This window comes from Panthera uncia, chromosome A2, assembly GCF_023721935.1.
Source record: "Panthera uncia isolate 11264 chromosome A2, Puncia_PCG_1.0, whole genome shotgun sequence".
Taxonomy (NCBI): domain Eukaryota; kingdom Metazoa; phylum Chordata; class Mammalia; order Carnivora; family Felidae; genus Panthera; species Panthera uncia.
The window spans coordinates 145,845,418-145,917,506 of NC_064816.1; the positions used below are offsets into that span (position 1 = coordinate 145,845,418).

A 72,089-nucleotide genomic window follows, 5' to 3' on the forward strand; every position below is an offset into this window, starting at 1 on the left:
TTTTATTCTCAATCGGTAATTCTGTCTCAATGAAATAAGAGCCTTGAAGGAAAATACCCTCTGGCCGATGCGTGATGATCTGGCTAGCGTCTGGGAAAGATTGTTAACGGTGAACAGACGATGGTCGGGGTGGGGGTGCTGTTCCGGAGCCAGCGAGCACCCACGGCAGAGGAGCGTCCGTGTTCACAGCGCCGATGCCGGCACAGGGCACAGGGGTTGAGAAAGCGGGACTTGGCCTCCCGGTGTGGCGCTCTCCTGCTGTAGGGCTGACGGACGGAAACCAGCAGGGACACCCCTAAGTGGGGCATCCCCAGTGATCGGCAGTGTGGCGAGCCCAAGATATGGAGACTCCAGACCCATGTTCCCAAATGCCTTGCATGCCTCCTCAACCCTCTGTGGAATTGAGGGAGGAACGTGGGCAGAATTCAAGCAAGTCCGTCATGGGGACTCCGACCCTGGGGAAACCCTATCCACAGCAACTGACAGGACATCCGGTGGGGAAAAAACATCCCTAATAATGGTCATTCTCCTCAGTGTTGTCATCGTAGCAGCCCTGGTTACATTCCTACCCCCACTACTTCTGCCCAGAGTGTAGCTTTGAAGATCGTCTTAGCAGAACTGTGGCCACCCACGAATTTCCTATGTCTCACGTGTTGAAGGTTTCCATTTGCTTTGTCCCTAGGAAGCCACTCTGATGACCTCGCATTTATAGGCTTTTAGACAGTTTGTCTGTGGTCTTTCACCTGGAGGATTTGTTACAACATGGACGGATGGGCTCGGCCCAGACTGGCGTTTGGTAGGCCTGGGCTGGGCATTTGAATCAGGGTGAGGTGATGTCGCCAGGCCAGGGACATTTTGAGAATCACTGGTCTTGTAGAAGTGAAAACAACAACAACAAAAACCCTTGTAACCCATCTGACTCCCCGCTGGAGTCCTGTGATAGCCGATCTCTAATCACAAAAGATTTTCATAGTAACTCTAAGTGTCTCCCATTGACTAAAAATCTATACTAGATTCAAACACTTAGATGAACCCCAATTCTTAAAACGGAAGTTTCATGGATTAAAGTATCTGTGAACGCTCCCACCTACAGCCACCTGCTACCCCCCACTGAAACCTCAGTCAGCAACCTCAAGCTTCTGAAAGATAGCTTTTGCTTCACTTAGCAACCTCGTGTATTACCACTCAGACCATTTCAAAAGTAAAATACGCAGTAGTCTTAGGTTGTTGACAAGATTACTACAGAACCCAACTAGAGATAATCTTGATGGGTTTTTTGAGGTTCAAAGGGATTTAACGCTAAATCAGAACATCGTTCTGAGAAGTACTCTAAGGAAGTGCTCACGGTCAAGGAAGTTTGGCAAATGAGAACCACCGGGATATGCAGTGACTTAAGGAGCATACGAAAGATGGGCGTGATTTCCCATGACCCGGTTTTCCTTCGCACCTGGTCAGATCCTGGTGCTCTACAGGATACTGGCTGTACCTTGCTTTTAGAAAGCTGGGAGGATTACCGAACATTTGTAAGTGAGACGGTCTGTATCAGGAGACAGAAAAACAAAACTTCCCCATGAGTAGTAACTCTACTTCAATTAAATCTTTCCTATGTCTTCGTTTCTTTCCACTTAGTTTTTTTCTAGAGGTGGGAGGCAGGGGGAAATTGAGATGACTCAAGAGTCAGGTCAGTCACAGGACCTGTACAGTGGTACAGGAGCCTGGCAAAGAAAGGCCCTGGTAACCGAGGCGGGTGGGCGGTAAAAATGCTGCTGATGCATTCCTTGTAGCACAATTCAAGTTTATTCCATTTGTTCTTGCAACACAAAACTTAAACACAGTATTATTTAGCATTCGGATGTACATGGACTAGGATAATATGAGAAACCCAACTGTGTCAAAAGTATTACATTGTGGGGAAAAAACGAACTCAAATATATCAAAATGCACAAAGCACTAGTCTTCCTCCATTACTGCTTAGAAAGATATGATTGTTTCTCCATTTACAAAATAGAATCAGGACGATTTAAATTCTTAAAATTTTGCATGCAAAACACTGCAACTGCTTACGTAGGAGGGCACTCTCCCCAGCTTCTTCTATACACAATCGAGTACACAATATTGCATGAAGTAAAGAGCAGCTCAGTTGAAGTTTTAGGAAAAAAAAAAAAAAGTCAGTACATAGAGATTTGAGGATCCATTATTGAGGGGAAAGAAATCAACGAGGAAAGGGCCTTACTTGCCTGCAGCTCGCACCCACTGTACCCAACTACCTCTCCTCTGTGCCCCACTGGCTGTGGAAGGTGAGCGACGCATAGAAGAGCTACTTGGGGATTCTCGGGTGCTGTGCACCAACTCTGGGTCTGCGGATGCAGGTTCGAAGCTGCGAGGGCGAATTTGTTAGTACACTACCGTGAACAGGCACACCACCTGTTTTTACTTGATCTAGTGCATACAAAATGACTCCATACAAAACTACAGAACATGCAAGATTTTTCTTGAGATGTTAAATATTCAGTGGAGAACAAAACTTACTTAACCTTCTACTAATGCATGTAGTACCAAAAAGCAGACATGATTTTAGCTTCCTTTACTCAAAAAATGAACATTAAGTGTTGTGAATTTCTCTGCCAAGTGGTTCAGAAATACATTATAAATAAACTAGTTAAAAAAAATGGTCAACCATCTTGGCCAGTCTATTCTATGTTTATGTTATTTCTCAAGCAATTGCTCCAAAACCATGGGGCTTCTGAAATGGCTGAGAAAGAAGAGGGAAGGCGGGGTAGCCTCTACTGCACTACAAGAAATGCAGGCTCAACTGTACAAAGAAGCACATGGTCTCCACACCTGATGACGGGAGAGAGCAGGCCAGGTTTAGGAATGATAGGACAGTGCACTCTCTGCAACAGCCAACTACCACAGGTTTGAAAGGAAAGGTGAAAATTCTAGAGGGTAAAATCCAAGCCTTTCCATAGCATTCTGCCAAGAGGTGAAAACAAAGATACCAAAACACCTTGTTGCTACCAACTGATAAAGTGCCCTCCATCTTCAATGAGGATAGGTCTGTTTCTGCTCAGTGATGTTATAAAGTACTGTTTACTGACTTTGACTCCAACGCGAATAGGCTGCGTTAAGACTGGAGAATTAGCCAAATTATCAAAGTATTTAAACCACCATTTTATTTGTGATTGTTTTCTCGGATGCAGGAGAATTACAGGGTTAGGTTAGTTGTAAGCGTAAAAGCCACAGGATTAAAAAAAAAAAGTCCACGGGGGAAAAATACACACGCACGCATGCACGAGAGCGCACGCACACACACCCCCCCCCCCCCACCCCCCCCACACACCCATAAATCCACACCCTAACAAACCAATCAGCAATCGATCAGTAAGATTTGTTATTAGCTGGCTATTCTTGATAGTAGTTTAACCCTGTTTTAGAATGCTACATTACCTTAAAAAATCATCATGAATTCTTTGTTATCCACAATCTGAATAGAAGTCCCTAACCCAACCCCCCCTTTAAAAATTTGAGGTACATTCAATTATTGCATGATTTGGCTAAGGAAAAAACCCTAACATTTTTAGCAAGCTTTTATGGATGGCAAGTCAAAGGAATCAATACTTTAAATGCAGGATAGCAAATTTAAGGGTATATGTTTTAATTACTTGCACTGCTCATGGAATAAACTTTGGAACATGTGTCTGAATACTTCCTGCAGGTCTTAACACCCATTTTAGGGCACTGCATTTTAAGAACATGGAATACATTTTGCAGATGTCACACTTAATGTGATGAATGGTTTAGAAAACAAAAATAGATCATGTAGGTGGGTTGGCAGATGTTCAGCAGAAGCCTATCGACAACTTGGGGAAACCTGGTAACAAGCGTATTTTTGAAGGGACGGGGCTCAACTTGTCCAGATTGTAAATCTCACCCCAGTGACAGCTTTGGTGCAGTGAGCAATCAGTATCCAAGGTGGGTCTGACAGAGGATTTCCAAAGAATGTTCCTTGATTCTCCAAACATAATCGAGGCCAATCCATTCAAAGAGCAAATGAAGAAAATCCGTAGGTACTAAGACAACTGTTCTCTGTATGACACTCACAGGCTATGGCTATGACTCTATGTTTAAATCCCCTTTTACTACTAGCAGGAGTTTGAAAGTGTTTGAATGCTCTAAAAACGTCTGAATCTAGAGGAGAAAAAAAAATATGCACACTGGAATGATTTCTCCTTTAGGCTTCCAAAATTTAAGATTTTATAAATAAAACTAGTCAGTTTTATCTAAAGACACATGACACCCATGTGAAAGGGGAGAGGAAATCCAAAGTTGAGTCATCCAGCAATTTAGGAGTGTGCCCCCTCACCTTAACTGAGCTCCCACGTAAAGCTGAAAGTCGCCGAGGGAAGATTTGGTCGCCGACCACGGGCAGCGCTCTGAACTCCGCCAGGAGGCCCCCAGGAGAGTGCGTCTTAAGGCAGAAGGCTAGAGCCAATTGCTGATCTCAGCACCCAGAGTTACGTCACAGCAGCCGCCGCTGCTCGCACAGTTAGGGCTGCACACACGGAGAGCTGGCCTTGGGATAGTCAGACCCTCGACACAACCTAATGAATAAACTAGCTAGGGAGCTGAAAAGGTCAAATGTTACTGGCGTATTTTGTCTTGGTTCTCCCTTGGGAATGAGCGGTATATTTTGTTGGAAATGGAAAAGAGACGGACTTGATCAGGAATCCGAGTAAAAGCCTGATCACGGTTTTCTCCTCTCTTCCAAAACATGTTTTTTTCTGGTAGTCTGATTTGTTATGAATTTCTCTCTCCCCTCACCCCTCGTAAAGTATTTAGCTGAAGAAGCTGGCAGATAGAGAGTGACAGACAGACAGGCAGCAGTGTGAGGCCACAGGAGAGCCCTTCTTCCAGAGCTGTCAGCCCATCCGTCCATCACTGAAGAAGAGCTTTGATTGCCTGGTTGTCAGTGGCTTCAAAGGCAGTTAGTCCATCTGGACCTTTCACAGACTTATCAGCACCCTGAAAAGAGAGGGAAGAGCGTTAATACTAAATGAGTCCACCGTGACAGAAGAGAACTCCATTATCTGCACAGGCTAATGTTTATGTCCAGAATTAATAATCCCCAAACTAATGGAGTGCCTTCTACTGAAGAACCCCCCCCCCCCCCAAAGTACTTGGCTAGGTTGTAAGATTAAGTGGTAAAAATACCAAATTATTTTTTGGGCACTACGAACTGTAAGTTACAAACACAACTTGCCAAGAACAGGCAATGACTGCCTTTCATTTATACTACCATGCACCTGTTAAGCTTTAAAAGATCATCTCTGTCTATAATATACAACAGTGGGGAGGGGAGCTGGGTGGCCCAGTCGGTGAAGCAGCTGACTTCGGCTTAAGTCATGATCTCATGGTTTCTGAGTTAGAAACCCAAGTTGGGCTCTCTGAAGGCAGTGCAGACCTTGCTTTGGATCCTCTGCCCTGCCCCCTCCCTGTCCCCCCTTGCTTATTCTCTCTCTCTAACAAAAACAAAAATGGGGGAATCACTTTCGCTAAAGAAGAAAGTATTACTGTGACAAAATTGTTTTTCTTTTTTAACACTTTGTGGAGAGTGCATGAATATGGCACATTTCTAAAATTCAGAGCTTACAAACCATTTATTTTAGACACAATCCTAAAGAACACTGTAATATTGGTCATTATGTTTACAAAAACTGAGCAGTAAATGACTGCTATGTGGGCTATGGAAGGAGGTCCCTTCTGTACCCTAGGGAAATCCTCTCCAGCCTGCTCCAAAGCTTTACCTGGAGAGTGTGGCTCTGGAATATTTCACTTGCAACACGGCATTTCAGTTTTGAGACTGCATACACACACACACACACACACACACACACACACACACACCTTTGTGTCTGTTGTTTTAGCTGCTTTACTAGAATGAAGCTCCGTGGGAGGGTGAATCCATCTGTATTAATTACCGCTGGGTTCCCAATACCTACAAAAGTGCCAATCACCTGGGGGGTGAATTTGCTCCCAAGCCAGGTCGGAACTTTTTAAACTCCCAGAGACCCCAATATTCCACCATCCAGGGGTTCTCCTCGCTAGTTACAGCCCCAACCAGTGTTTAGTCATCAACCAGCCTCTAGCGTCTCACCTTTCTCCTCCTGCCAAATCTCCACTGTTCCTCTGTAAGACCTACAGAATTCTCTAAACTTGGTAGAAATGGTCACTTAGAGACCAACTCGAGTCAAGCCCAGGGGTCTCTTCTCCCATTTATGTCTCACTGCTCTAGTCGTAGGGCCCCCTCATCATGTCGTTATACATCTTGGGTTCTATACAAGATGCCTTCCCCCTTTGCTCGGACAGCCACTCACTCATTCAACAAATATTTAGGGAATGTGTAGACACTTTGTAAGGAGCAGGAGAATCAAAGAAAACCAAGATAGTCTGGCAGTCTGACTAGTGGGAGACAGACACATGAACCACTGTGACAGAGGGGATAAGAATAAGAGTGATCTGTTAACCACAGTGGGATGTGCTAGGAGGATGTAAGGGAAAAAGGTTTCCTGGAGGAGGTAATGCTTGAGCTGAGTCTCAATGAATAAGCACAAGTTGATTAGGTAAGCCAAGAAGGAGATGGCATTCTAGGAAGTGTTAAATTGTTGTAAAGTCCTCCCCAATACGATTGTAACAGTTTCCGTTTCCTCATTTTGTAATTGAACTTAACTGCTTGGTGGAACACAGCCGAACTCCTAGTCAACTGGGAGAGAAATGTGTGAGTGAGAACTTCGATGGGGTAAGTCCTCCACAGGTTGTGCGGCAGTAATTGGGACCGCTCTGTTCAAACCGTCTCCTTTCCCAGCTGCTTTCACGATTAGCATTATAAACTATAATCGGGCACTAACAAAAAGTTAAATATTATAGCGAACATCTGTTGCGTTTTAGCGGCCAGAGTTCATTTCCCTTCTTCTGAAAACAGCATCCGGATTTCATTTTGGGGAATCCTTTGTCCCCACTGTGTAGAGTCCTGGGACTATGTAACTCAAGGTGCCATGGACTTTCCTCACCGTGGAGTGTCAAAGATTTACCTGACACATGCAGGACTCTCACTTCTGAATTCTGAATCTCGACTGGAGATCAAAAGAGAGAATAAAAAGAGCTCACTTCTTGGGTGGCATAACCTGAAAGAGACCACTGAGGACTTCCTGCCATCTGGAGTCCTGCAGCTGCCATCTTCCCGCCCAGGTGAGCCTGGTCCTCCAGCTTTCCTGTTGGTTCTGGACTAGTCTTAAAAAATGCCTGATATCTATCTGTTAATTTCTGCCATTTGCAACAACAAAACAAATCTAGCTGATTCACCGAAGTCACTTTCCCCCCTAATTTTAATAGACTCATCACAGAACTCAGAATATACAAAAACCCAAAAAACTCGTAAGTCTGTAAGACACTTTTGTTAACATTTTACTGTTTGTCTACACTTTTGTTCTAAAAATAAGCATATGCTGAAAACGTATGTCTTTTAAACATAAATGAGGAACCCTAGAAGAACTAGAGTGACTACATGTCAGACAACAGAAACTTTAAAATTAACCAGTATTATTACAAAGATGGGCATTTCATAAGATAAAAGGTTGACTATTCAAATTTCAAACATGAAATTGAGAAAACAGTTCCATTTACAATAGCATCAAAAAGAAAAAAAAATACTTAGGAATAAATTTAACAAAGTCAAACCAGTTCTGAAAAAGATGAACCAGTTTTGTCAATGTGGATACGAAAATTAAAACATTTTTTTAGTACTTAATGCAGTTACTAAAAAACTTACATAAATTGGTGTATTTGATTTGAAGAAACTTTTTAATCATTTGGTTTTAATTCTAGTGATGATTTTCGTAGCTCTCAATAATATACTCAGGGTACTATTTGCATTATTAACTTTAGATACTACCTTCTTACTTCCTGCTACATGGGTGAGGCTTTAGCTCACCACCATCTTCTTCTCCAGACCCTCCCAATTTCCTGTATTTAAAACATCAATTTCTCTTTCTTCATAAATTTAAATGACATTTTTAACTTTTTATAACTCTTATTTTTTGAGAGTGTGCACATGTGTGTGCGTGGGGGTTGGGGGAGGAGGGGCAGAGGGAGAGACTTTCAAGCAGGCTCCACGCTCAGCATGGAGCCCCACATGGGGCTTGATCTCAAAACTATGAGATCATGACCTGAGCCAAAGTCAAGAGTCTGACTAACTAGTTGAGTCACCCAGGTGTGACCAATGACACTTATTTAAGCCTTTATTTCTTGTTCCATCAGTTCTGACAGTATCTCATCCCTCTGTAAAATTCTCTGCCTTCCCATCACTCCTTCTATCTCTTAACTTGCCAGCTTTTTTATTTTGTCAAGACGAGCTTTTATATTCTGTTCTGTAAAGTTTCTTTTTTATCCTTTATAGTCACCGTGATGTATATTACATCCCCAGGACTTCTTTATCTTTCAACCGTTAAGTTTGTATCTTATGACGACCTTCACCCATTTCGGCCACTGCCCCAAACCTCCCACTTCTGGCAACCACCGGTCTGTTCAATGCACCTATGAGCACAGTATTTTGTTTCTTTAAAGATTCCACATACACGTGACATTATATAGTATTGGTTCTCTCTCTATACTATGGTCTGACTTATTTCACTTAGCATAATGCCCTGAAGGTCCATTTATGTTGCTGCAAGTGGCAGAATTTCCTTTAATGGCTGAATAATAATATTCCTGTGTGCGTGCATGACAGATCACATTTTCTTTATCCATTTATTTCTCGATGGACACTCAGGTTGTTTCCATGTCTTGGCTACTGTCAACAATGCTGCACTGAACACAGGGGTTGTGGGTATCTTTTCAAGATGGTGATTTCACTGCCTTCAGATACATACCCAGCAGCAGAATTGCTGGATCATGCGGTAGTTCTATTTTTAATTTTTTTGAGGAACTCCCATACTCTTTTCCATAGTGGTGACACCGATTTACATTCTTACAAACAGTATGCAAGGGCTCCCTTTTCTTCATATCCTTGCTAACGCCTGCTGTCTTATCTTTTTGATGACAGCCATTCTAACAGGTGAGAGAGGTGGTAGCTCAGTGCGGCTTTGATTTGCATTTCCCTGATGACTAGTGAAGCAACTTTACATGTACCTGCTGGCATGTGTGGCATCTTTGGAAAAATGTTCAGGTCCTCTATCTGTATTTTATTCAGATTTTTTTTCTTCTATTGAGTTATGGCAATTCTGTATAATGTTTTGGGTATTAACCCCTTATATATATGATCAGCAAATATTTTCTCTTTCCATAGGCTGCCTTTTCATTTTCTTAATTTCCTTTGCTGTATGGATGCCTTTTTGTTTGCTGCAGTCCCATGCATTTATTTTTGCTTTGTCGTCTCTGCTTTTGGTGTCAAATCCAAAAAATCACTGCCAACGCAAATGTCAAGGAGATTATTAACCCCTGTGTTCTCTTCCAGATGTTTTATGATTTCAGGTCTCAATCCATTTTTAGTTGGTTTTTGTGCAAGGTGTAAGATGGTTGTCCAGTTTCATTCTTCTTCATGTGGCTGTTTGGTTTTCCCAGCACCATTTATTGAAGAGACTGCCATTTCCACACTGTATATTCTCGGCTCCTGTGTTGTAAATTATTGACCATATAGGTATGCGTTTATTTCTGGGCGCTCTATTCTGTTGCACTGATCTGTGAATCTATTTTTATGCTAACACATTACTGTTTTAAATTCTATAAGCTTTATAATGTTTTGATCACAAAGTGTGAGGCCTCCAGCTTTATTCTTCTTTCTCAAGAGTGCTTTGGCTATTGGGAGTCTTTTGTCGTTCCACATATAAAGTCTGGGATTGTTTGTTCTGTATCTGTGAAAGTACCACTGGATTTTGGGGTTGCGCTGAGTAGATCACTTTGGGTATTATGTCAGTTTTAACAATGTAATTTTATTCTCTCAGACAGTCTAGTGCTAAGAGTATCAAAGTTGGTAGGATCATTCTATCCTGTAAGATCATTTAAGGATGTAGGTCCCTTTTCCCATGTTAGTGTCCTCATCATCTGGTTGAAGCTCACCTCTACATTTGTCTCCACCATAATTAATCTTTTCCTACAGACTTGCCCCTTTTTCAGTATTTTTTATGATGATAAAGACCAGCATCATCTTCTGGAAAATGTGCGGACTCCATGTAGTTCTTGCTACTTCGCATGTCATCAATCACCAAGTCTTTTTTTTTTTTTCTTCAATATATGAAATTTATCGTCAAATTGGTTTCCATACAACACCCAGTGCTCATCCCAAAAGGTGCCCTCCTCAATACCCATCACCCACCCTCCCCTCCCTCCCACCCTCCATCAGCCCTCAGTTTGTTCTCAGTTTTAAAATTTTTTTTTTTAACGTTTATTTATTTTTGAGACAGAGAGAGACAGAGCATGAACGGGGGAGGGTCAGAGAGAGGGAGACACAGAATCTGAAACAGGCTCCAGGCTCTGAGCTGTCAGCAGAGACCCCTATGCAGGGCTCGAACTCACGGACCACGAGTTCATGATCTGAGCCGAAGTCGGCCGCCCAACCGACCGAACCACCCAGGGGCCCCTGTTCTCAGTTTTTAACAGTCTTTATGCTTTGGCTCTCTCCCACTCTAACCTCTTTTTTTTTTTTTTCCTTCCCCTCCCCCATGGGTTTCTGTTAAGTTTCTCAGGATCCACATAAGAGTGAAAACATATGGTATCTGTCTTGCTCTGTATGGCTTATTTCACTTAGCATCACACTCTCCAGTTCCATCCACGTTGCTACAAAGGGCCATATTTCGTTCTTTCTCATTGCCACGTAGTACTCCATTGTGTATATAAACCACAATTTCTTTATCCATTCATCAGTTGATGGACATTTAGGCTCTTTCCATAAATTGACCAAGTCTTTAGAGGAGACTATTCTTAACATTTCTCATATGTCCTTGCAGCCACGACATTCAATAATTTCCTATCTTTTTTTCACTTCTTACACCATTTTAATTCAGACTCCATACATCTGTTTGGGTGATGTTCGTTAAAATCCAAGTCTGATCACACGACTACTCACCTACCAAAAAAGTCTTAATGGAATCCTCAAAGAAGAGAATGAAAATAAATAGTATGACACAAGGCATAATCTGCTCACTACTGACCTCTCTAGTCCTATTTCTTGTTAAATCCTTTATAGTGAATGCTGTAGCTTTGAGCTTGCTTTTTTTTTTTTTTTTTTTTAAACCTTACCCTAACGTCACAGGGTCTCTCTGTGTCCCTGTGACTTTTCTCACATTGTTGCTTCTCTTTAGAATGGTACCCCACTTCTCTATTAGATTCCCGGACAAAAGTGTCTAAGATTCAGCTCAAGTGTCAAATGCTTTTTATAAATTACATGACAGGTGCTTTATGAATCATGGTGCCTGAAGTTGTAATGGCATTCTTACTCAAAACACACTATCCCCTTGACCCCTAGGACCACACTTGACCTCTTCTGCCTTCAGATCCCTACTATGTCACATATAAATTCCTGCCACAGCAATCACAACCCTTTAATGCGCTTGTTTTAGGTCTTTCTCTCCCCCTACTAGACTAAATACGTTGAAGCAGGAACTAAGCTGGTAAGTCTTGGGATTCCCAAGGCCTTACAGAGGATCAGTAACAGGCGGTCAATAAACGTTTATTAAATTAATTGATAAAGATAGGGAATATACATACACACTAAGGGACTGGAAGAAACAAAATTATTCGTTACAAATTACTGTAAGCAGATCAACAAAGTACTGCCACTGTGAACAGGTTGCTCATTAGGCATAATATATAAAATGTTTAATTATCTTCAGGTAATTTCAACACTGGAGGCCCTTCAGTTCTGACATCTGATTAGAGAATCAGGACTAGGCTCATCTGCCTATATTTAGAGCAGGATTCAGGTGACTAACGTTTCCTGAAGAAGGAAATGGTCATTATGGCCAAGTGGCCCAAATACACAGGCAGGCCATTTACCATTCTAGGGAGTAAAAGCTTTAAGACATTACAAGTAACTTCTTGATCTTGAAAAGTCACAGGCTTAGATAATCAAGTATTACTTGACAGTAAATTGTAGAATACAGGGATTGTAAAAAAAAAAAAAAGTTAAGTCCTGCTATCTCTGTCCTTGAATAGAATAGTCTACAAGGTAGCTAGCTAAAAACATAAAAATTCAGCAACCGTGGTTGGACAGTCAACTCACTTCTGGACAGAAAGTTCATTAGAATCAAACACAAAATGAATGCCTGAATGAATATGGCATGTTTCCTTTTATCTGATATTACAGGTCTCATAAGGACTCAAAATTCAAAAAGGAACAAAAAAGTGCTTTGTCCTCCCCCTTTCACCACCCGAGTTGAACTTACTCAACTGGTCCATTCTCTGTGAAGACCCGAATTTCCCAGGCAGTTGGCTCTCCCTTCCCCTGTATATCTCTGGCACTTGCTGATTCTACTTCAAAGTAGATACTGGGGCTGGGCTCAGCTGGTGTCCAGTGCACCCCCTTCTTCCTGGCTTTCCTCTGCTACAGAGGTGAAAGAGAAACTGAATCCCCAGACTCCCTCAGAGCTACACAGGGCCATCTGACACCAATTCGGTCTCCCCTATGGAGGGCTTTCCTGAAAAGCAAAGAGTCCTTAGCTCTCTTCTCCTGCTCCCATCCAAAACACAGACGCAATGCCTAGAGGTTCAGCAGTCCTCTTGTGACCCTAAGACAGGGAAGATGGAGGAGAAGGGAGTGTGGGACGTTGATGCCCAGCCTCGGACTGCATCCCTTCAGACGTCTTGTTATGAGTCATTTTCCTGTTGAAATCACCGTGGTAGTTTTGGTTATAGCTGGACTCCATTTCTTTTAAGGCTCTTACTACAGTCTGTTAATTAGGTTAACAGACCTGTCCCCCCCAAATTAGGTGGGGCTCCATGAGGGCAGGGGTCTTGTCATACTCATCTCTGTACCCTCACCACGTAGGATGATGCCTGGGATACAGCAGATGCTCAACAAAAATTTACATGTGGGTCACAGTGCAAACGAGTATCAGTAACATCAACTGCCCTCAGCGATCACATATATTCACCACATTAAAAGGAAAAACTACCTTTTCTACCATCTTGTGTATATATGCACCAAAGCTAGTCACTGTGTTAGAATACTGTGAATTCCTTATTTCGAATCAGTCAATTCATACACATTTTAGAACTGTCTCGAGATACTGCTTCTCAAGAATTATCTCATGATTTGGGGCACCTGTTCATAGTTACACTGTAGTATGAGAAGATGCTCAGAACCTGGGAACTTTCAACTGTTTGAAAACACATTTAAACATTACCATTACTGTAGAACTTACACAATTCAATTCTGGAATCTACTAAAACAGTAACATTTAAAAAATTATTCAAATACCTACATTGACACATGTCGTATAATGTTATTTACTGGTACGGGATTTAACCGTGCATTTAATTTACATATTGATACAGGTATCACAGTAAAGAATATTGCTGGGCACCCCAAAAACCTAATACAATACTCAACACAGTGAATGTTAGGTTTCTTAAATTTTGTAGCAGTTTTGAGTTTTTAACCTAATACTACATATATATCATCTCATTTTATCCTCACAGCAGCCCTGTAAAGTAGGCAGTGTTATCTTTTTAACAGAGATTTAATTTAAGCTCAGAGAGGTTAAGAAACTTGCCCAAAGTCAGTCAGCAAGTTATGGTAACTAGAGCTTTCTGACTCCACATCTCGTGTTCCGTGCCAGCTTTAGTTAAAAATGACCGAGGGCTGCTGGGGTGCCTGCGTGGCTCACCTGGTTGAGTGTTTGGCTCTTGATTTGGGCTCAGGTCATGATCTCACGGTTTGTGGGTTTGAGCCCTGTTTGGGACTCTCTCTCCCTCTCTGCCATTCCCCCACTCTCTCTCTCAAAATAAATAAACTGAAAAAAAAAAAATGACCTATGGCTTTTCTCCTAAAAAGGTTAGGATGAGACCCAGATTCTACAATTTATTAACTTTAGGTATTCTCAGCATTTCTGTGGCTCCTGCTACAGGGAAATGAAGAACCCTGTACAACTATAGACACAGTGTGTCATCTGTTGAACCCTTTCCAGCTAAAGAACATTTGCAGAGATGACCAATTCCTAAGTCTATTCAACAAACATTTATAAAGTTTCTGTGAATTACCGGACATCGTTTTGATACAGTTTTACTAGAACACAGTCATGCTTATTATTATTATTTTTAACATGTTGCTTATGGCTGCTTTTGTGCTACAACCGCAGAGCTGGGTAGCTGTAACAGACACCTTATGGTCTGCAAAGCCTCAAGTATTTATTTTTGGTCCTTTGCAGAAACTGTTTGTCAACTCCTATCCTGGGGCGTTAAAGAGAACAAGAGGCTGGTTCTCTGCATCTGTTCATAATCTGGAGAGGACAAAGGAAAGGATTGCGTATGCAAACATAAGTCAGCATGGTAAATACAGGCACACCTCGATTTAATGTGTTCTGCTTCAGTGTGCTTTGCAGATACAGTGCTCTTGTTTTTTAACAAAGTAAAGGCTTGTGGGAACCGTGGGTCAAGCAAGTCTATGAGTGCCACTCTTCTAACAGCGTTTGCTCATTTCCTGTCTCTGTGTCACATTTTGGTAATTCTTACAGTATGTGAAACTTTTTCATTTCTTCTGTTTTGGGGATCTGGCATCAGTGATCTTCGTTCCCACTGTAACTGTTTTGGCACACCATGCGCTGTGACCCTGTGAGATGGCAAACTTATCGACAGATGACCTTACGTGTATTCTGACTGTTCACCGACTGGCTGTTACCCTCTCTCCCGATCCTCCGGCCTCCCTGCCCCCTGAAACACAACAGTATTGAAGTGGGCCAATCAGTCAGCCTATACTGGCCTCTAAGTGTTCAAGGGAAAGGAAGAGGTGCAGGTGGTCCCTTTAAGTGTGGTGACGGGAGATGATCAGATGCCTCGGGAGATGTAACGAACGGGGTGAACGACGCAGGCACGGTCGCACGGCGTTCGGCTACGAACGACCTTCTGAGGACAGTCAGAAGGAGGATCACCTGAATCCGGACTGTGGCTGGACGCGGGTGACTAAAACCATGAAAAGCAAAACTCTGGATGAGGCGGGCGGGGGACTACTCTACTGGCTCTGTGCTGCAGAAGAGCAAGCTTAGGATTACATGTGAAGGAACTTGCTCAAAACCACAAAGTGATTATGAGGCAGAACTGAGAACTCAACTTGGGGGTGGTGTGTGTGGCACCATGGCACCCGGTAAGTAGGTCACTGACCAGAAGTACTTCATAAGGTCGCCAGGCTGAAAGATCTAAATGGTTTAAAACAACAAGCTTACAACGGGTACATTTGTGTAGGAGATTTGGGCAACAGTGTAACAACTGGTCTCTTCGTTATTTAAGTGGTGAAATTCAGAGCTGGATCAATTCTGACAATGCAGTTTCTTTTTAAAGTAATTCAGAAAGGCATCGCTGAGTTCAGTGAGGGTCACTGGTCCTGAAATGCTTTTAAAACCAAACCTGCCTAAGTTAGATGGAACAGAACTTGGGGGTTCCGAGCAATCATAAAATCCGCGCTTGAGCACATGTAAAGCTGTCTAGGTTTTTCTGGGGATGCGGCAGTGAGTAATCAGAGGGAAAAAGGGTTCTAACTGCAAGTACATATTTGTTTATGCTGAGAAGGGTGACTTCCCAATCTCTGTATCTTACACATTTAATTCTCAGTTCAAGCGGCAAAAATCGGTACCACAGACAGACCCTTGGAGGATTTGACGATGCTGGCATTTGAGGGGGGTATTCAGTTTTTATCATTAACTGGCTGCTTGATATTTAAATAGAACACAAATATGTTCAGTAAAAACACCAATGTTCTAAATTTTCGTAGACTGAGTTTTAGTATTTTTTACTCTAAGACATACTTTTTGTAAAACATTAGTAGTTTGACTTCCTTTTAATAAAAGGAAAGGTAGCTGAGCAAACCTTTGTGTCTGTACCTCACTCATTTATCCTACTCAAACAGAAGCAAGTAACTTCGAGAGTGGTCTTTACACAGCTATGAGTCACTAAAATTGGTGTCGCACAATTAGCGGTTACCTATTTTGTCGTATGGTTACTGTAGACTTGCTAAGGAGGTAACTTCTTTGACACAATGTGAAGCAGAGAAATAATGGAAAACAAAGCCAAATTTTCTTTGGATTTCCTCCTCTCAGTTTTAGCTTAATGCGCTAAATATCACTAATAACAAATGACAGTTTATAATAATAATTTAAGTATGTTGTAGGTTTGTAATCTAGGAATAAAACAGTAATTAGTGTTTTAAAACTTTCGCTAGGGGCGCCTGGGTGGCTCAGTTGGTTAAGTGGCCGACTTCGGCTCAGGTCATGATCTTGCGGTCCGTGAGTTCAAGCCCCGCGTCGGGCTCTGTGCTGACAGCTCAGAACCTGGATCCTGTTTCAGATTCTGTGTCTCCCTCTCTCTGACCCTCCCCCGTTCATGCTCTGTCTCTCTCTGTCTCAAAAATAAATAAACCTTAAAAAAAAATTTAAAAAAATAAATAAAACTTTCGCTAAATTTTCAATTCACAAGATTTTCATTCTCACATGCTAGGGTACAACTTTTTCTCTTTAAAAGAATTCTTGTTCTCACAGGAAGTTGGTCATTTTTAGTAATAGCATATACTTATATTTTTAATAGTAGCATATACTTACATGAGGACAATATGAACACACCAGAGTAAATGACATAGCTTATCTGTCTACATTCTACATTGTAGCAAACTTAACATGTTTTTCTTTCTTGAATGTTTATTTTTGAGAGGGAGAAAGAGAGAGAGCGAGAGCAGAGACACACACACACACACACACACACACACACACACACAGAATCTGAAGCAGGCTCCAGGCTCTGAGCTGTCTGCACAGAGCCTGATGCGGGGCTTGAACTCATGAACCGTGAGATCATGACCCCAGCCAAAGTTGGATGCTTAACCAACTGAGCCATCCTGGCGCCCCAAACTTAACACCTTTAACTGAGGTATAGAAGCAAACATTTAAATATTTCCCTTTCCCCCACATTGATTTATTTCGAAATGGTTTTCCTTAGGATTAGGAAACAAGGATACTTCTTAAAATCCAATTATGAACATATAAATTATAAGGCATTACATAAATTATAAGGAATTTTAGTAAGTATTAATGTAGAAATGTTGATAGATGTCAGATACTATATACCATAACAATATTATAGGAAATGTCTAACGGAGAGTTTGCTAGAGGCAAACATTTCTCTCAGAAAATTGTATCTTTAACCAAACTAGAAGATACCAATTTTATGTCTATCAAAATAAATACAGGTGTGAAAAAGAAATTAATTTTGGACTTATGAAAGTCTACTGGCTAATATTTTAATTCACGAGTATCATTTCATGCTTAACCTTTTAACTAATGTGTTCATGAAAAGATGCTATTTCTCAGGCATATGAAATTTTAATCAGGAATAAACAGTGAAAATTCCAGATCCTTGTCCTGTAAGCTCTTGTTTGGCTACACTAGTTGATGATAAAACTTTTCAACAAATGAGCACTAGCAGAGTCGGAAAAAAGCATCCAGGATGACAGCTACATTCTTAACTTGCATCACTTAGGAAGGGTCATGTTCCCACTGAGGGCTAGAACCTTAACATGACGTGCACTATAAATTCCAAACTATTCATGAGCTAGAACAGCGGTCAGCAAACTGTGACCCAGATGCTGGTTTTTGTAAGTAAAGTTTTACTGGAATGCAGCCATGCTTGCTCATGCTTGCTCATTTCTGTACTGTGTAGGACAGCTTTTTAGAATTACAGTAGACATACAATGTTATATTAGTTTCACGTATACAACAGGGATTGGACAACTCTATACATTATGGAATCTCAGCACAAGTGCAGCTACCATCTGTCACCATAAAACCCTAAGACGACGCTACTGACCATATTCCTGTGCGGCACCTTTCATCCCTGTGACTTACACAGTCCATAATTGGAAGCCTGTACCTCCCACTCCCTTTTGCCCACCTTGCCCATCCTCCTCTTTCCCTCCTCTCTGGCAACTACCAGTTTGTTCTCTGTGAGTATGACTCTGTTTCTGCTTTTTTGTTTTGCTTTTTAGCAAAAAAGTTCACTTATAAGTGAAATCGTATGGTATTTGTCTTTCTCTGACTGACTTCACTTAGCATAATACCTTCTAGAGCCATCCATGCTGTAACAAATGGCAAGACTGCATACTTTTTCATGGCTGAGTAATATTCCACTGTGTGTGTGTGTGTGTGTGTGTGTGTGTGTGTGTGTGTGTATCTCCTCTATCCATTAATCTATGGACTCTAGATTGCTGCAATAAACACAGGAGTGCATAAACCTTTTTGTATTAGTATTTTGGTTTTCTTTGGATAAATACCCAGTAGTGGAATTACTGTATTGTATGGTAGTTCTACTTAAAAAATTTTAAAGAAACTTCTACACTGTTTTCTACAATGGCTATACCAATCTACATTCCCACCAACAATGCACAATGGCTACCTTTTCCCCCCATCCTTGACCTTTGTTATTCCTTGTCTTTTCGACACTAGCCATTCTGGCTGGTGTTAAGGTACTATTTCACTGTGGGTTTGATTTATATTTCTCTAATGATTCATGATGTTGAGCATCTTTTCATGTGTCTATTGGCCATTTACATGTGCTCTTTGGAAAAGTGTCTATTTGTGCAGTGTTTTTTTTGTTTTTCGTTTTTTGGTTTTTTTGGTGTTGAGCTGTAGGTTTATATATTTGGGATATTAACCCCTTATTGAATGTATCAGTTGTAAATCTCTCATTTAGTAGGTTGCCTTTTCATTTTGTTAATAGTGTCTTTCACTGTGCAAAGGCTTCTTATTTTGGTATAGTCCCAGTAGTCTATTTTTCTTTTCTTTTCCTTGCCTTAGAAAATGTTGCTAAGGCCAATGTCAAAGGTTAACCATATTAAGCATGGGTTTGTTTCTGGGCTCTATTCTAGTCCACTGGACAGAATGTGTGTATTTTTGTGCCAACACCATACTGTTTTATTAAAGCTTTGTAGCAGGTATCTTGAAATTAGAGACTGTGATGCCTCCAGCTTTGGCTATTCAGGGTCTCCTGTGATTCCACACAAATTTCAGTATTTGTTCTAGTTTGTCTATGGCAGTTTTAGAGTGGCAGAGTTATGCCAGAAAACACATGGTCTTCAAAGTCATACATGACTTTTTATCACTTTTTAAGATTTTAAAGACAAAATCCAAAAACCTTTATTCAACTGAGATCATTACAATTCAAAATGATATATATACTTAAACAGTCTGTTTTGCTTTGATAAAAACAGGTAGAAGTCTTATCAGGTCTGGCCTTTTCCCTGCTGTTGTGCTCGTTGGTTGCCACTTCTCTATCCTGGATGTGTGTTTCACACTCTTGCTTGGGCTTCTTCCTCCTCTGCTACTGCTACTCAGGAGGCTTCTCGAGCCTGCATTTTGACCTGTTCTGTCTCTTTTCCCTTGTCTCTTCTCACCAGTTTTGCATAGTATTTTTCATGTGCTCTGGATGTTGTGGAAGTACCAGGAACTTTGATCACCATCTTACCATTCAGCAATTATGTAGTTTTAGCTTTTTAAAAAAATTTTTAGAAATATTTATTTATTTTTGAGGGAGAGAGAGAAAGAGAGTAGGGGAAGGGCAAAGAGAGATGGAGACACAGAATCCAAAGCAGGCTCCAGGCTGAGATGTCAGCACAGAGGCCGACGCGGAGCTCAAACCTATGAACCATGAGATCATGACCTGAGCCGAAGTGGGACGCTTGACTGACTGAGCCACCCAGGCGCCCCTACCTCATTTTGTTTTCCTAGCTTATTTTTTTTAACTTTAGTGTTTGTTTTTTATTTTAATATTCACTTAGATTTTTTCATATACTAATTTCTTACGATCCTTCTTGCCTCTCGGTTTTTCTCTTTGGGTTTATGGTGTATCCAGTCTTCACTTGTTTCTTGCTCAGGGTACCAACCACTTCAAGGCTTGGAGCCACCCTGGATCAGTTCCTACCTTTTGCAATGACACTCTCTTGCTCGTGTCGGGGCATGTTATTTTCCTCAGTGCCATCTCCTCTGCTTTCTGTGTCTGAAGGATTCATTACAATGTCTTCTCTAATGAACCTCATACCATGGCATGTGCTCAGGCCTCCATCTCAAAGTGGAAGTCCCACATGTATTGATCTTTTTCTTTTTTTTTTAAATTTCTAGCTCAAAAATCAGGCCAAATAACTTTTACGTACAGAAATCTACGTGTTACATTTCTCGTAACTATCCCTGTAAAAGTTTTTTCTTTTACTATATGGACAATCAAGGATTAAATGTTTTAAATTCCCACTTGTGTCACAGACTTCATCTTCCACTGCACTAAAGGAGAACCAAACACGAAAACTTGTCCCAACTATGTGATATACTATCACTTACTGATTTGATATCATTCTAGTAACCCTCCTTTCTTTTGTTTTAGTGGTTTTCTCTTTTTTCCCTATTAGTTGTGATCACACTGAGTTTTTAACTTTATTTTGTTTTTTTTCCCTATACTAATGATATACCAGCTGGATAATAAATTAAAAACGTCAATTTGGTAAACTTCTCAAACTAAGTACTTTTAACACAAATTCGTAATAATCCATAAGGATTCTAACTTTTGATAAAAGGCAGAACCAGATTTCATAATACAAGCATTGATCGTAACAAAAAAAAAAAAATGCACTGGAATAGCCTTATTTTAGCAACTAAGGATTTCTGAAAGCACAATCAATTTCCAAAAAAAATCGGGCTAACAAAACTATAGGGTATCCATTAAAGAAGGTTATGCAATAATAAAAAAAGTAATTTTGAAAAAGCAGAACTAAATTTTCCTATGCTGCTTTCATAAAGGTAAAAAAACCCCTTTCATCTAAAATAATAGCTCTGCATGGGTACAATTGATCTGCCATCAACAGAGCCACCTCTGAATGTCACTTAGCTCCAAAAATCAAGACTCATACACAAATAAAATAACAGTATTACAGTTACAAGTAAAAATAAATAAGCTAGTTAAAAGTCAAACAACTCAACTTACAACCAATAATTTAGCAGAAGAGTACATAATTACAGAGACCCTTCTAAGAAACCATGTTAGGGCCTAATGTATATACACATCAAGCCAGAAGATTCTTTAACAATGGAATCTTCCAGTCATGTCTCAGGGACCTGGAGCACCATGCTTTGGGAATAAGGAATACAGAACAAGGGTTTCAGGACTTCTCTGGCATGACCATAACTGGGTTTTTTTGTTTGTCCTGTGAGGAAAGAGAAACTTACCAGAAAGAAATACAGAGTTTGAGATACGGCTAAGAAGAAAGAGCATGCTTATTAGGAGCCTCTCATTTAATAAACATTAGATACAGCCTAAGCTAAAAAGGATCCCATGGAGGTTTTTATTTTCAGAGAACAAAACCTTAGCTGGGTAGAAAAATATCAGGGAGAGTGAAAGGAGGAGGAAGAAAGTGTGTTTTATCTTTTACTGTGACTTATGAATTAAGTTTTTGGGCATAAGTGACATATGTATCCCTTAAACTAATACAAATGTTATAACAATGATTTGATACATGCATAGATTACAAACTGATTATCACAATAAGTTTCGTTAATATCTATCATACCTCACATGAGTTAGTCTTTTTCTTGTGATGAGAACTTGTAAGATTTACTCTTAGCAATTTTCAAATACACAAGATAGTAATATTACAGTTTCTTTTACTATACGCTTAGCAGATATATCGAGGCCGAGGGCATTAAATTAAGTCTATGCTGAGGAACAGCTGAGAGGCAAAGAGAAATCAGATCCTGGTAACGTGGCTCAAGCCCAGGGCGAGGCTACGTGCCTCAACGGTAGAGTTATGTGAGTCAACATGATCTCTTTACTGTTTCAGCCTATCTGAGCTGGGTTTAGTTACTTGCAGTATAAAGAGTTCTAACTAATAAAATATTGGAATTACACAAATCTTTAACAAACTGTGAATCAATAGTTGCAGCCTGTGACAACCAGTTTTGAATACGGTAAGCAAAAATATTCTCCGAGGGATGAAATTATCCAGTAGTTTTCAAAGGTACTTAAAAAAATCTTGTCATGGGTGTGGGGGAGGGATGGACAGTGAGGAGACATAGTGACTGGAAATTTTGGGGAGCACATCCTACGACAGATTCTAGATCCTCTACAGTAACCAAGAATATTTCCATTTGTTTTGGCTTTTGGAGAACCACATTATTCCTATCGATAGAATGTGTAGTATCTAAAAATTACTATTAATATATATCTCTTCTCCCAAAATAAAAACCCAACACCAAACCAGTAACAACCACACACCTAAAGAAATTTAGTAATTGTGTTTAACATGCAGCTATGGGTAAATTAAAAAAATTATCAATAAAGTGTTAAGAGACAAACATGCTAACCTTCTTTCCCAATTTTTTCTAAATCTTACTGAAGCTATCTCTATGAAGCTAAAAATCCTCCTCAGTCTTAGTTAAAATAAAAGCTACTATTTATTGAACACTTATGTGTTAGGCACTGTGGCAAAATGCTTTATATACATTTACTCATTTTTCTATCTTTCTTCCTTCAACAGGACTTATTTTAAAATCCCAAGTGAAATGCTATAAAGAGCATTTTCCAGTCTATGCCAATGAAATGATAAGCTTAGGATTAATACTGGTGCCTTATTTTACAAAGATTTCTTGTCTTCCAACACCTGCGGGTTCCATGTAACATGGCTAGAAATGCTGCAACTGACTGGTTTGTTGAAGCTGGATTTTGAACGCCCTCTAAGAGTGAACACCGGAAGATTCCAAATTTACCAGGACCTCAAGCACATCAAGACACCAGACGACTTGGAGGGCTCCTATTTACAGCAAACTGCCTCTAATAACAATCTCACTCAGTATGTACGACAGAAAATGGAGCTTACAAATTTCATACAAGGGCTACTTAAAGTGTGGTCTCTAAACCTGGTACCAGTCTGCAAATGGTTAGGAGTCCAGAATATTTTCTACATCACTAAGTACAGTGCTTAGTTTAGCTAACTTGTTTTTTCATCGCAAGATACTCTTGATGAAGGAGGCTGGATTGATTTATTCTAGCCCAACCTTCTTATCCATCATGAACTGGTAACAGTCCGTGAGCCACAAAAGACCCCGAATAGCCAAAGCACCCTTGAAAAAGAAAAACAAAACTGCAGGCATCACAATTCTGGGTTTCAAATTATAGTACAAAGCTGTAGTAACTAAAATAGTATGGTACTGGCACAAAAACAGACACATAGATCAATGGAATAGAACAGAAAACCCAAAAATGAACCTACAACTATATGGTCAATTAAGCTTTGACAAAGCTGGAAAGAATATCCAACGGGAAAAAGACTATGTCTTCAACAAATGACGGTGGGAAAACTGGACAGCAAAGTGCAAAAGCATGGAACTGACCACTTTCTTATACCATAACACAAAAATAAATTCAAAATGGATGAAAGACCTAAATTTGAGACCTGAAACTATAAAAATCCTAAGAGAGAACATGGTAAGTAATTTCTTTGATATCGGCTATAGCATCTTCTTTTCCCAGATGTCTTCTTAGGCAAAAGTAAAAATAAACTACTGGGACTTCGTCAAAATAAAAACCTTCTTCACAGTGAAGGAAACCATCAACAAAACTAAAAAGCAACCTACAGAATGGGAGAAGATATCTGCAAATGACTTATCTGATAAAGGGTTAGTATCCAAAATATATAAAGAACTTCCAAAGCTTAAAAACCAAAAAACGAATCATCTGATTAAAAATGGGCAGAAGACAAGAACATTCTTCCAAAGATGATATCCAGATGGCCAACATCACTGATCATCAGGGAAATGCAAATCAAAACTACAATGATATATCACCTCACACCTGTCAGAATGGCTAAAATCAACAACACAAGCAACAAACAGGTGTTGGTGAAGATGTGGAGAAAGGGGAGCCCTTTTGCACCGTTGGTGGGAATGCAAACTGGGTCAGCCACTCTGGAAAACAGTATGGAAGTTCCTCAAAAAGTTAAAAATGAAACTACCCTATGATCCAGCAACTGCACTACTAGGTTTTTACCCAAAGAATACAAATACGCTAATTCAAAGGGATACATGCACCCCGATGTTTACAGTAGCATTATCTACAACAGCCAAATTATGGAAACAGCTTAAGTGGCTACTGATTGATAAAGACGGGGTGCATACAATGGAATATTACTCAGCGATAAAAAAGAATGAAATCTTGCCATTTGCAACAACATGGATGGAGTTAGAGTATTATGCTGAGCAAAATGAGTCAGAGAAAGACAAATACCATATGATTTCACTCATGTGTAGAATTTAAAGAAGAAATGACCAAGAGAGGAAAGAAAAATACAAACTAAGAAACAGACTCTTAACTGTAGAGAATAAACTGATGGTTACCAGAAGGGAGGTGGGAAGGGTGAAGGGTGAAGTAAGTTAAGTGATGGGGATTAAGGAGTGAGCTTGTTGTGATGAGCACTAGGTGATATATGAAGTAGTGTTGAAACTGATGTTCACTGGATGTTCACTGGAATTTTAAATAAAAACTTTAAGACAATTAGCAATTGATCTCACCTTTGACAGAAGCAATTTCACACAGGAAACATGACCTTCATAGACAGCAGACAGAAGAGGGGTAATATGATGTTTATCCGGAGCCTATGAAATAAGAGATTAAAAAACGACTTCAGTTTTCATTTCTTCCTTCCTTCTAGATTTGATCAGAGAACTATCAACGTTTACCCCTTTGCCTTGTTACACAAAATCCCTTCAAGGCTACAAGTTTTCAGCCTCTTAGAGAGCTGCCGGGGCCCAAGCCCATAAGCAGCGTCTCCTTGAGTATCAGCATAGTGAAGTAGAGGGCACAGGGCTTTGACTTCAGCTCAAACCTTGGCTCTGCCACTTACACTGTGGCAATTGTCTGGCCTCTCTGAGCCCCAAGTCCTCACGATGTTGTAGGAATGAGAATGAGGCCCAGGAAGGGAAGAGAGGGCGTAGAAAATAGCCAATGAGAGGGACAAGGCTGCCACAATGGGGCCGGGTGACATAGTGTCCCCTGAAATGTGTAAAGTTCATCTCACTTGCTGCCATGGCTAAACATTTTTCCAAAACCCTGAAAAGCTATAAGAGGCAAGAGCCAGGAGGTGACCGCTCCTGTCTGACCACTGGCCTACTGACCTTTGTCCAAAACTCCAGTCTGGATTTATTCTAGGACTACATAGTCCTATCCTCCATTGCATGACAGCCATTTGCCACCTATAGACAGTGACAGTGTTTACTCTCAAGTTGCTGTAGAACTTAAAAATGAAGCATCCTAACTCACGGTTTTATCCATTTAAGAAAGTCTGTTTGTTCTGCTTATTTAAAAAAAAAATGCCAACTATATAGTTCTAGGTTACAGGAAATTTGGTATAATTTCAGACTGTATTTCTATTTTACAAGACTAGAAAACAATTACCCAAGGCATACAACAAGATTTTTTTTCTAGAATGACCACGTTCTTTACATACATTAATATCTGCTCCTTTCAGCAGCAGAAATTCCAGGATTTCAAGCTGCCCACAATCTGCTGCATAATGAAGAGGCTTCCTTCCACCTTCTAGTGTCCGGTTGACATCTTCTCCCTTATAAGAGAAGCCAAATGAAAATGGTATTTAGATGGATGGTAGATGGAAGATGGGACATGAGATACCCAGTATTTTCACTTTCTTAAAAGCCTAAGAGTTCCACGAAACAGTCACATTTCCTGCAAAGTGAAATAAGTAACCAAGAAGTTGAAATTAAATTCTGTGCAACAGCACATATGCAGTACGGCAGTAATTCAATTGTGATCAGTCAAACTGGAAACAGACAGTGATGCTAAATGTAATGAAATATGTTACCGCGCTCTATTTCCAAGGGGGTTCAGTCAGCATAATGTTAAGATGTGGCCAGAAAAGACTGGTAAGTTCAAATACTGAGATTTTACCCAGATCACAGGACCTGTCTTTTACTTTAAGGAAAGCATCACTCCTTTGATGGAAGCAGACATCATCACAACGTAGTCAGTACTGCTACTAAGAATCATTTCCTTCGTTTAACATTGACTAAAGGCCTGCTATACGGCAAGCACTGTGCACAGAAGACAAAGGTGAACAAGATCAGAGCTTCTGATTGCACAGAGCTCACTATCTAGTGTGGCGAGGCAGACATTAACTGGCTCATCACAGGACTAAACAGAATGTCAAAACAGAATTGCTATAAAGGAAAGGAACTCAGTGTTATACAAACACTTATCAGAAGAACAGGACTGAATCTTGGTGATGGATGGGGAGTGGCTTGTGTCAGAAAATGAACTTACTAAGGCCTCAAAAAAACAAAAGTTTTCATTCACTGAGAATTAACAGATTCTAACAATAACAAAGGCAACCAGGCTCTTTACTGATCAGCTGATACAGGCTTGGCACTGTGCTATACACATAATCTCCAATCTTTATCCTAAAAGGAGAAAATCTCCACTTGATAAATGAAAAGTCTGAAGCGAAAAGAGGTTAACTAACTTTTTAATGGGGCTTAGTAACAAGTGAGATCTAAACTCTTTCTATACCACCATGTTGCCCCCAATGCAGCATTTTCCCCTTCTTTCCTTTTTAAAAAAATTTTTACATTCATTTATTTTTGAGAGAGTGAGACAACGTGAGAGTGGGGGAGGGGCAGAGAGGGAGACACAGGATCCGAAGCAGGCTCCAGGCTCCGAGCTGTCAGTACAGAGCCCGACGTGGGGCTTGAATCCACAAACCGTGAGATCATGACCTGAGCCCAAGTTGGATGCTTAACCGACTGAGCCACCCAGGTGCCCCATATTTTCCCCTTCTTTCTTAAGGAAAGTTCAGATTTTAGAGTAGCAAAATGCCTGAAGGAATTTATATCCTCAACTGCTATATTATTCACTTACCTTGGTTTGGTTAACTCATCAAGTCATATTCCGACTCAAGCAGTTCAGAACCCTATCATTTCATGGCCACTACCAGCTGCCTTTTCAAACACCGATATAGGAGACAGGCGTACAACTTGCCTAATGCCAGTAGAGGCTGGGCTGCAGCTCCGACTCTACTACTTAGCTGTGGGACTTAGACGGGTTACTTTCCAAATCTGTTTCCTTATCTGTAAAATGGGAATAAAAATGCTTAGACCTCATAAGGTTTTACACTTATCTCATTAAGACAACCCACGCAAAATATTTAACGTAGGTCCTGACACATGGCAAAATGTCTAATGAGGGTTAACTATTATTTCTGTGGATCCCTGATGTTGGTTTATACTGGCCCTAAAAGACTATTCCAAAATTGAGTTAAGGCAGGTTTCTGCAGAACAGCTGAAATTTAAAGGTATGATTGAATGTAATATACTTTTTCTCCAGAAACAAATTTAAATAGTCTGGGCAATCTGGCGTACCACCTTAGCCTTTATTCACAACTGCACAAATGGGAGCCTTTGAGGCAAAGAGACACTGCTTAAACAATTCTCGATGAAACTAGTTCCCCTTACGTTGGTAATAGGTCCCCTCCATTATTAACTACAGAGCATTAACGGGATAGGTCTTTTCAGTGAGAAAAGCAAAGTATTACTTGTAGTAAGCCATCGATAAGAGGGCTTTGTCAAAGATATCTTCCCAAATCCAATTAAGTGACCTCTTCCTTCCCCACTTGGTATGAGCCTGGAAAATGCATATGAAATGGACTTGTGAGCTTAAACTTTCTTCTTTATCGCTGCAGACACTGCCTTTACAGTTCTTATTTTGGCAGACAAAAAATGACGACACCAGAAAGGCTCTGCATGACTGACAGGAAAGAAAGGGTCCGCTTCTGTGGGGCCTTAGCAAAAGCTGTACTTATAGAGGAATTTATGGTACTGGAAGACCTGTATTGGAAAAGGAGAAAGGCCTCAAAATAATGAGTTTTGGACTTTCACTTTAAGAATCTAGAGAGTATTATGCTAAGTGAAATAAGAGAAAGACAAATACCAGAGGATTTCACTCATATGTGGAACTTCAAACACAAAACAAATGAACATAGGTAGGTAGGTAGGTAGGTAGAGAGAGAGAGAGAGAGAGAGAGAGGGGGGGGGGCAAACCAAGAAACAGACCCTTTACTTAATAACCACAGAGAACAAACTGATGGTTACCAGAGAGGACGGGGTGGGGGATGGGGAAACAGCTGGCGGGGATTAAGGGGGGGGTGGGGGCACTGGGATGAGCACCAGGTGTCGTATGGAAGCGATGAATCACTAAATTCTACACCTGAAACTAATTACACTGATGTTAACTGGAATTTAAATAAAAACTTGAAAAATGAAAAAAAAAACCTAAGGTGAAAACAAAAGGTATATGGAAATCTCTGTACCTTTTACTCAATTTTGCTGTGAACCTAAAAATGCTCCAAAAAGTAAAGTTTATTTTTAGAAAAGCAGATTAAATTCAAAGTAAGCCAGAGGGAAGAAAAAAGAGCAGGAACCAATGAGATGGAAAACAGAAAAAGAATGAAAATCAGAAGCTAATTCTCTGAGATCAGTACAATTGATAAATCTCTAGCCAGAGTGATCGGAAAAATAAACAGTGAAGACACAAAGTGCTACTATCAGACTTTACTGATTATCTTCCCACAAAGAAACTCCCAGGCCCTAGAGGGCTACACTGGTAAATTCTACCAAACATTTAAGAAAAGAGAGTAATATCAATTCTTCCAAAAAATGAGAAGCATCCGTTTTAGGAAAAAGAAGTAAAACTATCTTTATTTGCAGGTGACACAATCATCTATGTAGAAAATTCTATGGAATCTACCAAAAGGCTACTAAATAAGTAACTTTAGGAATGCTGCAGGACAGAACAACCAACATACAAAATCAACTGCATTTTTATATACTATTGATGAATAATTGCAAATCAAAACTAAAATCAATATTATTTACAATAACATCCAAAGATGAAACACTTAGTGATAAATTAACACAAATGTGGAACACTTATACACGGAAAACTACCAAATTTGTTGAAATTAGAGAGGACCTAAAGAAATGGAGAGAGATACCATGTCTGCGGGTTAGAAGACCTAATACTGTAAAGATGTTGATTCTCCCCAAATTGATGTGTAGATTCAATGCAAAACCAGTCAAAACCGTAGCAGGCTTTTTAAAGAAACTGCCAAAATGACCCTAAATTTCCTCTGGAAATGCAAAGAATCTAGACTAGCCAAAATCACTTTGAAAAAGAACAAGTTGGAGGGCTAGTAGTATTGCCTGATTCCAAGAATTATTAAAAACTAATCAAGAAAATACAGTATTGGCATAAAATTACAAAACATGCAAACTTTTATCACTAATGTATAGTGAAAGAAAGTGAATCAGTGGTTGCCTGGGGGAAGGGGAGGGAAGGACAACAGTGGGGAGGGAAGGACAATAGGGGGGAGGGAAGGACAACAGGAGGGAGGGACTACGAAGGGGCAGGCAGTAAGAGTGATGGATGTGTTCATTATCTTGATTGAGGTGATGATTTCAGAGAAATATACACAGGTCAAAACTGATCAAATTGTACACTTTAACATCTGTCTGTTGTTTAATTATACCTCAATAACAGATTTTCCTGAAATCAAATTTCTGTGGCTCATTGTTACAAAATGGGATGCTAACAAAGCAACAGTTGAGGTAGAATGGGGGCAGGGAGACCAACAATCTTCATGGGAGACTTAAAGAGCAAAAGCTATTTGAGGTCAAGTTCCTTCCCTGGTAGTGATGAAAGGAAAGCTCTTGCCTTCTATGTCCTATACCTCAACTAACTATATGGAACAAGAAGTTTTAAAGTGGTATGAGAGAAGATCAGTGTGGTCCCTACCAGCTTCAGAGAACAAAACAATTGTCTGAACTTCTGGGAAAAATCTCCTTATCAGTACTTCTAGCATTATTTTGCCTACTCGATTCTTTACTACAACTACAGGGAAACTGCTACTACAGGCAACGACAGGGAACCTGCTAAACACAAAATGTGATCACAGCATTACCTTTTAAAAAGTCCTCTGATGACTATTCATTGCTCTGAACAACACAGTTCAGAAGATCTAGAGTGATCTATCTGGTGACTACCTTTTCAACTTCAATTCTCACAGTGAAGAATTGACTTCACCGCCCCACCCCTGTCCTTTGTTAACTCTTACTAGTCCTTCAGAAGCCGGTTTTTAATAAACCTCGTGGAAAGTATCTCTAACCTTCTCAACTTGGAGTAATGTGAGCTCACAGGTGTGCCCAAGACACCTTGCATCTCCCCGTGTTGTAACACTTACCACATTCTACTCAAACTGTCTGTATCTGTATCCTCTATGAACACAGGTCAGATGCCACATCTCTCTTATTTACTTTTGCATCTCCAATGCCTAGTATAGTTTCTAACATATAGTAAACACTGATATAATAAAGCTTTCGTTTGGAGAAATGGTGAGGTTGCTCAAGTACTAGATTTGGAAGTAAGCCATAAACAACACCTTCCGTTTCAAGCAGACACGGACAATACATTAGTTATCTGGTAGCAGCAGCAGTAACTTGAGATCAATGGCGTGTTTACTGATGTAGGGGATCTGAATGACAATTTCACTAGGTTTTCAGCAGTCTTGATACGTGGTAACCGCAGTAGTCGCTGTAAAATAGGGAAGGATGATAGTGCTGTATCTAGCTCCTTTCTCCCTACCCTCTGCCCACACAGTAGACATCAGTGACATCACCAGAGAGAAGTTAGACACCTATTCTGTAATCTTGATTCCAACTTAATGAAACATTACCAGCTAAGGAGAAAAATCTAACACTAATTTTGTCTCCCAGATTCTGGGCTTAGAGAAAGATGTACAATCTCAAGGGGTCCCTTAGCATTACAAGGCAATCTTACCATGTTTTCCTTTTTCCCTTGCTTTTACACTTTCCACAGAGACTATTTTAAGTTTCTTTCACTTTTTAAAGATCTTAGACTTCTCTATCTCCTCCTTCCCTTTCATTCTCAGCAGATAACCTCATCATATACTTTTTACACAGAAGACTGCCTTCAGACAGGCACTCTCTCAGGAACTTTCTCCACCTCACCTTCCTACAGCTGACAAATCCTCTCCTCCTATCTAAAGCCAATCTCTCACCTATGTTTTGGATATCATCCTTTCTTGGTTTTTGAGAAAACTTACTCCTTTGTTTGCTACCTTTTGTGTTTTCAACCTCTACTCCTGTACTGGCTCTTTTTCATCAGTACCTGCCACACACACTCTTTGACTAAAAAAGCAAAGTGCAACACATCAACCTCTCCTTAGACCCATTCCTAGACCTTTTAGTTATTGTTGTTCCTCCCCCTTTTGTGGCTAAATTTTCCAAAAGCATCGTCTGTATTTGTTATCTCCGATTTCTCACTTTCCGTTCTAATCTGACTTCCACCCTCAACACTACACCATAACCACTTTTGCTGAGGTCAATGACTTCCTTGTTGCAAAATGCAGAGGTTACCTCAGTACTCACCTTAACTGACCTCCCAAAAGTGACTAAGTCGATCACTTCTTCCTTTTTTAAACAGACTCTCTTTTGGCTTCAGTGACACCACACTGTTGGTAGTTTTCTTCCTACCTGACTACTGCTTCTGTTTCCTGACTCACCCACGTCTACCAGGTGTTTAAAACAAATTTGGGGAATCTTGATTATGAGTTCAGATTTTCATCATATATAATTTAAATAGCTGAGAAGTTCAGTCATCCTTATACAGTCTTGTAACAGTATCTACATCAGAATACCCTGACTATAAAGTTTTTTGGAATAACAAAACACTTCCTTGGCAACAAAGTGTACCTATGTTTTTAAAGACATTACCATGCAATAATATCGTGTCACAGAGTCTGGCAGAAATAAAATTCTCATCATGGTATGTGTGTAAAGAACCACGCAGGTCACAAATAACTCTGCACAAAGCTTTTGTTGACCATACACAGTTGAGGTAATGCAGACTGACAAACCTAATTTATCATCACATCAAGGCTTGCCTAGCTTCACCTTTCCCTTTTAGCAAGAGTGATTTATCCAGTTTTGTTTTACTCTCTTGTCTTTACTGCAACAGCGAAGCCTGTTAACCGTTCAATACATAACAAAGATTTTTATTAAAATTATATTTTGCCAGTATTTTTCTTGTAAGTTGTTATGAAGCTATTCTTATTTTCTCTATATATGGCATATTCCACATATGTAATATATATGTAAGTAATATATACTATAGATATAATACTATTTCACAATATTTTTTTAAAAAATGTTTTAAATGTTAATTTTTGAGAGACAGAGACAGAGACAGACAGAAAGACAGACCATGAATGGGGGAGGGCCAGGGAGGAGGAGACACAGAATCCAAAGCAGGCTCCAGTCTCTGAGCTGTCAGCACAGAGCCTGATGTGGAACTTGAACTCATGAACCGTGAGATCATGACCTGAGCCGAAGTTGGACCCTTAACCAACTGGGCCACTCAGACGCCCTCTACTTCACAATAGTTTCTGGTGAGAGTTTAAATTAATACATTCCATCCAGAACCACGTTAGTGACTATGAAATGCTTTAGGATAGGTTGATTCCTGGTGCCTCTCAAATATGGGGGGGGGTTTAGATTATGGTGGAGGAAAAAGTCTCTGTGAAATTCTAAATCAAATGGAACCCAAGAAGAGTTTTAAGATTACCCTATATTCTAACAAACTGCAGACTACCTTCTCTGACTCTACCTTGCTCCTTAATCAAAATTATTCTTAGAATTAAAAAAAAAAAAGTGATAATGCATGACTAATTTATGTCAATACACTGGTGAGTCTATATTAAGGGAAGAACTTAATTACTATAATATCACTTATTTCAACACTAGAGCATGACATTTTAGGGCTGGACACTGGACAGGTTTTCCAACTTCTTAAAAATTAAATGACATTACTGGCATTTGTGAAAGATAACCATGCTTCATTTCTCAAGTATCACTGTTCTCAATAACTAAGAGCCTCTGTTATTCTGATATGTTTTTATCTGTCTAGAAAATGATTGGTGTAACGGTCTAGTTCTATCTTTAATATCAATAAATCAGCTAGTATTTACTAAGAAGCCATGTTCCTAGCTGGGCATGCTAATGGTACAAAAAAGTGGAACTGTGGGTCTATACCTACCTTAGGAGTCAGAGACTACATCTTACACGTATTTTTTACCACAATGCCAAATGTGGTACTTCTCAACCTCAATAATTATTTGTTGTGATTGCTAAATTACTATGATAGCAGGTTATAAAATGCCATATTAAGATGTAACTTGGAGAGTGTGGGTAAATGCAGCACATGTGTAATATGCCTGGAGAGATTAATTATTATGGTGTATGGATTTCCCATAGGAATTTCCTCCCAGAAATCTAGGAGGTGATACTTTGGAAAAGTATGGATCCCATGACATTTGTGAGTCTTTGCTGAAATAATGTAAAGTTCCTGGCACATAGTGAGCACTCAATAATGCCAAATGCTTTTATTAATATTAGTAGAGGCCTCAACAGTTCTCATTTGAATAGCTTTCTACGCAATTTCTCCACATTCAACAATTCAACAAACGTGAATCAAGTTAATCAATGTTCCTAAAAAGTAAGACCGATCGTGCTCCTCCTTTACTCAAAAAATTTCAACTACTCCCTTTTGTTGAACAGAAAATCCTCAGCATGACACTCAAGTCGTCTTCCATTCAACACCAACTTGCCATTCTGGTTGTTTCATCTCATATACACAATGCTCCCAACACATCAGTGCTTTCCCACTTCCGGGAACCTTCATGTTGTTGTCTTTCTTTGGCATGGTTACCCCACTTCCGTTCGTGTCTTGATCTGCTAAAATGCCACTTACTCTCCAAGACCTATTTTTCTCTTGTCACACTTTTACCTGATACTTTTTTCTCTCCTTGATACTCTTGATAGAGAATTCCCTCCTTTTAATCCTCAAAGTTCTTGTTGATGTCTCTTACTACACTACATTTACCTTTCTTCAATCGTGTATTTATTACTTACATACTTCAATGAAAACTCCATTAAAAAAAGGGCCATGCCTTATTTATATTTACTGCCTATGTAATGTCTATGGGCAACTGGTGCCTTACAGCCCATTTTAATGAATTGGGGCAGTCATTTATACTGTTTATACATTTATCTTTGTCACACTATGGAACCTGTTGCTTACCATGACAACTATCACTCCCCATAGAGGTATTTTAAAAACATTATTAGTGTGTCTGAAAGTCAGAGTCTTAGTGTTGGAAAGGACTCTGAAGGTCATCCAACCCAACCACTCACTCTGGGTTTGAATCCTTGCCTGTGTATGCCCAACCTAAAACTGAACCTCTCTAATGAAAGGCAATTCAAGATCTTACTGATCAGCTCATTCCTTTAAAATGCTGGAAAATCCACTGTTTCCCAGTTCTAATTCTATTCCTTGGGGACACATGGAACAGGTATAATATACCAATTATGTTTAGCAGCCATATCACATTATAACTAAAGTGAAATCTTTTTATATGATTTGTTGTTATCCTGACCTTCAGTTACTGGTATTTCTGAGTATACAAGTAGAGACATTATATTAATTGCTCTTAAATTTCATCTTATAATGGTCATCTTATTTTTCTAGGCTGCCAAGTTCTTTCTAGATTCTTATTAAAAGGAATTTGTTAGTTCTGATCCCCACCCTCCATCTAGCTGTACCTCACGTATCTTCATCATGTGACCTAAGACATTTATTAGAAAAAGAGAAAAGACTGAGGAATGAGCCCCACCAGTATTCAGGAAACTTCCTTCAGTTCGCTACATAAAGAAAGAGCTCATTTAGATACCACCGCCATTCAGTCTTGAATCTCATTCATTACACTCTTATCCAACCATCCTTTACCATCATTCATCCAAGCATAACATTAAAACATAAAAATTTCAATGAAATGTTTGAGATTTCCTTTATCTAATGGTCTAGGAACTACAAAAAAAAAAGGGAAGTTAGCGTAGCAGGATTTATTTCTAATTGATCCCTTCATAAGTGTTACAAACAACCTCATGACCACCACAAATACACTTAAAAAGTAATACGGTCATTAAATAAAATTTGGAAAAATAAAAGATCTTTCTCCTAGTGGTGAGTCTTGCCATCTAAAATACAACCATTATTACTACCTTGCTGTACTTTGGTTTACATTTTTTCCTGTGAAAGTAGTTACTTAAAAAAGTTATAATCACACTACTTATTATACATCATATGAGATACCTTGCTATCTTTCTTGAAAGCTACATAATATTCTGTCAAGCAGATGTGCCCCAGTTTACCTAAATATTTTCCTAATTCTGGACATGTAGATTAATACCAAATACCCTATACCACTGAAGTTCTTATTTTATAGAACGTAACAATATCATATTCCATCCATTCAAAAGCACACATTTTCCTGTATTTTAACATCTCTGAAATTGGGTCACAAAATGCGGGGCAGGGGTGGTGGTGGAGGAAAGCCTTACCACTGTGCCTTGGTGAAAAGGGGGAAGGGTAACTTACAGGTTGATTATGTGCTTTAGAAAAACAAGAACAGTCACTGCCTATGCCTGGCTTTACGACAGAAACTAAAATATGACTGGGTCAAAATACCAGAATGTGTAGTACAGAATTATACTATGCTGAAGTTGGAGAACATAAAATGGTGAAATTCCAAGAAAACCAGACCTGCTCACATTAAATTAAACCAGAACATTCCATATTTTCTTTCCTTGGCATGGTTACCCCACTCTGGTAACTCATGGTTACCACAATGTAATGAAAATAGTAAAAAATTAAAACCAACAGGAACACATTAAACCCCAATGCTAATCCTAAATGTCTGGAAGTTCTCACTTCATCCAAGTTGTGTCCACAAACTTGGAAAGGAAAGCAGACTGACCTCCAGTACAAGTAATAGATTCTCAGGGACACACTCCTGATGTGCCTGCCTCAACTTTTGTGAAAACAGAGACAGACAACTCAAAAAAGCTCAGAAAACCAACTGTACTGGCCAACTACGTGAACTACACAGTGTTACTGAAGCATGCCCTTGTGATTGACTTACATGTTGCCCTACTATAGTGCCACTGCGGCAAAGAGATTACCTATTCCATCACCATTCTATCCTTCCTCTTTATCAACAAATCCTGACTTTAAGTTGGCAATGTGCTCAGCTACCACACATTTCCCAGCAACTCAGTACCTAGGAGGAGCCGATAGGTGAGAACACAAGTTGAATGGTGCCTCAAAGACTTACTGGAAGATCTACTTCTCTTGTTCCTGTTTGAATGAGAGAATGGTGGCTGAAATTCCAGCAGCGATTCTGACCATGAGGTGATCCTGAAGACAGAAGTGACTAAGAACGGAGGAGCTCAAGTACCTCACGCGAAAAGGAGCTTGAGTACCTCATGACCATGAAGCCACTGCACCAGGCGTGGACCGCCTGCTTCTCGATTTCTTTTGCAAGAGAGAAAAAAAAGTCACTCTCTTGTTCAATCATTTATTCCCTCTGGGAAAAGGTTTATTAAAAGTTTCTTCTCCCCCACTGTCTCCTCTTGGTGGCAGAATCCACTTCCGTTGGAGGAAAATAAAAGTGATCCACTATTTCTCTACCCACGAAGGATCAACCACTTTATGTGAAGACAGAGTCACAGAGAGACTGAAGGCACATTCCTGCCTCAAGTTAGAATTTTTTAAGTAGTGTTTTAGAACGAGGCAACAGAGAATATAAAAGATATCACATCAGGCCAACAGAGCCACCAGAAACTAGAATTCTTCCAGTGTAAGACAGGTGATATGTGTGGTCAGGAGCAATCCTCACGTCCTGTGTGTCTGCACACCCTCAGTCTGGACAGCTTTCTTCCCCTTTCAAGGATAAGTAACAGAAGAAAAACAATATGGGGCGTGTGTGTATGAAAACTACAAGAAAACTACAGCAAAAGAAAAATCATACTGAAGACTCAAGAAACTTAATTTTAGAAAGCACTCAGAGTGATCAAGATGGAATCCAAAAGACATTATTTCTATGAAAAAAGTATCTTAAGAAGAAAACAAGCCAACATGCAAAGTGAACAAAATGAGATCCAGGATGATGGAAACAGGAAGCTGGCTGAGAAAGTGAAATCTGGCAGGAGAATTAAAACTGCAATTGAAAGATTAAAATCTGCACTTACATCAGGAGAGCTGGGCAGCCCTACCAACTCTAAATTAAGAAAACGTAATTAAAGAATTGACAATAAGCTTAAGAAATTCTCCCAGAATACTGAGGTGATAAATGAAAATGCTTAAAATGATATAAAGACAGTAAAGTAAAAATCTATAAATGATACAAAGTCAGAACAAAGGGAAATAGTTATAAAAGTAAACTTTTTTGGGCTCAAACAAACAAAAAACCTGAGCCCACAGATCTGCAGATCGTAAAAGCTCACTGTATTATGGACAAAATTCAATAGAACACCCCCGCCACACCACTCCCCCTGCCCAGTAATACAGTTTTGCAATTTCTGTTTTACAAGGACAGAAACAAAAAAAAAATAAAATAAAAAAATACATTAACTCTAAAGAAAATTAAATTAGCCTGGTCTCTCTCTACAACACTGGATTCCAGAGGACAAGAGAAAGAAGCTATGTATAGTAATGATATCCAGAGAGGACTTGGGGATCAGGTATAACCCTCTGAGGAGAGTTACTGACAGCAACACTAATGGGGGATGTATGAGGTGTCCTTTAGACATGCTGAAGGTAGGCAGAAGGTTGAGAATCTCTGATCTGCAGTTGAGAGAGAATAAATTATGACTCATGCATTCCACACCAAGCAAATCAACACTCATGTGAAGGCAAAGGCAGCCTTGGGTACCAGCAAATCAGAAAATACACCACTGCGGTTCCCAGGAGGGGAGAAGGAGGAGGTAAGCGGCACCTTAAGACGTCTAGTGCAGTGAAGTCTCGGGCACTTCACTCTCAGCATCCCAAAGGGTTTTTGTTTATAATGGTTGTATCTATGGTTATTTATCAAGTTAGAAATTAAAGTAAAAAACTTAAAATATTTACTCATTCATTTAGAAATAACAAAAAGCAGCACATTGCATGTTAACGTAAATGAGATTTTTAAAAATAAAAAATAACTATATTCCTCCTCTCCTTCTCCCCCCAAAAAGTGAAGGGTGACACTGTATTACTTTTCTGGGGGGGGGGGGCAGGGAATCTTTGTAATGTTTGTTTTAGTAGAGGGCAGCTGCCTTCTCATATCTGCTTCCACATTCAATTTGTTTTGACATATTGTTTTGGCCAAAATATATGATGAAAATTTGGCCTCTCACAGATATGTAGTTGAACAAGTAAAAAATTTAACATGCTTTTAACAACCTTTTCAGTTAATTATGGCTTTTCTCTAACACTACACCAAAACTCAACAAGTGGTAGTTTGTTAATTATTTACATTGTGGAAATCGGACACTGTATCAATGAATTTCATACTCTTACATTAAAACCATCAATTTATAATTTGAATGGATCTCTTATATATGCATGATTTTGTAATGTCATGCATCGGTCATTTAGAAAATATTGGTTTACTGAGTGATGTAGATATTCCAAATGTTGACACATTTCTTTCTCCAATATCAAAACAATCATATTCATTGATGACACTTCCAATCTCATCAGTAAACTAAGTATTGGAAAGCTGTCAGGCTCTAGCTGGCAGATATAAATGTTCCAAAATTTGAATTTTCTTTTAAAGCTTGAATTTTACCACTGGCTATAAAAACTACTAGCTGTTTTCCTTGAATTGACAGGCTCACTAACTTCATTTTCAAGAAAATATTTGCCGGGACACCTGGGTGGCTCAGTTGGTTAAGCATCTGACTTGGGCTCAGGTCATGGTCTCGCAGTTTGTGAGTTTGAGTCTCGTGTCAGGCTCTGTGCTGACAGCTCAGAGCCCGGAGCCTGCTTTGGATTCTGTGTCTCCCTCTCTCTCTGCCCCTCCCCTGCTCACGCTCTGTCTCCTTCTGTCTCAAAAATAAATAAAACATCAAAAAATAAAATAAAAAAAAAAAGAAAATATCTGCCAAATACCCAAGGTCTGAATAACCAAATTAATAACTTGCAGGGTTTTGCTCCACAAAAAAGGCAACCAGGTCAGGTTATCTTTAAAGATAAAGAATGAATCTTGGATTTTGTTAAGTAACATTAACAAAAAGAAAGGCAAACAAAAATCCAAATAGAAGCTGCTACTTGAGCACACCTACAAACAAAATACGAGAAAGTGTGAAAAACATAAACGAATGGGCAAAAATATATCAGGCACATATTCTAAAAAATTAATATCAATACGGGCGCCTGTGGTGGCTCAGTCGGTTAAGCGTCCGACTTCAGCTCGGGTCACGATCTCACGGTTTGTGGGTTCGAGCCCCACGTCTGGCTCTGTGCTGGCAGCTCGGAGCCTAGAACCTGCTTCAGATTCTGTGTCTCCCTCTCTCTCTCTGCCTCTCCCCCACTTGTGCTCTGTCTCTCTCTCTCTCAAAAATAAATTTTAAAATGTAAAAAAAAAATTAATATACAACAAAGTTGAATTCAAGACAAAGGAAAGTATATGCAAAAAAGATGTCCATCCAACATTTTAAAAATGTTTGTTCGTCGTGAATCTACCTGAAGAATACCAAGAAAACAAGTGACAAACATAGCATGGTAGTGAGGGACTATCACAATAAGCTCAGTCTTTGGTGGGTGAGGATATGGCAGGCATGGTTAATAATCACTATGATGGAATTAATATATATTGAACTTTGTGCTTTATGGAAACTACACCTTTGACTTCCACTGATTAACAAAACTTGATTATAACAGACCAAAGAGAACCTCAATACATTCCAAAGTTTAAACCGTAGAGAACCTATGGTTCTCTAATCCCAATGCAATAAAAACTAAAAATTAATACTAAAAGCTTTAGTGCAAACACAAACCAGGACCAAAAAAACCAAAGGAACAAACAAAAATAACATACAACCAAACCAACAGTAAATGTTCTAAATTACCGATGAAGCAAAGAAGAGCTTAATACTGGAATTACTATTTTGAAAATGAAGGTAAAAATATTAAATTATTATATTAAAGGTAAGATTATTACTTATGGATAGACCCAAAACCGTGGAAAACCACAGCTTTTGTGAAATGCTAGTTAAATTAATGTAAAATTACATGGCTTTTAAAAATCTGTCAGTTATTGAGGTGCCTGGGTGGCTCTGTCAGTTAAATACCTAACTCTAGCGCCTGGGTGGCTCAGTCGGTTAGGTGTCTGACTTCGGCTCAGGTCACGATCTCACGGTCCGTGAGTTCGAGCCCCGCATTGGGCTCTGTGCTGACAGCTCAGAGCCTGGCGCCTGCTTCGGATTCTGTGTCTCCCTCTCTCTCTGACCCTCCCCCATTCATGCTCTGTCTCTGTCTCAAAAATAAATAAACATTAAAAAAAAATTAAAAAAAAAATACCCAACTCTTGATTTCGGCTCAGGTCATGATCTCATGGGTTCCTGAGATGACGCCCTGCACGTCCGGTTGCATGCTGACAGCACAGAGCCTGCTTGGGATTCTCTGTCTCCCTCGCTCTCTGTCCCTCCCCCACTGGTTTTCTCTCTCTCTCTCAAATACATTTTTAAAAAGTCAGTATTTTGCTTCACACTGGACTTTGAAAACATTTATAATTTTACCACGATCTTGCAACAACAAAAATTCTAAGTACTAATTCTGATAACTTTCCATATTGGCTACAAGGTAATGACAATTTTTATAAATTTAAAAATCCATTGAAAAAAATGTACAGAAACCTCATCCAATCCACCTTGTTTCCAAAGAAAATTAACCTCACAACATCTGAATTCAAATTCAAAGGTCTATTTTTCTAGTTTTGTAAAAATCAATAAGAGTTCATTTAACAATTTTAAGGAAAAAATCCAGTATTTCTATGTACACACACACACACTCCATTATTTCCTTTAGAATAATTATTCACAAACCTATTCAAAATATATCCTTATAAAAAGCATGTGGAACGAACAAGAATTAAGAACAATGTACAACACTTTCAGGACTAACTGCAGAAATCTCCAAGCTTATTTTAAAAAATAAGTCTTAATATTTTGAGTCAAAGTCTAGGAGTCCAAGCAGGTGCTGAATTCATCTTTCATTTTAAGCAAACTGGCCAACTAATACCTGGTTTTGGAGGTACTCTAATAATTTGATGGGTTCCTCCTGAATAAAAAATTATAAAAGAAACAGTGAGCAATGTTCAATGTCAAAGGTAAAGAAGTCTTATAATGACAAACTATTTTTCAATTATGAAGCTTGAAATGATTATTTACATGATTAAATCAAAGTGGCCTGGCATCTCTTTTATTTGATCTCCTTATTTTTTGTATTATACCTGAGAAGCAGTTAAAAGCATTTATGAACACAGAACATCCCTAATGTACTGGGTGACAAGAGTTAAATCCCAAGACAGTGTCCCAGCTTCCCCCACCTCCACCCAGATCCAGACCCCTTTTCTGCCAGTTTGCTAATGCCAAGATGAAGGTCAACTGGTTCACTGTCTCTGTTAACACTTTCCTTCCTGTTCAGAATGTGGACACTTCTTTTCCTGCCATTTAGATTCCAAATCTTGCCAGTGACTTTCAGCTCAAGCTGACACTCCTTAATCTGATCCTTGATTTCATCTTCTGGATAGAGAATAGCTACAAGCTCTTTCTATATAAACTCTTAGCATCATATGCACAGCTCTAGATCTTTTCTAAAACCTTCAAGCATTAAAGATATTTTTCATTCACTAGCCATTTATTTGGTCATTTATTCAACAAATATTTATGAGTTCCCACTAAGAGCTAGACATCATTCTACATGGTAGAAACGTACAGAAGTGAACAAAAAAGACAAGTTCATGAGGTCAAGTAATAATGGCTGTCATTCACATAGCATGAGCTGTGCGGTCACCGTGGTTCTAAAACTTTCTCTTGACAACAGGTTTGTACTAAGTCACACAAAAAACGAAACTCCATTTCTCTATTCCCTCAGTCTTTCAAAAATACTCATCATATAATGGAATGAGTGGTTTATGGAATCCAACAGATCTAGAGACAAATCTTGGTCTGACATTTACTAGCCTGGTTACCCTGGGCACATGACTTAAATTTCTTCAATCTTCATTTACCTTACCCATAAAAACCATGTTTCATGGTATCTTTTTAAAATCAAATGTTTATGAGAATTAAAAGAAAATGTAGACAAAGTACTCAGCAAATAACCTAATATTACATGGTGGCCATTAGAGTATCATTATGTTTATTTGTTGTTTTTTAAAAATATTTATTGAGAGAGAGAAGAGAGCACGTGGATACGCGCATGGGGGAGGGGAAGAGAGTGGGAGAGAGAATCTCAAACAGGCTACACACTGTCAGCACAGAGCCCGATGCAGGGCTTGAACTCACGAACCATGAGATCATGACCTGAGCCAAAATCAAGAGTCGGACGCTTAACCAACTGAGCCACCCAGGCGCCGCTCATTATGTTTACTTGTAACACAGGGCGAGTATTAGTGCTTTATCTATATTCTAGGGATATTGTTATTCTAATCACTTACGTGGTCCAGAGAGTAAATTTCTTCTGGTGGGCTGCTAATACTACTTCACTTTAAGTATAGCTTCTGGAAGTTTAAGGCAAATAAGGGACAACAGGTTAGGTACAATGGTGAATAAAAAAATTTCAACGGGCTTTGTGATAGGAAGTGCTCAACTCTAACATCCATGGTCCAAACAGAGGAGTACAATTTACTTGGTGTAGTTTACTTAGTATTTCTATTTTTGTGCATGTCTCAATCTTGCTCTCACTAGATTCTTCCAGATTTTTTAAAAGTTTGCCTTATCTAGTCTCCTAAATGGTTTTAATATGCAATAAAAACACATTTACAAATATGTATATACTGTTGAAAAGTTTCAGATGTCTTGTCTGTAATAGCAAACCTTTTATATGCTTTTCAGAAGTATGGTTTGGTGGAGATATTTACTAGATCCAGAACTTCTTTCAGGCCTCTACTACACGTTAGGTTCATTTGAATAATAAATATTCAGATTGAGATAACATTCTTTATAATATTTCCAAATGGAACGGTCATCTGACTCCTGCAGAGAACTTTTTTTAGGACTTTTTTCAGGGGAAAAGAAGCAAGTAATTTGCTTCCTTTGATCTCCAAGATACCTACATGTTGCTGCAACTGAGTTCTAAGGCATAAGCACATACTGTTCTGTCACAAGAAACCAGTGTCCTCAAAAACGACTTAACAGAGACTAGACTAAATTAGCATATGTGTTACCATTTTGTAGCACAGCATGTAAGTTAATACTGGACACCTAACTGATAGAAGAATGCATAAAACTATTAAATTTAACAAATTCCATAATGTTGAGTCAATGTTCCCAGTAATCCAGTTACAGCTAAGTATTTATTATCTTTCCTCACTTGGAGTTCAGAATTTCCTTAAGACTATGGTATTTAGTATTTTTGTAATGACAGAGCCTTTAAGAAATTGGATGAATGCTATGGCCCCTCCTCCCACAAATATCCCTCTGTCCTCTCTCCCCTGCTCTTTGAGGTTAAAAGTCCTTGCCTTAGGATATAACTTTGCCAATAACATAACATAACATAACATAACATAAAAATCATGTATTACTGCACTGGTGACATTAATGGATAAAAAGAACCAGAGTTATAAATTACAACATAGCAATGGCTTCACACGTATAATTTACCACTGAGAGGCAAAGCAAATAAAAAAAGGTGATTATATAAGTAGATGGCACAACAGAAAAGTAGGTCTGAGAAATATATAATCAACTTGCTCTTACTTCTACATATTTTCTTTAAAGTTAACAGAAGAGATCTGCCACACCAAATGCATCAAACTTTCAATATTATAAATATGAACTCATTTCAAAGTAATGAACAGTAATAACACCCATAATAATCATTTATTTAATGGGCACCTATTTAGTAAATATGTAATAATGCATCCACGGAAAACATTTTAAATTTGTTTTGAATAGCTTCTTATTACTAGTTAGTTAAAACCATTACTCAGATGATCCTGACCAAAGTGGTCACCTAAAAGCTACCAGGATCAGTCACCCCAGACATGTTACCTACTGAGGGTTATTTTCACTGACAAAATCACTACAAATAGTAGTAATGTTAAGAAACTTCAATGGTAATAATGCCTGATAATTTGGCACAATTTTTTTTTTTAACAAAGAACCTGCTCATGGTAAAAAAACAAAACACATATAACTTGTTTAAGGATGAGAACTACAAAATAAAACAAAGCCCTGCGTTTTTACTTTGTTTTTTTTTGTTTAAATAAGTTTATTTATTCTGAGAGAGAGTGCATTTGGGGGAGGGGCAGAGAGACGGGAAGAGAGAATCCCAAGCAGGATTCTCACTGTCATGCAGGGCTTGATCCCATGAATGGTGAGATCATGACCTGAGCCAAAATCAGGAGTCAGACGCTTAACTGACTGAGCTACCCAGGTGACCCAAAGTCCTGTGTTTTTAACATAGTTCATGTAAACAGCTATGTTTTTCTGTCTCTGGGATTCTTAATTTAGGACTATTCAAGGTTCTGGAATTATATGTTCAAATTATACATTCATGTTCATTAAGTTACTCACCAGTATCACACAGACCTAATGAAAATCAAATAAAATATGAACCAGAGAAAAATTTAAATGCGAATGTAATGCGTAACTTTTTATTTTTGTAAGTATTTTTAACTAATAAAAGTGTTAAGCATTTACCTTCTTTACCAACAAAAAATGTTTTTAAATGAAGGTCCATGAAAGGTGAGGCCCCAAATTTTATGGTATGTTCCCTTATCTATATATTACACAGAACTTTGTTATTTTTTTTAAAGAGTGAGAAAGAGCATGAACAGGGGACAGGGGTTGGGGGGGGGGGGGGAGGCAGAGAGAATCTTCAACAGGCTTAAGCACAATCTATGCTCATTGTGGAGCCTGATGTAGGCCTTGATCCCACAACCCTGGGATCATGACCTGAGTCTGAGTTGGATGCTCAACCAACTGAGCCACCCAGGTGCCCCAACATAGAACTTTTAATGTAAGTTTGGTTTTTTTTTTCAAGATGACTATTTCAGTCACTTAGTTTTATATAGTTGACTTACTTAATAAAAGCTCACTTTATTTTTCTTCTTTGGAGGTTTTTTTCTTTAATTTTTTGTTTTTAACATTTATTTATTTTTGAGAGTGAGTGAGCGGGAGAGGGGCAGAGAAAGTGGGAGACAGAGACTCTGAAGTAGGCTCCAGGCTGAGGTGTCAGCACAGAGCCCAAAGTGGAGCTCGAACTCACGAACCATGAGATCGTGACCTGAGCCGAAGTTGGACACTTAACCGACTGAGCCACCCAATTACCCCTCTTCTTTGGCAGGTTTTAAAGCCATTAGTCATACTTAGAAATTTTCCTATGTAAACAGTGAAGTATTAAAATTTTTACTGGTGGTATAAAATTGAAATTTTTACAAAATGCATGTATTTATATTTAGAAAGACTACCAAAATTTTAAAAATCCACTCAAAACATTATTACTAGTATCTCAATTTGGAAAAATTAATATGATCAAAAATTAGCCTCATTTTCAAGAAAACTAATTCATGGCTCCACAGCTGGAATTTATTCCTAAAATCTTAGGTAGCCAGGGAAATATCTTCTGTCAGGATCCAATGATTTACATTCCTAAAGTCTGTATCTGTAAATAAACCCATGATAGGAAAGGAGTGGGAGAAGGGAAGGAAAGGAGGGAGCAAGAGAGAAAGAAGGGGAAGAGTAATTCAATTCCTACAATTTTAAACGCAATCTCTACAGAAATCTATTGAGTGGGAAGGGGAGGGTGTACATATTTTCTTAAGATTTGTTTTTCTGTCACCATCGTACAGGAGTGACAACTTGAATTCATGTTATAGGTTTTATTCCTGACACAAATGCTTGTTTCACTGTTTTCCAGTACCATCAAAAATAATATAAAGGGGGGCACCTGGGTGGGTCAGTGGGTTAAGCATTTGACTTCGGCTCAGGTCATGATCTCATGGTTTGTGAGTTCGAGCCCTGCGTTGGGCTCTGTGCTGACAGTTCAGGGCCCGGAGCCTTCTTTGGATTCTGTCTCCCTCTCTGTCGCTCCCCTGCTCATGCTCTGTGTCTCTGTCTCTCAAAAGATGAATGAACGTTAAAAAAAAAACTTAAAAAAAAAAAAAAAAAAAAAAAGGGAAGATGACTTAACCCCTTAAAATTGATGTTATAATTTTTCCCATGAGCATACAGGCTTAAAAAAACAAAAACAAAAAAAACTTCATAATCATTTTATCTAAGATGTGTCTTGTTCCTCATTTGTGTTTACTGATTTTGAATAAAAGATGGGGACCCTGTATGTCCAATTTTGGGTGTTTTCAGTTGTGAAAACTTGTATTTCTATTTATTGGTTCAAACTTGTATGTTCTTCCCTATCTTTTGCTGGTTCCATCTCAATGCTTTACCTACTGTAATAGTCTTCAATTTTCCCCCTATCTATTTCATTTGTAGCTCTGAAAAATTTCAATGCAAATGATGGGAAAAAAGTACTCTCCTGGATGGGTCAGATCAAATCCTGTCCTTCTACTTACGAGCTGTAGGATTTCAGCAAGTTGCTTAATTTTCATTTCTCTAACTATAAAATGGAGATTAAGCCTACCTGGGTAGATGTGAGATTAAATTATATGTGTATCTATATTAATTTATTACATAGGACCATACCTTGCACAGGATAAGTACTCAAAGAAGAAGGCATTCTGTTCCCATTCGTCCATTTCAAAAAAAATTTTTTTAATGTTTATTTTTGAGAGAGAGAGACAGAGAGAGAGAGAGAGAGAGAGCGAGCAGGGAAGAGGCAGAGAGAGGGAGACACAGAATCCGAAGCAGGCTCCAGGCTCTGAACTGTCAGCACAGAACCTGACGTGGGGCTTAAATTCACAAACAACAAGATCATGACCTGAGCTGAAGTTGGATGCTTAACCGACTGAACCACCCGGGTGCCCCATTATCTTCCGTTTTGAATTTGAAGTTCTATAGCACTGATTCTCCTCTCTACTGCAATCAAATATGGCTACTTCTTGGCTCTTAAAGCAGTCTACTATTTTTATATAGTTGCAGAATTTAAACACATTTGTATAGTTGCTTTCTAAGTTTTATTTGTATGCCATGTTTTAAATAGGAAAATAATTTATTCAGAACCTATACAACTACCTTATTTGTTGTTTATCCTGTACAGCCTTTTAAATGAACCTACTGAAGAAAATGGATCCTCAGAAATATTCACTGTTGTTAAGTTCTATGCTTACTAAGCACTATAGGTGCTTAATGGTATCTGCTGAATGAATTATGTATGAACCAGTGAAAACTGTACTAACTAGCCTTCTCTTCCTCTTCCAGAGTTTGAAAATCAAGTGAGGTTGTGGGACTGGCATTAGGACTGGAGAGAGAATAATTCTGGAACATTCTGGTGAATAATGACCTTTGATAACCGAAAAGATTTTGTAGAATTCCCTTTCAGTTTAATGATTTAAATCAGTTCTTATCTGCATGTATACAAGCAATGATTCTTATTTTTCAGAATTCTAGGCCTCTTGCCTAAGCTTCAAATTTACTATTAAGACTCTGCTTTTTCTTTAGAGAATTTCATTGAACTTTCTTTCTCATCCCCTTATCTACATGTGGCTTTTCCAAGTCTTGTTCTTCCTTCAATATCTTTACAGCAGAAAGATTTCTGAATCATATTTTCGGAAATGTTGAGCCCCAAAATAAGTGTTATGTTTGATCATACATGTTAATTACTTTAGATCTCAAAATCTTGAAGAGAAAGAAATAAAATTTAGTTTATTAGACAAGCCAGTTTTTGTAACTTCGGTGTTATACAGGGATGAGCAAACTCTGACCCATGGGTCAAATCCGTCCTGCTGCCTGTTTTCGTAAATAAAGTGTAACTGGAACAGGGACATGCTTATCTGCTTATATATCATCCATGGCTGCTTTTGCATAACTGCAGAGATGAATACTGATGATAGAGACTGTAGAGCTCACAAAACCTAAGACAGCCTTGGCCTAAGACTCCTCTTAGGAATGGATCTACATAAAAGCAACTCAAATTGCAGACATGCGCTATGCAGTTATAATCTGTTAGGTAATGCTATGCTGAATCTTACATTCAGTATCTCTTTTAAAAATGAGATAAAACATCTGAATTGGTTATTACTACAATCCCTACTGGCAGATGAGAAAGCTGAGGCTCATGGAATTAATCAACTTGGTCAAAGTTAGTACGTGGTAGGGTTGGCACTCAAACCCAGGTGTGCTGGAATGCAAAGTGAAAGTATAATTACTCTTCTAAAGAGAGCTTTAAATAATAAAGGTGTTTTCCAAGGAATTGGTCTGCAGCTGGAAAGCTTTCAATTTTATTGGTTGGATGGTCCACGTGCTTTCATACTGTTGTAAGCAATGTGGCATTAAGTATAGATTTTAATATTTGTTCATTATTACCAATGAAAAAGCAATGATGCTGCTTATTCTTCACAAGAAAACAAGCATAAAACTACCTTCACTTTTACTCAGACTGTATGGTTTTAAAAATTCATCATTGAAATTCTAAAGTGATGGCCATGAGAGGTTACAAGCGGAAGGTGGTGTTATATCTAGGCAACTATCGTCACTGTCATTGTATTCCACAACTATTGTAATAGTGTGAAAAAGTTGGGCGGAACTTATTGAGTTTAAAACAAAGACTTTGAAAATAGCCATTTTCAAGAGAGGAAATGAAGGAACATCATTTATACGAAAAACAACTGTCACAAAGAGGAATATGGTAAAACAACTTTGGAAACAACAAAGCAAGGGTTAGTTCCTAGAATACCAATTCAACCCAAACTTAACTATACGGCAGAAAACAGACAATGTGAGAAACACTGGAAACACAAGATGATTTTTTATCTTCAAAAAGTTCAAGGCATAATAATGGAGAATAGGCAGGTAAAAATTCATACGGGGCTCTTAATTATAAGCAGTGGAAACCAATTCATAATGATGAACAGAAATGGAATGCATTAAACAAATAATACAAGTATCTCTCAGAATTATTGTGAAGGTTGAAGAACCAAGCTGAGTAAACGTACGGCAATGAAAGAGGCTTAAAAACAAGAAATAAAACCAAAATGTTCAGAGAATCATCTGGGCACAGAAGAGAGGCCACAATGGACACAACACTACTTCTCTTTCTGAAACTGCAGGTTTTACTGCTGCCACTGCATCCGTTACAGTGCCCGAGTCTTTGTATCAGCTCCAGGTAAAAGCATCCAATTAGGGTTATGGATTATGGGCCCATTTCTTAAGTGCAGGCAGGAAGAAGCAAGTTATTTGTCCTTTTTGGCTTTTACTGTGGTAGGAGCCAAGCCTTGCATTTCACCAAGACTCCTACTATATAAGAAGGAAGGGCCTTCAAATTCTGGGAACCTCCACCCCTAAAAAGACAAAAGCCCCACTACAAACACTGCACCTTAAATCAAGATCTACACAATATTGGGGCGCCTGGGTGGCTCAGTCGGTTGAGCGTCCGACTTCGGCTCAGGTCATGATCTCACAGTTCGTGAGTTCGAGCCCCACGTCGGGCTCTGTGCTGACAGCTCAGAGCCCTAAGCCTGCTTCGGATTCTGTGTCTCCCTCTCTGTCTACCCCTTCCCCGCTCATGCTGTCTCTCTCTCTGTCTCTCAAAAAATGAATAAACGTTAAAAAAAAATTATAAAAAAATATCTACACAATATTTTGCGGGGAGGTAATCTCTGAGTTCTCAAGTTTGAGAGGCACTATTCAATATCTAAATGGTAACGCGATTCACTCCTACACATGCACCTTTTTTTTTTTTTTTTACACCAGTCAGTAAGACAAAAACTCTTTTTGAACATTCAAAACTTAAAGACACGAGCAAGAGTTCTACAGTACAAGATCTGAGTTTCTCAACCACTGTTTTTCAAATTCAAGTCTAGGGACTTGTCAGTCAAATCAGGAGCCCATAGCTCTCCGGTGTAAGAAACACTGCACTACAGCATAAACACAGTGAAAAAGTTCTATATTAGATATCTATATTCTATATTAGATTCTATATCTATATTTGATACCACATTGGCATAAATGAGGAATTAACTGCACAAACAGTGAATGCTATGCGGAACAAGAACTTAAAAATAAGCAGAAATTTACTAAGCAGATAGGGTAGGCAAAAAATATTCCATCAGACGTAATAAAGTATAAAGTACTTTATTATAAAATACCATAATATAGTGAAAAAAATCTGTTCTGGTTCCAGAAAACTGCATTAAAATCCTAATACCTGTTAGCAGTATGATCTGGGTCAAGCCTTTTAACATCTAATTTTTCCTCCTCTACAAAATAAGGGAGGTCGACTAGATGGATATTTAAATAGCTTTGCTTCTAAACATATTTATGGTCACTATCATGAGTAACAATGGCTTAACGTTTATTGGCTAACACTTCACCACATGCCAGGGAAAAAGGTACACAGTTTAAATATATCAAGAGGGTCTTATAAACATCCTCATTTTTTCCCAATTGAGGAAACTCTGGTTCTGAGCAGTTTACTCATTCACTCAAAGTGATCCAGTTAGTTAAGAGAACCACAGCTAGAGGGTTTAATTCCAAAGCCATTAACATGATAGCTAAATCAACAATGAAATTCCAAATTCCCTAAGGAGAGTGTTTTAGCTTCTAAAACCCCCTTATTTGGATGCCTAAATTTTTCAGAAGGTCAAGAATTTAGACCTAAGTATCAAAATGTTCTTTATTTTATATAGTCAAATAGAAATCTTTCCAAAATATACACTTGTCTGATTTTTTAAATAAGAGAAAAGTGGACCAAATTTAAACTATTCATGAAGCTCACAGTTACATTCATACATATTCATTATTGTATGGGCCTCTAGAACTTTAAGGTAATATGACTCTTGGCCCTTCATTTTTTGGGTCAGCTCATGTTTTTGTTTCTTCTCTCATTGCTTTCAGTAATCACAGCCCCTCTCCATCTTTGTAATGTTTTGTGGACTAAAAAAAGAAAAAAGAAAAGAGAAAAGAAAGAAAAGAGAAGAAAAAAGAATAAGAAAAACCAACCTCCCAAGCTTATCAGAACTATTAATAAAGATACAGTTGCAAAAAAATTAATTTTAGTCGTATTTCTTACCATAAGGTAGCCTTTGTTATAGTACCTATTAACTCTTAATTATCAATTCAGCTGTGATTTGATTGCCTAAACACAATTTCACTCTTACAAATACTTTGATATAGAATATTCCCATGCTGCACTATATCCTCTGATCTTAAGATAGTTCATAATGAATCTAAAATCTAAATTTTAATCATAAAGATTAAAATCTATGGTCTTTAGATTACATGATACCAGCATTCTAGGAAAAAAAAAATGTCTAATGCTTATGGAGACATAAGGGTTAAGTTTGAAGTCATTCAAAAAATGCTCCCATTTTCCCTGAGACAAAAGAAAAGGGAAAAAAATCTTAAAGGAACCTTTCTACAAAAATTCTAAAAAGGATATAAGAGGAAAATGGCTCTACTCCATACTAAATAATGGAGCTACAGTAACTAAAACAATTTAGTATGGAGCGAAATAGAGCAAGAAATCCAAACACATACTGGAATTCTGTTTATGATGAAGACAGTAGTTCAGATTATTAATTCAGGAACAAATTAAAAAATTACACAATAAATGGTACGGAAACAAACTGTCAGAAAAACACACAAACTACATTCCTGTTTTGTGGCTTACTTCAAAATAGATAACAGAAGTATCAACTGCCTAAAATGCCAAAAAAAAAAAAAAAAGAAAAAGAAAAAAGAAAAAAATTCTAGAAGACCAAATTTATAATCTTATAAAGAAAGAGATCTCTGTAATAGAAAATATCCAAGTCACACAAGGGGAAAAAGTGAGATTTACCACATAAAAAGTAAAGACTGTTATAGAAAAACAAAATGGATGAAGTCAAAAGACAAACTGGAAAAAATACCTGCAAAACACATGATAAAAAACTAAATTCCTTAATTTATAAAGGGCTCATACAAATCAATAAAAAAAAGACCAACTACCTAACAGAAAACTGAACAGAAGAAATAAACAAGAAATTGGGGGAAAAGAACACAAATGCTAAAGATCTGATGTTGGATTTTCTTATTAAAGAAATGCAATTTGAAGCAACATATCATTTCTCACCTATTCAAACAGCAAAAACTACAAAGTGTCATGATGGCCAGTGCTGCTGATGTTGTGAGAGAATAATTAGTCTTACGTGCTTACTGATTTGTGGCTAGGTTGATAAAACTTTCTCAGGAGGGTAATACAGATATAGCCTCAAAAGCTGTCAAGGTTTATACATAGGTAATCATGACAGCACTGTTTAATTACAAAAATAGGCCGGAAAAAATGTTTGCATTGAACACTAGTCAAATAAACTATGGTACATCGATGAAACAGAAAACAGGACACTGTGTCCCACCGGTAAAAAAAAAAAATAAAAAAAAAAAATAACATAAAATAAAATAAAATAAATAAATTTCAATGTGGAACCTAAGATGAATTATTAAGGAATTAAAAAAAGCAAAGTGCAGAAGGTATGTATACACAGAATCGTTTTTTAAGTGGGGAAATAGGTAAGTAAATTTCCAGTGCTTTTCTGCAATTAGGTGAAACTGTTAAGAATGGTTCACTTTGTTCAAAGAGACCTGGGAAGGGAGCCATAGCTGTTGCATTTTTTAATCTGTTCCTGAATTTCAGTTTTCAAAGTTAACAGCAATTATCTAGATAGTAGAATTATAGGTCAATTTTTGTCTTTTTTATGCTTTTCTGTCTTGAAAATACCTACTACAACCTATATTTTATTTTCTTTTTCAAGTTTATTTTTTGAGAGAGAGCGAGCGAGCGAGTAGGGGAGGGGCAGAGAGAGAGAATCCCAAGCAGGCTCCAACCTGTCAACGCTGAGCTCCATATGGGGCTCCAACTCTAGAGCCATGAGATCATGACCTGAGCTGAAATCAAGAGTCAGACAGTTAATGGACTGAGCCATCCAGGCACCTGACAAGCCATACTTTTAAGAAACCACCTGGGGAGGAGGAGTGAGCAATGAGAGACTTCGTCTCTATTTATTTTATTCAACACAGAGTTGTCTTTTAAATAATAAGCTTATGTTGTTTTTATAATTAAATTGGCTTTAACTTACTGCGCTTTTAATTGTCTGCACTAGTGTAAGGATCCTATCTAAAATTTTAGAGCAAAACACTATATATAGCCTATGGACATCTGAGTGAACACGAGCCTTCCAATATAAGAAAGGTCTTCCTTTGCATTAAAACAGAACAAACCAAACCAAACACCAGACTAATAGAAAAAAAAGTATCTACACTAAACGTTCTATACCTTCTGGGGGCACCTGTATTTATACAAGCTGATATATTTATTTTCTGACGGAGTCACCAGCCCTGATGCAGAAAGGGCATACATAACACAGCAACAAATCTTTTCGATATAAGAAACTGTCAATTTAAAAAAGGAATGGAGAAAAGGGAAACCACCTAAAATGAATAAATGCAAGACAGACTGAATTAGGACTGTTTTTAAATTGCCAATTTTATTAGGAAAGTGAAAAGTGATCCCAGTAAGTCTTGGCAATTTCTCAAGATTAGAGTTGATACTTTTCTCAGGTTCAAGAGATCCTATCCTTTCAAAGAGTGCACAATTATTGCTTTTAAAACCTACCAGGGTGTCAAAGGTAGATGTAATTAGAATGGGGGCCTGAGAAAGAAGGGAAACCACAGAGAAAGGGAAGTTACAGACCTGATGTATAGTATTTCACAGCAAGTGAAAAAGAAGCACATGTAAACAAGAGACTACATGTATGGGACCTGCTGGAGATAAGGGGCAACTTATCAATACATCTCATAAGCATTCACCTCTATCTAGGACAGCTGGATCCTCAAAATCTACCAAAAAAGTCACCCCTAAGTAGTCTCAATGGATAATTACCATCCTGCTGTGATTATTTTTAACACTTGTATACTCAATAATACAGCATCTCCTGAGTTACCTAGCATTACTGAGAAATGGAGGTCAATGGCATGCTGAAGTATCATAGCAAGGAACTGTGAAGTCAGAGTTCAAATCTCAGCTTCACTAGTCAAGAGCTTTATGACCTTGGGCAAGCTATTTAATCTTTGCTTCAGTCTCTTAGTCTCTAAAATGGGGGTTAGCAACATTAACTATGCTCATGGGTTGATGTGATAAGTAAATGAAATTATATGATGTGTAAGTGAAATTATACTTACACTTGGCATCACAGCGCTCAAACATACAAAATTTTAAGAACATACTTTTTGAAAAAATTACAATGTGTTTAATTTATATATATTTTAAAGTTTATTTTGAAAGAGAGGAGGAGGGAGGGGGGGGAGAGAGAGAGAGAGAAAGCGAGCAGGGGAGGGGCACAGACAGAGGGAGAGACAGAATCCCAAGCAAGCATTTCACTGTCAGCACAGACCTCGATGCGGGTCTTGAACTCATGAACTATGAGATCATGACCTGAGCAGGAATCAAGAGTCGGACATTTAATCAACTGAACCACCCAGACGCCCCTGCAGTCTGTTTAATTTAAACCACTGAAAAGAAATCTCAATACTTAACTTTTGTTTCTTAAAGCAAACAGACACAATTTAAGTTTTTTGTACCGCGCAGGATCATAATTGCACATATAAATTGTTAAGACTGTGTGACTATCTGGGGCACCCGGTTGGCTCAGTCGGTGGAGCATCCACCTCTTGGTATCAAAGTGATCAAAGTGGTGGGTTCAAGTAACACACTGGGTGTAGAAGAAACTTAAAAAAAAAATCTTAAAAAAAGCCCCCAAAACTGTGTGACTATAAATACAAGTTTCCATAAGCTATCAAACTATCCATCTCTTTACAGATGTACACTGAGCAAAGACAGCCCCCCAGTGAGATTTAAAGTTTATAAGAGATACTGTTTCTATGCTATTTCCAAACTGTTAATTGTAGCCATTTTTCTATGTCGTTATTCATAATCAGAGGTAACTTGTGCCTACTTCTTATAAGCCCCTTTCTCTTTCTTAAGGTGCTGATGCTAAGCTACTCTGAGCTAAGACACCAGATAACCATTTCGGGGAAGACTGATACAGTGAGAAAAAAATATGGGCTGTAGAGTCAGACAGCTCTAGGTTTAAATCCCAGTTGTGCTACTTTGTGGCCTTGTTAAGTTGCTTAACTTCTCTGAGGTTTCAATTTCCTTATCCTTAAAATGGGGATACTATTAGCTATATTGAAATGCTTTGGTAAAAAGCAAATGAAAATTTTGGTAAAGATCTTGCAGAGTATCGTCTAGTACCTGGCAACATAAATCACTCTGTCAATGGTAATCAATAGCAATTATATTGCTAATGAAGTATGCTGAAACTGTAGCTAAGTTAAGACAAAGAATTTCTCAGAACATATGCTTTTAATGTGTGAAATTCCCTGGCACTGTACTGGAGATACAAAGATGAAAAAGAATATAATATCTAAGCTCCAGAGACTCAGAGCCTAATTAAAGACAGACATGTAAACAAAGTCACAGCAATCTGGTAAGTGAAACAGTAAAAGAAGCAGTGTACCATTTGAAATCAAATGTTTTTCTGGAAGAAGTGATATGTGCACTAAGAGGAGCTCACGAGGTTGGGGGTTAGGGATTGAGGTGAGCAGACCTGCTCAGGGAGGAAGAAAAGAGTGCACAGAAAGATGTACAAGTAAGAAACAGCTGGCAGGGTCTGGGGCAGAGGACCTGTAGACAGTGCTTGCAGAAAGGCAGGCCCCGGCCAGATCAGAGTGTACTTACGGAATAGATGGCTTAAAAAGCCATAAGTTTTTTACTTAAAAAGTAAAAAACTAATAATGGGGAATCATAAAAGTATTTTAAGGGCAGTGAAGGAGGTTGGCCGAAAAAGACAACATGCCCAGAATTCACGTGACAGAGAGATCCCCTCCCCTAAGATGTGCAAGTTGACGAGGAAAGAGAGGAATACTATAGTCAAGGAAAATACAGTCCACGTGGGAAAGACACAGCAATTAATCTAAGGTCGTGATAAGAATGGAGAGTAAAGAATGGACGAGAGACTAAGAAGGTAGTCTTGATAACACGCAGAAATTTGGGAAGATCCCCCAATTTCTCATTTGGGGAAACGGCTGGGTCATGATGTCATTAGTCGAAATGGAGACAACAAAAATGAAAACAGTTTTGGAGAGGGCAATGTGGGGTCAATCGAATGTATCTGAACAGAACTATCCATTAGAAAGTCTGGAGCTCAGGTGAGAGCAGAATGAAGTCCAATGGAAGAAATTAACACACAGGCAAAAATGGCAGACAAGGCAAGGGTAATGTCACCCAGAAGTATATAGATTGAAAATGGGGCTACGAGTATCTACTACTGCTGCTCGTGATTATCTTACTTCCCGGCTTTCTCGTTTTCCAAACGGACAAACCAAATTTTATGTAAGATGTTACTTACAGTTTTCAAACTTCTTTAAAAGTATGACAGTTTTCCCACACAAGTCTGCTGAATACAGATGCTTAAGTTTCCTGAGCACTGTGTCCGATTTCTTCACTATCAGGCCTGGCCTAGCAAAGTGCTTGGGACCTGAAAGGTGCCCACGAAAAACGAATGAACCAAGTATGGTATCTTGGTCAGTCAAGAAGCCAAACTGTCTCAGACATTGTTTTAATGTTACAGATGAACATTTAATACGGATTAACCTAAAATCTTCTCTATATGCTGCTTTTTCCATTTAAAGATAGACAATTTTCAATGGTCTGGGGACTCTGAACTTACTTTTCAGAGTTCATGAACTCACCCCAAACCAGTAATTTATGGCTCTCCATATTTAGATTTCTGTATCTAAGTCAGAAGCAGGTAGAAAAGTAAAATTACTGATTTTTTAAATACTAGTTTTAACGAGGGAGAATACTAAAATGCTTCACCTACAGGTCCATTCGTGTATACTAACTATGCGAGACATCTTCACAGGAGTAGAGAACAATATTTTAAAGGCTCTTACTGCTTACAAGGAAAACTAGAGGACTCCAAACGGTGCTTTATGTACTTTCTTTGCAGTTACTTAGATAAATGCACATTACGTAAGTTCAGAGTGTCATAATGAATAGAGTATCATAAACTGGCAGATGAAAACGATGAGTCAATGAGTAAGCAGGGAAGACGGCTGCAGAACAGAAGAAACTATCTTATAAGCACCTGAGAGTGTGAAGAGACACCTGAAGGGAACTCGGTCAGTAAAAACTGGAGTGCAGGTTTTTGGCGGTTTCGGTTGTTGTTATTTTTCATTAACAAAACAAACGGTATTCTAAGAGACTCAAATTACTCAATAAAACTAAGGAAAAAGCTCACTGTTCATAGGATTACACGGCAGTCAAACCTTTTCGGATAAACCAGTTAATACTTCCTTTTCTTTGAATGTCTAGTTTTCCTCTCATGCACATCTTTTTTTTTTTTTTAATGTCTGTTTATTTATTTATTTAGAGAGCGCACAAGCAAGGCAAAGGCGCAGAGAGATAGAGAGAGAGAGAGAGAGAGAGAGAGAGGATCCCAAGTAGGCTCCATGCTGTCAGTGAAGAGCCTGCTGCAGGGCTCGATCCCACAACCTGTGAGATCAGGACCTGAGCAGATACCAAGAGTCGATGCTTAACCAACTGAGCCACCCAGGCGCCCCAGTAATTTCTTCCTTTAAACTTTGTATTGAAACATCCCGTAAGTTAGGTTTCAGACTACCACTAGCTGAAAGGGCAGTGAGAAGGCGTCCTACAAATCCACTGCAAACAGCTAAACACATGATCTGCAAGCAGAAAGTCTAAATTGTAATGGTATTTATTAAACAGAGTAAACAGCAGCAGCAGCTTGCCTTGCACAATCCTGCAAGTTTTAAGAAACTCTGCTTCTGCTTAGTTGCTTCCTAACAGATCTCTGGAGACAAAGCAGCACATCAGTGGGCATATCCTTTGAAGAACTAAAATCCAGAACCAGTTCTCACACTCTTAGAAGGTGAGTCAGATGCCCCCCACGGCTATGTCCTAAAGTTACACTTTTTAGAAGATGTCCTCCAAGGTTATGTCTTAAGGTTACACTTTGGGGATTTTTTTTTTTTTTTTAACATTACCACTGAATTAAACAAAACAAAAAACACGTAAGTACTCTCCTAATTACAAAAGGCACAGTTCTGGGGTCCAGAGGCAGGTCAGCCTGGAATGTTACCACTCCACCACCATGCAGATTCAATTTTGCATTTTGAGTGTAGATTTGAGATGAGTTTTTTCTCATCATGATCCTACCCCCAAATATACTGTGAATGAACGGCACGCTATTTATTACACGTTTAGGCATTTCACTTCAGATGGGATCAAGGATCAACACGGAGTAACTGAAGTTAACGTGCCTGCTGGAAAACTATTCTGTATCTTAAACACCCCCCGGCGCTAATGGACAACGTTACCACTTGAAGCAAGGATGTATGTGTTGTAGCGTGGGAGACCAAAAAGGCCACACCCAAAGCGAAGGCTTCACAGTGAAGTGATACCAAGTTTCAGAATTTTAACCATTGCTATTTTCGGCACTCATTTTTCACGGTCAATGACTACTTTAAATTCTTAACCGGCTCAAAGTTCAAGAAGACGTTCCTCTGATTCATTCAGCAACCGGCAGGTCCAAGATGGAGAATTACCCCATTCAAAGCAAGGTTTAAGCAACTCAGGCATAGAAGAGGGCCAGACTCAAGTGACCAGGGCTCAGAAGGGACCCTAACAGAGGGTGACCACTCCTCCCCTCCCCCCAGGGAGGCAGGCGGACAAGAGCCTGACTGAACCACCGAGCAGTTTACCTGGCACGGAACGCGACCGCGTCATCAGGACCCCTTCCCTCAATATAGACGCTCCCGGACTCCCTTCTCTCCTCGGTGCCACCTCCATCCCGGCTGGTTTTCCTCCCCCCACCCCCCGCCGCCCCCACCCCCGCCAACCCAGCTCCCGTCAGCTTCCTCAGCCCCATCCATCGGCATCCCACCTCCGTGCTCTCGCGTACTCCACTCGTCGCCGCTTACCTTGGCCACATAGTCTTTCACCTCATCCAAGTCTCCGTTTTTCAGGGCCCACATGAACTCCTTGTCGCACATCACTGCAGCGGGGCGGGCCGCTCGGCCGGGCAGAAGACGAGGAGGCGGTGGTAGCAGCAAGCGGATACCGCGGGGCGAAAGGGAGACAGGGCCGCGCGGAGCCGAAGGGAAGAGAAGGCGGGAAAGGCTGCCAGGCGGGCGAGGCAGTTGGCCGCGGCGACCGTTGGGGCGGGAGATAGAAAGTTCTTTTGCGGCCACCGGGCCCAGCAGAGCAGGTTCCGCCTGGCCGAAGAGAAGCAAGAGCGCTTACACTTCCGGTTCACTCCCAGCTAGGATCCTCCCCCAACTTCCTCTTCCTCTTCCCTTCGGCGGAACGCCCCGCTCTCGACCCCGCCCCGACGGCGCGCAGCGGAGCGCTCCGTGGGCGCAGGCGCAGTGGCTAGGCAGGCTGGTTGACGGGGTCGGGAGTGGGCGGGACTGGAAGGCCAGCGTAGCGAGGCCGCAGGAGGGGAGGGCAGGGAGTGGAGGGGCGGTTGGGGTATTTCAGGTGCAACCAGGACGTTTTTGCACACTACACGTGAGAAGAACTTTTTCTTTAAAACACAACCTTGGAGGGCATCTTGCTCACCTTCTAAAAGTGTGCAGTAGGAATGTTTGATTTGAATTTCGTCCTTCCCCCTCCCTTCCCCCTGCTTTCCTACCACCTTTCCTCTCTTTTTCCTTTCCTCCCTTTCTTGTTCCTTCCCTTTCTTCCTCCACTATCAGGCATCCCTTGGGCTCCTCCTCCATGCCAGATTCTGCTAGGCACGGAGGATATAATTAAAAAAAGATGCAATAAGTTTATTTCCAGGACTAAGAATTCAGTTTGGTGCCATAGGCCAGAGCAAACCCAACTGTCCCGTATAATTTGTGTTTTTTAAATTTTCTGTTTGTTTTCAGTGGATTGAAGCTTCAGGACTATTCTAGTGAAGCCGGTTCTACTCTTCCTAGAGTTTGGGTGTAATACCTTGGGGCAGAGAATCCAAGTGAATTGTGCCCCAACACTGATGACCCAGACATGCACACATGAACAAAGATTCAATAAAAACTTACTGGAACTATTTATGTATATGTGTGTATACGTATATATATGTTATATACCTTATATATTTATATATATAAATATATATACACATATATGTATACACATATATGAATATATAATGTACATAATATATATGTATATACATATATATGTATACACATATTTATATATATACATTTATATATAACTATATATATGTGTATACATATATATACATACATATATGTGTGTATATATATACATATATATGTATACACATATTTATATATATACATTTATATATATAACTATACATATATGTGTGTAACTATATATATGTGTAACTATATATATAGTTATATATAAATGTATATATATAAATAGTTATAAATGTATATATATATCAAGTCTATTATTTACAACCCACTATATAAAGAAGCCAAACTACTTTACTATGTTACCATATAGTAATACTCAGATTATAGCCTCTGGAAATAGATTGCTTAGTTTTGAATACAGGATCCAACCCTTACTAATTTTGTAAGACAAAAATTATTTGACCCTTCTCTGTTCGGTTTTCCACATTTGTTAAATGTGAACAATAGTGTTCAATAAATGTAATTTTTTGGCTATGATTTAGAAATAGCAAATAGGCACCTGGGTGGCTCAGTCAGTTGAGTGCCCGACTCTTGATTTCAGCTCCAGTCATGATCTCACAGTTTGTGGGATCGAGCCCTGCATCGGGCTTTCTGCTGACAGTGTGGAGCCTGCTTGGGATTCTCTGGTTCCCTCTCTCTCTCTACCCCTCCCTTGCTTGTGCTCTCTCTCTCTCTCTCTCAAAAATAAACAAGCATTAAAAAAAAAAAAAAGAAATAGCAAATAGAGAGAGGTTTCAAATCAAAATAAAAATCTCCAAATATTTAACAGCTACCCTGATTGATGTTCTGTTAATTTCACTTTCTGACAATTAGAAACACAGATCCATCTACCTAATGGTGATACATTTCTGTATCAAATAACTCTCAAGGAGTGATTTGTAAGGCAAATCCTGGAGCTTCTTGATCTCCCACTCCCACCTGTGTGATCTTTGAGTTACATCTTGCTGACAGCTCTTGATTTATATCTCTAGCTCAGATTTCTACTATGATCCATTCTTATATTTAACTTCTTAGCCATTCAAATGTGTCAAACTTAACATGTACAACATAGGATATGATCTCCTCTGTAATCTAAACCTAGTTGTCCCCATAGACTCCACCTTCTCTGTGAAAGACACCAGCAACCATGCGTCACTAGAACACATGGTGACAAAGATTCTCTCCTTGGCCCAACTGTAGCCAGGCTACTCTGAGCCCTATTCTCAACCATGCCTCAACCTTGATCTCTAAAAAGTTGAACAAACACTAACGTAATTCCTAACAGCTCAAGGCCACATCCTAAGATGACCCCAGTCCTCCTTAAAATGCCTGCCTCAGAAAACTCAAGGCTGCCACTTTTTTTTTTTTTTTTTTTTTACCGTTCATTCCAGCCAACACCTGGGGTTAGGGCCTCTGTCTCCCCATCTCTGTTGGAAGGTAGAATCCTAACCTCAGTGTTTGCCAGCTGGCATACACAGCTGGCCTACTTGCATTAACTCTATTGAGCCCCTACTTGGCTCCCCTTTACTCCCCCATTCTTCCTTTAAAACACCCAATCATCTCTGTACAGGTCAAAGTTGAGTTCATTTCAAGTTGGATTCTTTTCCCTATGGCACTAGTTTGCAAAAAGTTCAGATATAAAAGGAGTAAAACCAATGAATCACTAGGAGTAGTAATTAGTAAAAGTTTATTGTGCACATGCTAAAAAGATAGTTTGCAAGCCAGGAGCCCTCAAACCAAAACATGAAACGAGGCTCAGGGGTATATTGTATAAAGCAGCTTATATGGTGGCAAAGCAGACTGTTTATTCCTCACAGTGACTGATTATAGTATTAGAATTTGCTTAAATGATAAGATACCAGTTAGTGGGTTACCTCATATCAACCTTAGGAGACAGTTTAAGCTTTGCTTGTGATTTTCAGAGGTCAAGTTAGGCTTACAAAATACGTTAAATTAATCTTTGCTCATATCACTAAACTGGTACTGTCTGCTCACAGAATTTTCAAGGCTGGTCTCTGTCTTTGATTTTAACAAGTTATTACTGATAAAAAAAAAAATCTGTCCTTACCACTTATCATGTTAACGGTGCAGGTTTGATCGTCTTCGACACTGGGGAATGATAAATAACCCCTATCATTCCCAATCTTTCTCTCTTATTCAATCCATCAGCAAGTTCTTCCCAATGTATCTTAAATTGTTCACCACTTCCCATCTTCACTACTGATGACCCGCCACAACCCTTCCCAGCCCCGTCATCTCTGTCTGCACTGCCACAGTAGCCTCCTAGCTGGTCTCTCCATTTTTACTCCTACCCTTCTCCCAGGAATCCCTCACCTGGCCAGAGCTACTTTTTTCAAACAGAAATCCAACAGGCACTTTTTGCCCTAAGGCCCTTCAATGGCTTCCTATTGCATTTTGGATAAAATTCTACTGATTTGCTATGGTGGGTCCTCTGTGATCTGACTCTGATGTCTCTCGCATCTTATGACACTCCCCTCCCACCCGTATTGCTTCTTCAGTTCCTCAAAAATCTTGTCTTCTAATCAGTTGTAGGAAAAACCAAGCTCATTCCACCCGAGGGCCATTGTCCTTGTTTCCTGTCTGGAATATTCTTTTCCTTCTTGCTTACTCCTTCTGAACTTTGAAGTCTCAATGCAAATACAGCCAGATAGTCCAGTTTTTCCCCCCCTTTGCCCCGCTTTTCACGGATTTTGCATTATTTCGTTGTTGTTATTTACCTATTTTGGTAGGTATTCATGGCACTCAACAAATATTTCCTTCTGTATACCATCCTGAGCACAAGAGAGAATTTATCTCCCTGGCTTCCTTGTGGTTGACTAATGCCATGTAACTAATTTTGGCCTATTATTTATGAGCAGAAGTAATAGTCATTTCCACGCTTGCCAATACGAGACCCTTCAGAGCTCTTTATTCCCTCTGCTACGGCAACCAGGAACATTGAAGGCAGTGGCTATAGTCAGCCCGCGTCCCTGAGTGACTATATTGAGGAGAGCTCCCCTACCATCCCACGATGGATACGTAGTAAAGTAATAATTAAATGTTTCAGCTGCTGAAATTTGGGTGTTTACGACCGCAGCCAACACTGGGCCTATCTTGACTGATACAGAAATTATCGTCAGAAGAGAGCTGTTACTAGAACAAAACACCTCAATAGATGGCATTGACTTAAGGGCTAGGTAGTACACAACAAAGGAAGTGATATTAGAAGCCATAAGGATGATGAATCATACCTACAGGAGCGAAACCTTTGGCAAAACAATCTCCCGCGGTAGCAAAGTAAAGCCTGAAAGGCAGCTAATGTACCCTGTACATTTGGAGCTCTAGTGGAAGAGACTGGAAAATGGAAAGCTGGTGGCATGTGTTGGTAACTATTTTTTGTGTGCGTATGGCAGGGGGGGGGCATGTTTTAATTTTTTTCTCCGCTTCACTGAGATATAACTGACATATAACTTTGTGTAAGTTTAAGGTATACAGTGTGATGACTTGATATATGCACATATTGCAAAATGATTACCTCAGTAAGGATGGTAAATACGTTCATCACCTCACAGTTACTGTGTGTGTGTGTGTGTGTGTGTGGTGAGAACTTTTAAGCTTTACTCCCTTAGTATCTTTCAGGGATGCAATGCAGGATTGTTAGCTGTAGTCAGCATTCTGTACATCAGATCCTCACAACTTATTGACCTTATACCTAGAATTTTTGTACCCTTTGGCCACTTTCACCCATTTGCCCCACCCCTAGCCTCTGGCAACCACCAGTCTTCTGTGTGTTCGTTTGCTTGTTTGTTTCCTGTTGGGTGTTTTAGAGCCACATATAAGTAAGATGAAGACCTCACAGTTTTTGTCTTCCTCTGTCTGACTTATTTCAGTTAGCATAATATGTTTCAAATTCATCCATGTTGTCTCAAATGGCAGGATTTCCTTTTTCATGGCTGAATAATATTCTGTTGGGTGCATATACCACATTTTCTTTATCCGTTCATCTGTCAATGGACCTTAGGTTGTTTTCATCTCTTGACTATTCTAGTTAATGCTGCAGTAAGATGGGGCTGAGGATGTCAGTTTAGGATAGTGATTTTGTCTCCTTTGGCTATACACCCAGAAGTGGAATTGCTGAATCATATGGTAGTTCTACCTGTAATTTTTGGAAGAACCCCCATGCTGTTTTCCAAGTGGCTGCACCAATTTACATTCCCGGCAACAGTATACAAGGACTCCCTTTTCTCCGCATCCTTGCCATCATTTATTATCTCTCTTGTCTTTTTCAAAATGGCCATTCTAACAGGTGTGAGGTGTGAGCTCACTGTGGTTTTGACTTGCGTTTCTCTGATGGTTAATGATGTTGAGCACCTTTTCACGTAACTGTTGACCATTTGTATATATTTTTTAGAAAAATGCCTATTCAAGTCTTTTGCCCATTTTTAAGTTGGATATTTGTTACTTTGCTATAAAGTTGTATGAGTTCCATACATGTTTTGGATATCAACCCCTATTATGTGCAAATATTTTCTCTAATTCTGTAGATTGTCTTTTAATTTTGTTGATTGTTTCTTTCTCTGTGCAGAAGCTTTTTAGTTTGATGTAATCCCACTTGTTTATTTTCACTTTTGCTCCCCATGTTTTGGGTATCATATCCAAAAAATCATTGCCAAGACAAATGTCAAGAAGCATTTTTTCTATGTTTTCTTTTAGGAGTTTATGGTTTCAAGTCTTACATTTAAGTCTTTTATCCATTCCAAGTTAATTTTTTTTTTTGTAACGCTCATTCATTTTTGAGAGACAAAGAGAGACAGAGCATGAGCGGGGAAGGGGCGGAGAGAGGGAGACACAGAATCTGAAACAGGCTCCAGGCTCTGAGCTGTCAGCACAGAGCCTGGCACGGGGCTCGAACTCACAAACTGCGAGATCCTGACCTGAGCCGAAGTCAGACGCTCGAGCGACTGAGCCACCCAGGTGCCCCATTCCAAGTTAATTTTTAAGTGGTGTAAGATAGTGGTCTAATTTCACTCTTTTGCATGTGGTTGTCCAATTTTCCCAACACCACTAATTGAAGAGACTATCTTCTCCCCATTTAGTCTTCTTGGATCCCTTTTAAAATGTTAGGTGACTGTACATGTGTGGGTTGATTTCTGGGCTCTCTATTCTGTTCTACGTGTCTGTTTTTATGCCAGTATGATACAGTCTTGATTACTACAGCTTTGTAATATTGTTGAAATCATGAAGTGTGATGCCTTCAGCTTTGTTCTTCTTTCTCAGGATTGCTTTGGCTATTTGAGGTCTTTTGTGGTTCCATACTACTCTTAGGATTTTTTTCTATTTCTGTAAAAAATGCCATTGGAATTTTTATAGGAGTTGCATTAAATGTAAAGGTTGCTTTGAGTAGTATAGACATTTTGACAGTATTAATTCTTCCAATCCATGAACATGGGCATCATTGCATTTGTTTGTATCTTCTTCAATTTCTTTTACCAATGTCATCTAGTTTTCAGTATACAGATCTTTCACCTTCTTGGTTAAATTTATTCCTAAATATTATATAATTTTTGATGTTATTGGGGATAGGATTGTTTTATTTCTTATTCAGACAGTTCATTGTTAAATGTGTAGAAATGCAACTGATTTTTATATGTTGATTTTGCACCCTGCAACTTTACTGAATTCATTAGTTTTAACCATTTTTGGTAGAGTCTTTAGGGTTTTCTATATGTAAGATCATGCCATATGCACACAGAGACACTTCCAATTCTTCCTTTCCAATTTGGATGTCTTTTATTTATTTCTTTTTCTTGCCTGAGTTTTCTGGCTGGTGAAAGTGGGCATCCTTGTTTTGGTTCCTGATCTTAAAGGAAAAGTTTTCAATCTTTCACCCTGACTGTGATGTTAGCTGTGGGCTTGTCATATATACTTTTATTATGTTGAGGCACGTTCTTGTAATACCCAATTGTTGAGAGTTTTATTATGAAAAGATGTTGAGTTTTGTGCTTCACCTGCATTGATTGAGATGATCAGGATCTTTATCTTTCATTCTCCTAATTTGATGTTTCCCATTTACTGATTTGTGTATGTTGAACCATCCTTGTAACCCAGAAATAAATACCACTTGATCATGGTGTATGAGCCTTTTAACGTTCTGTTGAATCAGTTTGCTAGTCCTTTGTTGAGAAATTTTGCATCTATATTTATCAGGGATATTGACCTGTAGCTGCCTTTTCTACTAGTGTGCTCATTTGGCTTTCGTATCCAGGTAATTCTGGCCTTGTAAAATGAGTTTGCGAATATTCCCTCCTCTTCATTTCTTTGTTTTTTAAGAGCTTGGGAAGGATTGTAATTAATCTTTTGAGTGTTTGGTAGAATTTACCACTGAAATCGTCTGGTCCTAAACTTTGTTGGGAGGTTTTTGATAAGTTATCAAATCTCTTACTTCAATCTCTTACTTTCCTACCTATTATTGGTCTGTTTAGATATTCTATTTCTTCATGATTCAGTATTGGTAGGTTGTATATTTCTAGGAATTTATCCACTCTTGTAAGTTGTCCTAGAACAACCCATGCATGTAATTGTTCATAATAGTCTCTTATGACCCTTTGTATGTATTTATGACCCACAAATTGTTTATCTTTTCAAAGAGTTAGCTCTTATTTTGTTAATCTTTTCTATTGTTTTCAATTTATTTATGCTCTAGTCTTTATTATTTCCTTCCTTCTAATGTTGGGCTTCGTTTGTTCTTCTTTTCTAGTTCCTTGAGGTATAATGTCCGGCTTATCTGAGATCTTTCTTTTTTCTTTTTTAATTTTTTAATGTTTATTTATTTTTGAGAGAGAAAGAGAGACAGAGCACGAGTGGGGAGGGGCAGAGAGAGAGGGAGACACAGAATTAGAAGCAGGCTCCAGGCTCTGAGCTGTCAGCACAGAGCCCGATGTGGAGCTCGAACTCAAGCACCACGAGCTCATGACCTGAGCTGAAGAAGGACGCTTAACTGACTGAGCCACCCAGGCGCCCCATATCTTTCTTTTTTCTTAATTTATGTATTTATAGCTATAAACTTTCCTGTTAGAACTGATTTTGTGGCATCTCATAAGTTTTGGTATGTTGTGTTCCCCTTTTCATCTGTCTCAGAATTTTTTTAATGTTTATTCATTATTTTTGAGAGAGAGAGAGAGTGAGCAGGGGAGGGGCAGAGATAGAAGAAGACACAGAATTTGAAGCAGGCTCCAGGCTCTGGGCTGTCAGCACAGAGTCTGATGCAGGGCTCAAACTCACGGACCCTGAGATCATGACCCGAGCTGAAGTAGGACTTTTAACCGACTGAGACACCCCGGCGCCTCAGATTATTTTGAATTTCCCTTTTGATTCCTCCTTTCATCCATCGGTTGTTCAAGAATGTGTTATTTAGGGGCGCCTGGGTGGCTCATTCAGTTAAGCGTCCAGCTTCGGTGCAGGCCATGATCTCACGGTCCGTGGGTTTGAGCCCTGCATCGGGCGCTGTGCTGACAGCTCAGAGCCTGGAGCCTGCTTCCGATTCTGTGTCTCCCTCCCTCTCTCTGCCCCTCCCCCACTCACGCTCGGTCTCTCTCTGTCTCTCAGAAATGAATAAAAAAAGCATTAAAAAATTAAAAGAGTGTGTGTTTAATTTCCATATATTTGTGACTATTCCAGCTTTCTTTTTGTTTATAGTTTCATACCACTATGGTTGGAAAAGATGTCTCATATAATTCATATCTTCTTGAATTTGTTGAAACTTGTTTCGTTGCCTAATGTAGGATCTATCCTAAAAAATGTTTCATGTGCACTTGATGAGAATGCATATCCTACAGCTGCCAGATGGGATATTCTGCATGTGTCTGATAGGTCCATTTGGGTGTTGGTACTCCTGAATACATAAGATACTACAGGAAGACATGAAACAGAAGTAATTGTCCAGCTTTCAATTACAACTGAAAGAGATCATAGCGTCCAGAGATCTGGAAGCTTGCATTTGGGAGATACAAATGGTTCTCATCTAAAACTAAGATGAGCAAAAAGGCCGATTAGACCTCAGCCTTGTGGCAAGGATCAAATCAAGGATATGACAGTCACACTCATGACGAAAGCCTCTGAGTAGATTAAAGTGGTACCCAGTAAAGCCTTTCATTTGAATAGAACGGCACAGGGCTTCTCACTGACAAAGCCTGATGGGCTCAAGCTACCCAAATAAATAGAAAAATTAAACAAGAGAAGAATTTGTGTCTCAGAAAGCACAGTGGCTGTGATGATAGCACATGGAAGGGACTTGAATCAAATGTAGGAGGAATTGACCACAATTTTTAGGGTGGTGCTGAAATATCGAGCAGCGAGTGCTAAAGGAAACTGTAAATGAGACTTTAAATGACCCTTGGGCCTCAACTTTCTGTGGGCTGGAAGTAGTCTGAGAAAGCTGTTCAAAAACCAAGAAGGACATATTCTCCAATGCTCACTTAATCTTTTAAAAAAAATTTTTAAATTTATTTTTGAGAGAGAGAGAGAGAGAGAGCACAAATGGGGTCGGGGTAGAGAAAGAGGGAGACACAGAATCGGAAGCAGGCTCCAGGCTCTGACCCGTCAGCAGAGAGCCCAATGCGGGGCTCAAATTCACGAACTGTGAGATCATGACCTGAGCCAAAGACAAACACTTAATTGACTGAGCCACCCAGGCGCCCCATCCAATGCTTACTTAATATAAGGACATGGAGGGTAATAGAAAAGAAGGCTTCTAGAAGGTGGAAGGTGGAACTAACGACCACAGGAGACAAGGCAATGGGAGACGAAAGACTACCATGGATCAGAATTGGTGCTTCACCAAGGAACATTCCTCACCCTAGTGTCTAGGACCTCAGTGTCTGCCTGGCAGAATTCCACAACTGCCATGGACTAACGATGGCTCTAATCATCTTCTTGCTTTCAGATGGAGTATTTATGATGGTTATCCTATTCCTAATAGGATGGGGTGGGGTGGGAGGGGTGGGGAGGTGGGAATAATGGTGCAGACATTTTATTTAGTGGATATGTCTCCAGATCAAGAGAAGATACGTCTAGGCCCAAGTACTGTGAGATCTTGGACTTCGAGCTTGACACTGTGATAAACCTTTTGGGGTTATTTCCCTGCAGAGGGTATGCATATATTTTGCGCGTGGGAAGAATGATCAGAAGGGCAGGCCGCTGTCACTAGTCTCATCTGCGCATGCTTCCCACACTGGAGCACTTTCTGTCCCCCTAGCAGTTAGATGGGTCCATGTGACTAGTTCTGGCAAATGAGTTATGAACATGAATGATATGAAATCGCTTCTAGGTCAGAACTTTTAAGCATTTAAAAGCTTAATGTATTTTTTTTTCCAACATGTATTTTTTTTTCCAACAGGCAACCCTCCACCTGGGTTTTGAGTATCTGTTAGAAGCGAATTCCCCTGCCAAGCTGTGATAGACATGTGGCATGTGAGAAATAAACCTTTTGTTTTGAGCCACTAAGATTTGGGGGATTGTATATCATTGCAGAATAATCTAGCATATTCTGAATAAAACATCAATTTATTGTTTGCCTGTTGCATTAGAAGATAGGCTTGATGAGGACAAGAACCTTGTCTATCTTGCTCTAAGTTATATACCGAATATTTATCACTACACTGGCTCCTAGCAGGTGCTCAAAATATTTCTTGAATTATCGAATGGGTTAATTGTCTTAGTATGATTCAGAACCTTAACTAATAACCAAGATTCATGCCTTAATAGATACTCATCTCACTTTTTCATGGTGGTGAGCCAAGACAACGCATGCAAACAGGGTCTGAATAGTTTTTTAAAAGAATTTGAGACCTGCTTCAACATACACACACAAAATCATAATCTTGAAGAGGGCCATGACAATTTTAACTGGGACCATGTCCTTTTATTTTCGTATTACAAAAGCAATACACGAATGCGTGTTTATTTTTCAATTCTTAAGAAAGCATCATGGTATGTGGAGTAAAATGTGAAAATACCCTTTCTTGCAGTCCGTGATCTCTCTCTTAAACCACATCTCTTAACTTCCTGTAGATTACCACCAATAGTGTTCTGCAGAAATAGTGAACTATAGTATGCAATTGTTTTAAATGTTCATTTATTTTTGAAAGAGAGAGGGAGAGAGAGAGAGAGAGAGAGAGACAGAGAGAGACAGAGAGGGAACAAGTGGAGGGGGGAGGGGCAGAAAGAGAGGGAGACACAGAATCTGAAGCAGGCTCCAGGCTCTGAGCTGTCAGCACAGAACCCGATGCGAGGTTCAAACCCACGTACTGTAAATCATGACCTGAGCCAAAGCGGGACACTTAACTGACTTTGAGCCACCCAGGTGCCCCTATAGTATGCACCTTTAATTTGAGACAGTAAAAATGGATCTGTGAGAGTATTATTGGGATATTGTGACTTATAAGAAGTATGTATTTGGTTTTTGTCTGTTTCTGGCACAGAGTTCCTAAAACTCTTGGAATTTCCTAAGGGATGAGAGCTATAAAGGTGTCCTTTGTTACATTAATGAGGTGATTTGGGGACCCCTCTGAGGGATGGGACTTGTGGCTGAGAGAACCAACCACCCTCTGACCTCTGGGGAGACAAGAGGGGTTGAAGGTTGAATCAATGGCCAATGGTTAATGATTTAGTCAACCATGCTTGTGTAATGAGCCTCCAGAAAAGCCCAAAAGAACTTGATTGGTGAACTTCTGGGCTGGTGAGTATGAGGACGAGAACCTCCCAGAGGTGCTGGGAGGGTTGTACACCTGGAGAGGGCATGGAAGCTCTACGTCCTTTCCCCATTCTGTTTCCTGCAGCTCTACCACCTGGCTGTTCTGGAGTTTTATTATTTTATAACAAACTAGTAATCTAGAGTAGAACGTTTCTCTGAGTTCTCTGAGCCATCCTAGCAAATTAATTGAACCAAAGGAGGGGGTCGTGGGACCCTCCGATTTATAGCCAGTCAGAAGCACAAGTGACCCCCTGAGCTTGCACTGGAGTCTGAAGTTGTACGTGTGTGTTGAGGGGACAGTTTCGTAGGACTCAGCCCTTAACGTGTGGAATCTGATGCCATTTCTGGGTAGACAGTGTCAGAATTGAGTTGAATTGTAGGACATCTAGCTGGTGTCCAAACATTTCTCGTTGGTACAGAGAGCACCCCTCCACCCCAATCTCCATGTGAGACACAAATGGTGGAATTGGGTGCAGAACCCTTAATTATGTGTGTATGTGCGTACACGTATATGTATATGTCTATGTATATACCCACACTTCGAAAAATATACTAGAAGG

General features: G+C 39.3%; 1 protein-coding gene across 1 annotated transcript; it reads right to left on the reverse strand.

Moving 5' to 3' along the window:
- Positions 1-1,778: 1,778 nt before the first annotated feature.
- Positions 1,779-59,909, reverse strand: MTPN (myotrophin). The gene is made up of 4 exons (XM_049641921.1): positions 59,568-59,909; positions 25,730-25,843; positions 24,795-24,878; positions 1,779-5,022 (listed from the first exon to the last, which is right to left on the reverse strand). The coding sequence occupies exons 1-4, from the start codon at positions 59,637-59,639 to the stop codon at positions 4,936-4,938; spliced, it is 357 nt and encodes a 118-aa protein (XP_049497878.1). The 5' UTR covers positions 59,640-59,909; the 3' UTR covers positions 1,779-4,935.
- Positions 59,910-72,089: the final 12,180 nt, after the last annotated feature.

Coding starts and splice junctions, on each gene's coding strand:
- MTPN (XM_049641921.1), bottom strand. CDS start 59,639: ATGTGCGACAAGGAGTTCATGTGGGCCCTGAAAAACGGAGACTTGGAT. Junction 25,844..59,567: donor TGAAAGACTATGTGGCCAAG/GTAAGCGGCGAC, acceptor TTCTCTTATAAG/GGAGAAGATGTCAACCGGAC. Junction 5,023..24,794: donor TGAAATTGCTTCTGTCAAAG/GTGAGATCAATT, acceptor CTCTCTTTTCAG/GGTGCTGATAAGTCTGTGAA.